Below are 60,948 nucleotides of genomic sequence, written 5' to 3'. Positions count from 1 at the left end.
CGCTGGCCCTGTGCCATATTCTTATGATAAGGATGTCCCCTATCGTTACAATGCTGTAGCATTGGAAGATGGGAAGGAGGTGCCCCTTCCCTCTACCTCTGTCGTTAATATCGCCGATGTCAGCGGCTTGACCCGTAACGGTCGTGTTTTCTCGGCTCCGCCGAAACCCCAGGCTGACGTCCGAAGGGCTGATGCTGCTGATTGTGTTGTGCGACCAGTTGGGAATGCTGTTATTGCTCCGAATCCGGAACTTGTTGCCAATAAACCTGCCTCTGTTATAATAACTCATGTCTCTGCAGGCCAGAGTGGCACCGTGAAAGAAGATTGTGATGAGATGCTGAGGCTCATCAAGAGGAGTGAATACAACGTTGTAGATCAACTTCTACAAACGCCATCAAAGATCTCTGTGCTATCTTTGTTGATGAACTCAGAACCACACCGTGAAGCTCTGTAGAAGGTGTTGGATGTGGCGTATGTAGATCATGACGTCACAATAGAATAATTTGATAGTATTGTTGCAAACATTACTGCTTGTAATAATCTGAGTTTTTGTGATGCTGATCTCCCTGAAGAGGGAAGAGACCATAATTTGGCACTTCACATATCCATGAGCTGCAAGGATGATGTCATGTCTAATGGGCTGGTAGACACTGGATCATCGCTGAATGTGTTACCAAAGGCCACTCTGGCCAGATTGTCGTACCAGGGGCCTCCCATGAGGCAGCGTGGAGTGGTGGTAAAAGCTTTTGATGGATCCCACAAAATGGTGATTGGAGAGGTTGAACTCCCAATCAAGATCGGACCAAGTGATTTCTAGATCACTTTTCAGGTCATGAATATCCACCCATCATATAGCTGTCTGTTGGGCAGACCATGGATTCACGAGGCAGGCGCCGTGACATCCACCCTACACCAGAAACTGAAATTTGTCAAGAACAAGAAGCTGGTGGTGGTAGGGGGAGAGAAGGCTCTCCTGGTTAGCCATTTGTCTTCCTTTTCTTACATAGTTGCTGAGGACGAAGTTGGAATGCCGTTCCAAGCTTTGTCTATTGGTGAGCCTACTAAGAAAGGAACTTCTTCATTTGCGTCCTACAATGATGCTAAGTTGGCCATTGAGCATGGCACGACTACTGGTTTAAGACAAATGATCAAGCTGGAAGACAACAAAATCCCGGGCTGGCATATGGTATTCTTCTGGCGCTTTCAATAAGCATGGGCTGTTTCAGAGTGGTGGGTTCATCCACGCCGTCCAAGATGAGGAAGTTGCTGCTATTGTGGAAGAGGATGCAGAGGAAGATTCTGGAAAATTTGTCATCCCTGGAGGGGTCTGCAATAACTGGGTCGCTGTTGATGTTCCAACAGTTATCCATAAGTCAACGTAATGTTCATTTTGTTAAAAAACCCTTCTCCCATGCCAAAAGGAGAAGTGATGACATTGTTGGCTCATAAATACGATGATATTTTCATTTAATAAATTCATGTTAAATGTTTGTTTTTTCCAATTATTTTCACTTTTTGCTTTTTGCATGAAATTGGTGATCACATAAAACCTTAAAAAAATAGAATAAAATCAATCTTTTCATCTGCATAATGATTTGCCTTGTTTGAATTCTAAAATCTCTTTTACATCCAAAATCATTATGCAGGTTGATCAAACCCATTGAACATAATGATCCAACACCATCTCCCAACTTTGAGTTCCCTGTATTTGAGGCCGAAGAAGATGATGTTGAAGAGATTCCTGATGAGATTACCCGTCTGCTTAAGCATGAAGAGAAGATCATTCATCCGCATCTTGAGAATCTGGAAACAGTCATCTTGGGGTCTGAGGATTGTATTCGTGAAGTGAAGATTGGGGCACTCCTAGAAGAGTCTGTTAAGAAGGGGTTGATTGAGTTGCTACGAGAATACGTCGACGTCTTTGCCTAGTCATATGAAGACATGCCTGGTCTGGATACTGATATCGTGCAACATTTCCCGCCTTTGAAGCCTGAGTGTGTGCCTGTGAAGCAGAAGCTCATAAGAACTCATCCCGATATGGCAGTGAAGATTAAAGAAAAAGTTCAGAAGCAAATTGATGCGGGGTTTCTGGTGACTTCTACATATCCTCAATGGGTGGCCAATATTGTGCTCGTGCCTAAGAAAGATGGAAAAGTCCGAATGTGTATGGACTATAGAGACTTGAATAAAGCTAGTCCGAAAGATGATTTCCCTCTACCACATATTGATATGTTGGTAGATAATACAACTAAATTCAATGTCTTCTCATTTATGGACGGATTTTCCGGATATAATCAGATCAAAATGGCACCCGAGGATATGGAGAAGACAACATTCATCACACCTTAGGGAACATTCTGTTATCGACTGATGCCCTTCGGTTTGAAGAACGCCGGAGCCACGTATCAACGCGCTATGACTACCTTGTTTCATGATATGATGCACAAGGAGATTGAGGTGTACGTTGAGGATATGATTGCAAAGTCGAGAACGGAAGTTGAACATGTAGAGCACTTGTTGAAGCTTTTTCAGCGCTTGAGGAAGTATAAGCTTCGTCTGAATCCTAACAAGTGTACATTTGAAGTCCGTTCCGGCAAGCTATTGGGCTTTATTGTCAGCGAGAGAGGTATTAAGGTTGATCCTGCAAAGGTCAAAGCAATACAAGATATGCCTGCACCCAAAACTGAGAAGCAAGTCCGAGGTTTTCTTGGCCGCTTGAATTATATTTCCAGGTTTATATCCCACATGACTGCCACGTATGCACTGATGTTCAAGCTCCTCCGGAAAGATCAGCGTCATGATTGGACCAAGGATTGCCAAAAAGCCTTTGACAGTATTAAAGAGTATCTGTCTGAGCCTCCGATTCTATCTCCACCTGTGGAAGGGAAACCCTTGATTATGTATCTGACAGTTCTTGAAGACTCAGTGGGTTGTGTCCTTGGTCAACAGGACGAATCAGGGAAGAAAGAATATGCCATCTACTACCTGAGTAAGAAGTTCACTGATTGCGAGTCTCGATACTTGATGCTTGAGAAAACATGTTGTGCTTTGGCTTGGGCTGCTAAGCGCTTACGCCAGTATATGTTGAATCATACGACTTGGTTGATATCCAAAATGGATCCAATCAAGTATATCTTTGAAAAGCCTGCTTTAACTAGGAGGATTGCCTGTTGGTAGATGTTGTTATCTGAGTATGATATTGAGTATCGAGCTCAGAAAGCTATAAAAGGTAGTATCTTGGCTGACCACTTGGCACATCAACCAATCGAGGATTATCAGTCAGTTCAGTATGACTTCCCGGATGAGGAAATTCTATATTTGAAAATGAATGATTGCGATGAGCCTACACTCGATGAAGGGCCAGAGCCTGGTTCCCGATGGAGTATGGTGTTTGATGGCGCTGTAAATCAATATGGAAATGGTATTGGGGCGGTAATTATTACTCCTCAGGGCATACATTTTCCTTTTACAGCAAGGCTAACTTTCAAATGCACGAATAATATGGCTGAATATGAGGCCTGTATTATGGGATTGGAAGAGTGCATTGATCTTAGGATCAAGCATCTTGATGTATATGGTGATTCGGCCCTTGTTGTTAATCAAATTAAGGGTGAATAGGAGACGAATCGGCCTGGCCTCATCCCATACAGAGATTATGCGAGGAGGATTTCAACGTTCTTTACTGAGGTTGACTTCCATCATATTCTTCAAGATGAGAATCGGGTGGCAGATGAACTTGCTACACTTGCTTCAATGATCGTGGTGAGACTCTGGAATGAGGTTCCCAATATCACTGTGATGCGCTTGGATAGACCAACCCATGTATTTGCAGTAGAAGAAGTAAAGGATGATAAGCCATGGTATTATGACATCAAATGTTTTCTTCAGAGTCAGATTTACCCGCATGGGGCATCTGTGAAAGATAGGAAGACTTTGAGGAGACTATCAGGCAGTTCCTACCTCAATGGCGATGTGCTTTATAAGATGAACTTTGACATGGTTCTGCTCAGATGCGTGGATAGACACGAAGCAGATCTGTTAATGACTGAAGTCCATGAGGGTTCATTTGGTACTCATTCCAATGGACATGCCATGGCTAAGAAGATGTTGAGAGCATGCTACTATTGGCTGACAATGGAGTCTGACTGCTGCAAATATGTGAAGAAATGCCATAAGTGTCAGATTTACGCGGATAAGATTCATGTTCCACCGACACTTCTAAATGTGATTTCATCACCATGGCCTTTCTCCATGTGGGGAATTGACATGATTGGCATGATAGAGCCGAAAGCGTCCAACGGTCACAGATTTATTCTCGTAGCAATTGACTACTTCACCAAGTGGGTTGAAGCGGCGTCATATGCAAATGTGACCAGGCAGGTGGTTGTGAAGTTTATCAAGAATCAACTCATATGCCGTTATGGTATGCCAGATAAGATCATTACTGATAGTGGATCTAACTTGAACAACAAGATGATGAAAAAGCTGTGTAGCGAGTTCAAGATTGCACATCAGAATTATTCCCCTTATAGACCCAAGATGAATGGGGTTGTTGAAGCTGCTAATAAGAATATCAAAAAGATTATCCAGAAGATGGTTGTTACGTACAAAGATTGGCATGAGATGCTGCCATTTGCTTTGCATGGTTATCGTACATCTGTCCGCACTTCAACAGGGGCAACCCCTTTCTCTCTTGTTTACGGCATGGAGGCTATGCTCCCAGTAGATGTGGAGATCCCATCAATGAGAGTCTTGATGGAAGCCAAGTTGACTGATGCTGAATGGGTCCAGAGTCGTTATGACCAACTGAATTTGATTGAAGAGAAGAGATTGACTGCCATATGCCATGATCAGTTATATCAACAAAGGATGAAGAAAGCCTTTGATAAGAAGGTCAAGCCTCGTGTGTTCCGAGAAGATGACCTCGTGCTCAAGAAAGTTTTATCTTTCGCGTCCGATTCCAGGGGCAAGTGGACTCCAAACTATGAAGGTCCATATGTTGTTAAGAGAGCCTTTTCAGGCGGTGCTTTGATACTTACAACTATGGATGGGGAGGATTTCACTCGTTCTGTGAATTCAGATGCAGTCAAGAAATACTTCGCCTAAAAATAAAAACAGAATAACTCGCTAAGTTGAAAACCCGAAAGGGAGACTTAGGCAAAAATGAGCATCTCAGTGGATTGGAAACCCGAAAGGGTGATCCAGGCAAAAGTTAGAGACATAAGAAATTAATATGTATCCCGCTAGATTGAGTACCTCACCCTGGGGCAATCTAGGCAAAAATTAGGGATTTGGCAAGTAACTACATCCTGACAAGACTTTGTCCTACAACTGTCATCTGTCAAAGATTTTCGCTCAGTCATTGTCAACTGAAGCTTCAAATACATTGGATTCAGAGTTGGTGGAGAAATGGTCATTATGTTCAATGTAGCCCTTTTCCAATATATATCATCAATTTCAAATTTGTAAAGATCCATGGAGTCTTGCCATTTCCAGACTACCATTCCATCAAATAAATTTGAGCTTTTATCCAATTCTTTGCACTCTTATTTGTTTCTATTCAACAAATATTTGGCATGTTTTAATTGATAAATATCATTGTTTTAAAATTTTCATAAATTGTTTTAAACAAAGTGAACATTCACAATGATAAAAGGATACCTGTGACGTCTTCGATGCTCTCCCAAGGATGGCATGATTTCCAAAAGGGTAAGACATTTGTTCATATTCCCAGCATACTTGTACCCTCTTCATTTGTCTTTCAGGTTGTCTCCTCTGCAAGCACAGAAGAAAGTTGTACATCCCACCAAATCCCCAAAGAGTTTGGAGTTTTGGATGCGGTCTCAATCTTCTAATTCCCCAGAGTTGGTTTGCCCTCACTTCGAGCAGGAAATCCCCAGCATAAGCGGAGTCATCATCAAAGTTTGGTGTAGCTTTTCCTTTGTGGACTTGCTTACTTTGATTTCCAGCAGATTTGCTCCTCGACCATCCTCAGCAGGGCTGGTCCCACTTTTATTCCCCAGTATGATCGCCAGTAGGGTATCCACAATAGATTGCCTACAGGTATTCCCCAACTCGGTCGTCAGTAGTGTTTCCACAGTGGAATTGCCTGATCAGAGCCCGTTTGTGGTTTCCTCCCAAGCAGAGTGTTTGATGAAGATGTTTATCTTTCCATCCCCAACAGAGTAGTGTTCTCTCCTCCTCGACAGATATGATTTATTCAGCTGTGCAAAGAATTTGTAGGTTTTGGAACTTTTGGCTGGTGGATATTCCCCTGCAGAGTTTCATATCTCTCTTTGATAATTTCCCCAGTAGAGTGGATTCTACGGCGGATTTTATCCATGTGTAGATTCCCCAGCCAAGACTTTGCCTGATTTCAGAGTGGCGTGGGAACTTCTGAGGAAGATGTGTTGATCCCTTCCCCAACGGGAGTGATTGGTTCTCCTTTCCCTGTAGAGATCTTTGTTTCTTGGTATCTGTTGCCCCCATCAGATTGGATGTTCTCCCGTGGGCCTGGCTTTCTCTCTTGAGATGTAGTACCGGATGTTTGTCCATTGATTCTTAGACCTGTTTGTGTTAGATATGTCTGTTCGTTAGCATTCATCATACATAAACTACGCATATATGCATATTCTTAACATTCAGTTATTCATGCTGCATCCTTTGCCATATATCTTTGTTTGTTGTCTCCTGCTAGTTGGTGATATATTTCCCCAAGCAAATGTTGGTGTTTGATCTCCCCATAATAGGGTCAGCCCCATAGACAGAAAGTGTCTACCCTTTCTCCCATATTCCCCACTGAGTTATGTCCTCGTGGATGATTGTTATTTCAGTTTTCTCCCAACACATGTATTGGGATAGAGTTCTCCCCTGAGATATATCCTCATTGGGTTCAGTCTTGTTTCAGGGTGTCTCTCTAGTTTGTTCCTAGATCGACTCCTTTTGTTATTTCCCCTGCACTTCCCCGCATTTTAGATGAATGATTGCTCAGTAACCAGTAATTGTCCATTTATTCCCCGGCGGAGTCTGTGGCCTTCTACCCAGTATCCGGTAGTTGTAAGTCTTATTTCTGTGGTTTTCTACCCTCATATCGGTAGTTGTAAACCCCATTTTATCCCCTTGCAGAGTTAACCTTATTTTGTTCATCCTAACCGATGGCGGTTACTCTTCTGTGGTTTTCTACCTAGTATCCGGTAGATATAATCCCCTCTTTGTTGGTTATCTTTATCCCATATTCGGTACTGAAATTCCTTCACTTTTTGAGTATATCTCCCAGTAACCGGTGATATATCTCCCGGATCATTGCCTTTGTCAATGTATCCCCAGCGAGTCATCTTTCATTTACCCTTTTTGTTTGGTAATGATCGTTTCTCCCCTTTGATTGGTCATCAGCTTATACCTAGTATTCAGTATCCCGATGTCCTTTCCTTTCGGTCGATTTATCCTTTATTAACCCAGTAACCGGTTGTGGATAATCTTCCATGCGAGTATATTATCTACGTTCTGACGGTAATAAATAATATATCTCATGCGCTCTTTGGTCGAAGTCTTTTGTTCTTCCCCAGTCGAGTAAGATTCATATTTTCCTCATGGAAACCGAATGTCCATCCTGTAATCGAGTTTGCTTTTTCAGCCCTTCTTTCGGATGATGAGTGTCTTGGAAATATTCCCCAATTCACGCTTGGTTGGTCACCTATTATATGCCTAGTAACCGGTATCCCTGGTGTTCCTTCCTTTTCTGCTCCCTATTATGACTTTTTGTCCCCTGTGGAGTCAGGTTTCCTGAGTCGAAATATACCTTTTTAGGTCTTCCTCAGATGTTTTTGGATGTTTGATATCTCTCACCCTCATACCGGTCTTAGATATTCATTCTCCCCGAGCGTGTTGTTCTCTCACCCTCATACCGGTGTTTTGACCACATGTCTCCTTGAGCTTATTACCTAGTAACCGGTAATACCTCATCCTGTTATTTCCTCAGATGAGTCTTGTTTGGACATTTCCCAGCGATGTCCCTTAGTGGATTTTCCCCACATGAGTCCGGATTTTCATCCGAAGTATCCTTTGTGGATAGTTTTTGTTGTATTGACATATTCCCCAATACATGCATCTTTGAGTCAGCTCGAGTCTTTCCATTGATCTATTTTCATGGAATTCCTCTCATGTCTCTCAACAAGTTTTAAGTCATGACCTGCTCACGCATTTTATTCCCTTTCTTATCCCCATTAGAGTCCCCAGAGTCTCTGTCCCATTTATGAGTGTATTACTCATGTGGATTTCAGTCTCCTCTGATTTCTTTTCTTCTTTGTGGGCACATATCTCCACAAAGTATTACCTTTTTACATACATACATTTGCATCATGAGGTCTCTTAGGGACCAAAATTCGTCTCTTTGTTATTATTTAAGCCCATTCTACCTCGTCGAGACGAAGATTTTAACCTTCACTTCTCCGGCTAGAATGACCTTAAATAGGGGCATCTGTAAGACCCTAATTTTGACCCTAAGATCCCTCATGGCATCATATCATTGCATTTGCATCTTGCCTTAAGGATCCTAGCATCTTGGCTCCTTACCTTTGGATGAGAACTTTTGAGAGTTGGTTTGAGATCACCAAGCATGCTTGAATTATATATTATTGCTTTTCTCATTTTATTCACTAACCAAAAGCACAAAAATATGTCACTAACATCTTTTGTTTGTAGCTTGAGCAGTCACAAGATCCAAAGCTTCTGGGAGATCCTGTGTGCATTGATATGGCAAAGGGAAGATGAAAGCAAGCATGGCAATGGTTCCTAAAGCTCTTATTCATCGTATATGCCTCCCAAGTACCTCAATTCATCATTTTGATCAAAGCAAACCAAAGGATTTGAGGCTTGTTTCCCAAGGAAACCCTAATTCATTTGTTCATCAACAGTGTCTTACTCATGAAGTAACCTCAACCCATGATCAAATGCAATCAAGGGAAGTTCTTTAATTCATAATTTCATGCATATTTAAACCTATTTGAGTGTCCTCAATCATCAATTCATCAATATTTGAGGTATGGACTTAAGAAGTTGATCAGTCAATTCATCTGACTTTTTTGAAGTACACTGAGACCTAACTTTTAATGTGTTTGTCAAATGGAGATGACCCCAAGAGCAAAAATGTTCTTAAGAACCATATGAAAAACTTTCATGTTCATCAAAAATTTATTTTAAGCTTGGAAAGTCATCATCCATTTCAAAACATTATAGGTCATTTTGACTAAAACCCTAATTTTAGGTCAACTTCCCAAGGACATAACTCATTCATTATTCATGATTTTGAGGTGGGATGAAATGCATTGGAAAGCTTAGGATGTCTACTTCAATTGTTATGTTGAGAAAAATTTCAAAATCCTAAAATAAATACATGTGATAATGCAAAACATTATAGGTCACTTTGGACCAAAAGCATTAAAATGTGAAAAAGTCCAACTTCAAGTGCCCACAACTTCCTCATCGAAAATCCAAATGATGCAAAAGTTTGCCCATTTTTGAAATTCTCACATGTACATGTTTTGCACCTTACACTTCATGAGCAATTTTCACCAATTTCCAAGTGTCAAATGAAGTTTTGATCAATATAACAAATGATCCTCATGCAAAAAGCTCTCCAACCATTACTCAAAAGGTTATGTTTCAATTATGGAAAATCCATTTTTGAAAGCATGAACTTATTGGTGTATTTTTGGAAATCAATTAAAATTGCATTGCATGTTTTGATTATACACCATCTGCACATCCAATTTGTATCTGATGATGATTAGCTTGCAAATCCAAGTGGAATTGGGCCCTCCATGCGCCTGTACAGGCCCATGCATGGAGGCCCTTTCCATCCATGCAATGAATTGATCATGCTTCCAGCCATGCCTTTTGCTATAAATAAGTGCCTTATGCTCCTCATTTCAATAACCTGAAGGCGCCTTACATGCTGCACGATTGATTCCTCACCCATACTCAAAGGAACTCACCATTTTCTCTCATTTTTTTCAGATCTAAACTTCAATTTCATTGATTGTTTTTTAGATCTAAAGTTCCTAAGCCTTGCTTACCTTAATCCATAGATCACACTGCAAGCTTAATCACCAAGAAATCATGCTCTCAAGCTCTGCAAATCAAAGGTTTACTTCAGATTTTATTTTCTTCGAATCCACTTATATATTGCTTGTTTCTTGTTGTTGCTGTGTGGTCTGAAGTCCTCTTCATAGAGGCAATCTTTTTGAGCTTTGAATTTTCAAAATCCAACAAGTTTCAGTTGAACTCCATAAAATTCAACCTCTGATTTCTCTCTCAATAGGAATCTAGAGTGGATTTGGTTGGCACAGGGGTGATGTACATCACCCCAGCTTGCATTTGGTACCTGAATCGTGGCTTTCCATGAACTTTTATTTCTCTGCAATTTTTGCCTTCGCCAGAAGCTGGCCGAAGAAGACGGTGGTGTACACCACCGTCCAGTCTCCAGATTCAATCATGGCCGTGCATTTCATTTTCCAGATTCAATCTGATCTGTCCCATGTTATGACTTGTTTAATGGCTATGTGTGATGCATTGACTAAAGAACATGGTAGGCGCGCGCTCAGGGGCCACATAATTTGCCAGCTCAGTTAATGAGCTCTGCATCCAACGCTCCACGCTTTTTGCTATTTTTAAATTCTGATTTTAATTTTCTTTTATTTCTTTTAATTCCATTTCATTTTAAAAATTCATATATCCTTCATTATTGGTCCAAAAAATGTGAGACCAATTGCATTATTCTTCTTTTAATTTCTATTTTCTAAAAATGATTTTTAATATTTTTTATTTTATGATTTGATATTTTTTTAGGAATTTTCTCTTTTCTGGTTATTTTTAATTCATTTAAAATAGTTTTTGATATTCAAAAAATACAAAAATATTTTTTCAACCTCTTTGAATGATGATAGATCTATGAAAAATATTCTAATCAATCTATTAATTGATTTGGGATTTATTTGAGATTTTAATTCAATTAGGTTATTTTTATGCATTTTTAATTGATAAAAAATAGTTTCTGACTTCAAAAAATGCTGAATTTTTTTGTCAAACTTTGTTTGACCTTGTTGAACTTAGGATAATTCACTTGGACTTTTCAAAGTTGATTTGAAGTGAGTTTGAAGTTTGACCTTTCTTTATTATTTTAATTCAAGTATTATTTTACCTTTGAAAAATACCAAAAATATTTTATTTGTTTCTTGACTTCTAATCTTCATCTTGCTTCTGTTTACAATTGTTTGACCTTGATCTTCCCTATCTTTGGTCAATACTTGTTGATTATTTTCATTTCATTTCCATTAATGTACTTTAATATTCATCTTCTTCTTCTTCTTCTTTTTCTTATTTTGATCAATGAGTTAAAGATTGGTGGTTAGCCTTGATACATGAGAGGTTTAACCTTCCTTGATTCAAATCTAATTCATCTTGATCATGGATCAAGTGAATGACTTTGCATTAAGGATAGGTTGCTTCCTAATCAAGCAAAGAACCTAAATCAATACAAGATCATTTCTCATCTTCTTTTTGGCATGGCAAGTTGTAGGAGCTTGATTCACTAATCAAGATCTCTAACTTGTGTTGTTGCCTACATTATTATTGACCGGCCTCAGATAGTTGTGACTTCTACATAAGTCCAATTACGATTGCTTAACATAGCGCTAAATTGCCTTATGGCACACTAACTCTAACACTAACCATTAACCATTAACATTTAATTCTTGCTCTTTACATTTGTGCAATTTACTATTCTTGTACATATTATTCATTTGTTTTTGCCCTTTGCTCACTTGAGCACATGTTTATGTTAATGCAATTTGCCTTTTGCTCACTTGAGCACATAATTGTGTATATATTATTGTGCTTGTGCTTTTGTTTTGATTATTGTGGACCAAAATGCAAAAAATGGACAAGAAAGGACTTAGGTTCTAGGATATTCCCTATGCAAAATGGAGTAAAAAGGCCTTAATGTTGAAGAGGGATTAGAAGGACCAAATCTCTAAACTCACTCTTGTCCATGCTTGATTTACATTATGGAACCTTTTGATGTGTGTTCTTTTATGCTAGGGGATCCCTATTTGAGCCAAATTGAAGAACCATTGTCATGTTCATCTAAAGTGAGAGATACAAGAGCCATTGGAAGATTCCTAAGAGCTTTGCTTGCTTGATTGATTGCTTGAGTATACACTTATTTGCTTGCTTATTCCAAAGGATGTGAGCTACTTGGATCATCAATATGATCTCAAGAGAGGAACTCCATTTGTGGTCTTGTTTCTTTTCCTTCATCTCTTGTATGATTATGACTCTAGCCATTCTTCTTCTTCCCTCCACTCTAACCCAAGTCAAAACTTTTGTGCAAACATTAACACTTGTTTTCAAACATTAGAAACCTAAGCATTATGCTTTTGATTTTCAAACTTTCTTTTCATAACACTTATTTTGAATTGAATCTTTAATCAACTTTGACCATATTTTGTAAATACTTTTCATTGGTAAATATAACTCATTCAAGTGTTTTTGTGATTTCAATGGCCACTTGTTATAAAAAACTTTTCATAACCTTTAGCTATTAGGTTTGAGTTATCCTTGAGGTAGATATAATACTCACTTACATCCTCAGTGATGGACAATGAGTCTTCCATGCTTAATATAGGGTTAACCCCTCACTAGCATGTTGAAGTTATCCTCACATGGTGGATTTGTGGTTTTTAGGTTGAGTTTTCTCCCTTGGATAACAAAAGACCTTAAGGCTCTTGGACCAATCAATTCACCAACTTGGTTTTTGAGATTTTTACCCCGAACTAAGAGGTTTTGATCCTAATCTTTTTTAAGATGGTACGTAGGCAATGAGTTTATCCATCCAAACACAAATTGTAAATAACTTGTATATTCTCTTCTCATCTCTTCAATCATGTTTGCACAAACAATTTTTTCACAAAATACCAACCTTACAACAAGTGTGAAAAGGGCTCCCTAGGAGTACCTAGGATGTTTTGGGTGCTTAAAACCTTCCCATTGCATAACCAACCCCCTTACCCCGATCTCTGACATTTTTATTAGTTTTTGATTCGATAAAACTTCTCAATTTTTGTTCGCTTTCTAACCTTTCCGTTGGATAAATAGAAGTGCGGTGGCGACTCGACTTGTATGGTTTACTTTTGATTTAGGCAATAAATCTAAAAGTAACGAATACCCCGCTACAGTAAAGATCCCCAAAACTTGAAGGGCAGGATGGTCCGCGCTTGGCACAAGATTCATAGGAAGGGAAGGAAAGAGCTCGGTCCGAAGAATTGTATTGCTTTGGAACCCTATACCTTGTGGGTTAGGAAGAGATCTTCTAAGTACCGCATGCCCTACGATTACCCAAGACCTACACCTATGGTTATGGTTGGGCCTTCAACCCTCCCTAGCCAAGGAGTAGAGGAGTTGAGAGATGAAGATCGTTCACGTACTTGGGTCTGTGAGCGAGAGGAGCTACTTCAGCAACTTAGAGATAAGGATGCTTTGATAGAGTTTCTGGAGCATCAGGTTATCGACGAGCCTGATGATGTGGTGACTTCTCTTCTTCCTTAGTCTTCCAGGTTTTGGAAGAGGAAGTATGATCGACTCGCTAAGGAGAAGGCAAATATGGAGGCAGCCTATGAGAGAGAGGTGAAGAGGCTTCGTGCAGCTTATCTTCCGGTCTCGAGAGCTTTGTACTATTGTTTCTAGGGTTCCATGGGATGTTATTTTCCTTCTCTCTTGTATTATATTTGGTTACCAAGACTGTACTTCTTTGGTGTAAATTTTTTTCCAGATATTATTGATATGAATATTCCATTATACGTCTAAAATGATTAATATTTCCAAATATTTGCAAATAGATCTCTAAAAAAGATCCTCTGATTAAAAATAAAATCATATGCACAAGCATTGCATGCATCATATGCATAAGCAGGTTTTGTTCCAGGCTTCTTGATCAGTGGTCTAATTCTGTGTTCTTCATTTATTTTGAAGACAAGCTGACACACCGGTACTATACCAGAGCCAACTCATCAAAGCTAATGGATCACCTCGAGCAAGAGAACAGAGAACTCAAGGAGGAAGTGGAAAGATTGACTGCCCTGATGGAGTCATTCTTGGCCGCCCAAAGCCAGTCTTCTCCAACGCCTTCAACTCCTCCCCAGAGGACGGTCATTTAAGAGGTTGCTTCCTCTACCGTGCCTGCTGCCAGTGCTCACTTTGCTCAGTCTGCTATGTCAGCCGGGTTTCCCAGGGGGATGCCCGCTAATTTTGTTCCAGAGGGTCTCGCCCATACGTTTGCTTCTCTACCGGCATCTAGCCCGGTCCTTGTTGTGCCACCTCTAGTCGTGCATACTTTGCCGAGAGTTGATGACACTATTTACCACTCTGAGCCATCTGAGGGCTCAGATGTCTACGAGAAAATGGATGCTATGAATGATCAATTCCTTGAGCTGCGCAAGGAACTTAAAACTCTCAGAGGGAAGGATCTCTTCGGCAAATCTGCCGCTGAGCTATGCCTCATGCCTAATGTTAAGATTCCTATCAAATTCATAGTGCCTGAATTTGAAAAGTACAAAGGAAACACTTGCCCGTTGTTAGCTGGGGATTTCGACAGATAGTTGAAGGCCTTTGGAAATATTAAGTTTTGAGAATAAGCAAGAAATGACTGTGGTGAAGCTGTTTAATTCTCTTTGTGGGTAAGCGATTATTTGCTGTCGAAGCCTGGAACTTAGAAGATTTTTGGGTTTTCATAAAGCTCTCTTCGACATAGGTGTTCACCGAGTCGAAACTTCAAGCGGAAGTATTTGAAATTTAAACAAAGCCATTTTCGTCAGAACAACACGTGGAAATATCTAAGATATGCAACGCTTGGGAACGACGAATGTGGCAGTCATATATGTAAAGGCCGTTAGGGTCGAATTACTATAAATAGGGGTCTTAGTTTTAGATTCAATAGGGGTTCAAACAGATATACAAAAATTCACAAAATACACTCGAAGTACCAGAGCGAGAGAAAAGAGTTTTTACGCTGAAAATGTATGTATGAAGAACACCATAAGTTTCGTTCATGTTATATTTTTCATACCAATTGTTTAAATTAAAGTATTTTACTGCCTTTTATATGTCGAATTTCCCTTACTTTTCAGTAGTTTATCATTACTTTTATTTCTGGATTTATATTTTGCCAGAATCTTCATTTCCAGTACTTTCTTAAAACATAAAGCATTTACTTCGAGTCATTTATCTTTACCTTTCCTAAGTCTTTTTGTTATCTTCCAGAAACCTTTTAATACCAAGTTATCATCATTTACTTTGTTCATAAAGTCATAAGTTTCACTTAGAATTGTTGTCTAAACACTTTTCATCATTCACAAATTAGAGACAAACTTAACCATGAGTCAAATCACCGTAATAATAATTCTTAAGACACATGTCCTAGGATCAATCTAGTCGATCCTGTGAGTTACCAAAAATATATAAATTTGGAAGACTAGCGGTTGTTTATCAGAAATCACTGGTAAACAAATTGGCACACCCGGTGGGATAGTGTTAAAAGAATTGTTGATTACAATAGTTGTTTTACAATTCGTAAAATTGCCGTTATTCTTTTGGTTTAAAAATTAGTGTTGTATGATCCTTAGAAGTGGCAGGATAGCCAACAATTCACAACCTATAACCAACAGAAAAAACGCAGAAAAGATGGTTAATACAACCGGTCAAGGGGAACAATTCTCCCCCCAGGGAACGGGCACAATCGGAGCGAATTCGATTAAAATACCCACTGAAATCCCTAATGTACAGGCCATACCAACGTCTGGATCCATGGCCTTGCATAATTCGACAGTAATGCCTATCATATCAGGCGCGGCAGATACTCCTGCAGTTTCAACCCCTAGGCCACTAGGATTCGAAAACTTTAGGCCTGTGAGAGATTACCCTTATGGAATGCCATCTACCGCCATGGCAGGGCTACAAAACAATTCTTCCATATATACTCAACCACATAATACGGTTATTTCGCCAATCCAAAATTCTGGATCTGGCATGAACCATGAAGGTCGAAATAGCCAATCACAAGGAATCCCCACCCTACTACCTACCCTTACAACGAATAATCAGGAAGCCTTTAGACAACAAATGGATGCCAGTAACCATGATATGATAGGAATTCTGGCCAGAGAAATGAATACCATTTTCTCTCCTTTAATACAGAATGTGAATAGGACTAATACTGACAATGCCCACACATACCAACAATTGTCAGCACAGATGGGACGCATAACAGATTTTCTAGGCGCCCCACAACCTGCTGTTTGACGCAGGCCAAACCAGGTTATAATCCAGGGCGAAGAACCAACGATAGATCAGGTTCGACCATAAAGGCAAGCCCCTGACGAAATAGTCACGGGGGCAAGATTGGAACAACAGCCAATTCGATGGGAAGTCCCTGAAGAACAACCTAGGAGAGTGATAATGGTTAATAGAGACCAGGACGCAGACGAAGTAATTCATAGGGTCAGGCGGGAAAACATGATGGAAAATGACCTAACTAGTATGATAGAGAGAATCATGGCCCAGAATGGTCTAAACACAGGACTTCGACAACCAAATTATTCTTCTCCTCTACCAGAATATATCCTGCAAACAGAATTACCAAGGGGTTGTAAAATCCCTAAGTTCACCAAATTCTCAGAAGATACTAGTGAATCCACTATAGAGCATATAGCCAGATACATGACTGAGGCAGGGGATTTGGCGAACAGTGAGAACTTGAGGATGAAATATTTCCCTAGTTCTTTAACAAAGAACACCTTCACGTGGTTTACGACTTTGCCACCAAATTCCATAGATGCTTGGCCCCAGTTAGAAAGATTGTTTTATGAACAATTATACATGGGCCAAACTAAGATAAGCCTTAAGGAATTAGCCAACATCAAGAGAAAATTCACCGAACCTATAAATGATTATCTGAATAGGTTCCGTTTGTTAAAGTCTAGATGCTTTACAATAGTGCCTGAACACGAGTTGGTCGAAATGGGCGCGGGAGGTCTGGACTATTCCATCAGGAAAAGGTTAGATACCCAGCATCTAAGAGACATGGCCCAATTAGCAGATAGGGTTCGATAGGTCGAACGCTTAAAATCTGAAAAGGCCAGAGCAAATAAGAATTATAAGAAAGAGAGGGTTGCGTATGTCGAATTTGAAGATGAAGAGTCTGAAATTGCTGAAGACCCCTGTGGTCTTGAGGAATTCGAAGTAGACTTGGCATAATTAAAATAAGCACCACCCTACGCCTGCAAATTACTTACACCGTCGAACGGCAGAAATCCTGTCGAAACTGAAAAGAACGAGAGATTTCCCAAAAAGACTTACACATTTGATGTTACCAAATGTGACGAGATCTTCGATCTATTAGTAAAAGATGGCCAAATGATAGTGCCTCCTAATACCAAGATTCCTCCGTTAGAACAACGAAAGAAACGAGGTTTTTGTAAATATCACAGTTTTTTGGGCAATAAAACTTCACAATGCTTCTTTTCAGGGATCTTATTCAGAACGCAATCAGAGATGGCCGCCTCAAGTTCGCCAACAAAGGAAAAAACCAGATGAAAGTTGACACTGATCCCCTTAACATTGCTGAGACCAACTATGTTGAACCTGTCGAAATCAACATGGTTGACGTAAGGGAAGTGGAGGCTGTAAAAGAAACAGGAACTGGAAGCTACACATTGGATGGAAAGCAGGCAACTGATGGCCTAAGTAACGACGTTTCCTTTGGAACTTCTGTCAAAGGCAAACAGGTTGCTAACGTCGAACCAAGGACCACTGAAGGTCTTAAAGGATAAACAATCGAGGCTACTGAGGGCCTAAGAAAGAAGTTCGAAGCAATTTCAATCATTGATGACGCTAGTCTGGGCGTCAACATGGTAGACCTGAAGCAAATCCCCCCAGAAATGGAGGAAGTGGAGGAATGTTTGAAGATGGAGCAAGAAGGGGTGAAACTTGGCTATCCCAAAGCCAATGAAAGCCTACGTGAGTATCTCTGGATATGTCACAAAAAGAATGCTGACATATTGTTGTGCCCAAGATGCAGCATCAGGATCTCTCGAAGGGTGGTTGAGGATTACGAGAGGTGGCAACGAACAAAGACCGAGAGAAACTGGAGGAAAGAAAGTCAATTGAAGAAGGTGTATCCCACACCAGGAGAAAGCCTTCTGGGTTTCATTGTGCACTGCTACAAATATGAAACGGGATGTTTGATGTGTCCCAGGTGTGGGGCAGTGTACAACAGAGAATTGGCCGAAGCATTCGAAAGAATCCCATATGACCAAGGTTGGGACGGACATGGAGGAAATCCAAACATGTATAGCTTCGATAAGAGGGGAACACCTAGGAGGCCAGATAGCCCTCACCCAAGGGCAAAGAGAGTCGTGTTTAAATTGCCAGCAGAAGTCCCTGAGGACAAGTGGACTCAGGCGGGACCAAAGAAAGGAAAGTGGAGGAGTTTCAAAGATGGAGGAAGAACCTCGTGGGCGTACAGAAAACAATTTCAGGCGTCCAAAAGAGAGGCTATCAGGCTAGAAAATTACAAAGGGAAGAACCCTATGTCGAGATCCCAATGGAGAAGGCATCAAAGGATGAGGAAAGCAGAAAGAGAAATGAATGTAAAAGAGAATGGAGAATCCAGCAGCGTCAAGATTCCCCCAAATATCATGGATTCGACCAAACCACCCATAGGAAGAAAGTTATTTCCAGATGAAAACATAACTCAGAAGGTTCAGAAGGAACAAGCGAGAGAAGAGGAAATGCTCACAGATGATTTTGAGTTCGACGGAGTGTCGTCTGTGAATATGAATTGCAACGTGGTCTCAGTCTTGCCGTACGAGTATAACCAGGAAACATAGGTCGAAGATAATGAGGAAGCGGACGCTGCGGAGATGGCGAAGCATCAACCAGTGTGTTATTATGTTCTGAACAATGGTGATGTCGAAGAACAGAACACTATGTTCGAAAGGCCGCACCAGGGGATGCAGAGTCACCTCAAGCCCCTATACATTAGGGCCAAAGTTGGACAGATGGGAGTGAATAAAGTCTTGGTGGACGGGGGAGCAGCAGTGAGTTTGATGCCCCAATTCATGTTGAAAAAGATAGGGATGTTCGACACTGACGTCAAACCTCACAACATGGTACTGTCAAATTATGAAGGTAAGATAGGACAGACGCTAGGCGTCATACAAGTGGACCTAACTGTTGGGTCTATCACAAGACCAATGATGTTTATGGTAATACCTGCAAAAGCAAATTACAACTTACTACTGGGGAGAAAATTGATACATGGAATAAGAGCGGTCCCTTCGACCATGCATCAAAGAATATCTATCTGGAGAGAAGATGGCGTGATAGAGAATGTTGAAGCCGACCAAAGTTACTTCAGGGCAGAAGTAAACCATGTGGACAAGAGAAACTTCAACAGGAATTTGGCGCACATAGGACCATGTTACCCAGCGGAAGAAGGCTATGCCCCAAATAAAAACGCCTTGTACTTTTTTACTCTCCACCCAAATGGCTTTCAGTGGGATAGAGAGATTATGTGAGACCCAGAAATAGGAGAATCATCTGAAATACGGCCAACAGGCTGGGATGAAGACCTGTACTATGACTGAGTCCTCCTTCTTCGATAAGATTTTGGCCTACATGGCTGAGAACAAAAGACAAGCGGCTCTCGAAGTCGAGATAACAAACATGGCTAACAAAGCCACATATAGTGAAATCTGTAATACAGGACCAAGGGAGTTCTTTAAAACAAAACCCCCTGACGAACAAGTACCTGTGGAACCAGCAGAACAGAGGTTGGACGCCATATACGACGAAGAGCCTCTGGGATTTGAAAAAGATCCAGTAACGTCAAGTGCAAAGATGTTAGCGCAAGATCCTCTCGAAGAGATTGATCTCGGAGATGGAAGTGCAAAAAGAATTACCTACATCAGCGCTAAACTGGACCCCAAGTTGAAAGTGAGAGTTATTGAATTACTAAGAAAGAACAAAGATTGCTTCACTTCGGATTACGACGAGATGCCTGGTTTGAAGAGAGACTTGGTCGAGTTAAAGTTGCCTATAAAGGATGGCAAGAAGCCCATCAAGCAGACTCCAAGAAGATTCGCACCAGAAATCCTCACAAAGATCAAAAAAGAGGTCGAAAGACTTCTTCGTTGCAATTTCATCAGGACCACAAGGTATGTCGATTGGATTGCTAATATTGTCCCTGTTATCAAGAAAAATGGCTCTTTGCGAGTATGTATAGATTTTCGTGATCTAGATGCAGCAACCCCTAAGGATGAGTATCCAATGCCTGTGGCAGAGATGTTGGTTGACTCAGCCGCAGGCTATGAGTATCTCAGCATGCTTGATGGATATTCTGGCTATAACCATATTTTCATCACAGAAGAAGATGTTTCTAAAACAACTTTTCGATGTCCAGGGGCAATAGGCACTTACGAGTGGATAATTATGCCTTTTGGCCTAAGAAACGCTGGGGCAACATACCAGCGAGCAATGAATTCTATATTCCATGATTATATAGAGACATTCATGCAAGTATACATAGATGACATTGTGATAAAATCTACGTCAGATAAAGATCATTTATCCCATCTCGGCCAATCATTCGAAAGAATGAGAAAACATGGCTTAAAAATGAACCCTCTTAAGTGTGCATTCTTTGTGCAGGCTGGAGATTTTCTGGGCTTTGTGGTCCACAAAAAGGGGATAGAAATCAATCAGAACAAGACGAAGGCTATTATGGAGACCAAAGCACCATCAACCAAAAAAGAATTGCAATCATTATTAGGAAAGATAACCTTCCTAAGAAGATTCATCTCGAATTTAAGTGGTCGATCTCAAGCCTTCTCTCCCCTTCTGCGCCTGAAACAAGGGAAGTTCGAATGGAATGACGAACACCAAATGGCATTCGACAAGATCAAACATTATCTGACGAATCCTCCTATCTTGGCACCACCATGTGGAAAGAAGCCTATGAGACTGTATATATCAGCTTCCGATACTACCATAGGTAGCATGTTGGCGCAAGAGAATGAAGATGGCGTCGAAAGAGCCATTTATTACCTTAGTAGGGTTTGAAATGATGCAGAAACTAGATACACTTAAATAGAAAAGTTGTGTCTTTGTTTGCATTTCTCTTGTACTAAACTCAAGTATTATACAAAACCTATTGATTTATACGTCTCTTCGCATTTTGATGTCATCAAGTATATGTTATCTAAGCCAATAATGCACAGTCGAATTGGCAAATGGGCGTTAGCGCTCACTGAATACTCTCTAACCTTTATGCCTTTAAAGGAAATGAAGGGACAAATAGTATCAGATTTTATTGTAGACTATGCACTAGTTGAAAATCCTCAATTTCAAGTTGAGTTGAAACCTTGGAAATTATTCTTCGACGGTTCCACTCATAAGAATGGAAGTGGGGTTGGGATAATGTTAATTTCTCCTGACAGAATTCCAACAAAACTCAAATATAGAATTGAAGGTCCCCTTTGTTCCAACAACGAAGCAGAATATAAAGCTCTTATTGCAGGACTTGAGGCTTTGTTGGAATTGGGGGCAACTAGGGTCGAAATTAAAGGAGATTCAGAATTAGTAATCAAGCAACTGACGAAGGAGTACAAATGTATAAAAGAAAATTTGATTATGTACTTCGTCATTGCAAATAGGTTACTTAAAAAATTCGAATACGTCGACATAAAACATGTCCCTAGAATAAAAAACCAAGAAGCTAATGACTTAGCACAAATAGCCTCAGGGTATAGAATTTCAAAAGAAAAGCTAGAAGAACTTGTCGAAGTAAGAGGAAAGGCAATGGCTGCCAGATTATCTCCGACAGATTTGGAAAGCACCCAGTTAGGATATGCTAACAAAGAGGAGTTCGAAGTTTTGGACATTGATACCTTGATAGATACAGATTGGAGGAATCCAATTATTAATTATCTCAAGGACCCTTTGACAGACACAGAAAGGAAAACCAAGTACAGGGCTTTATCTTATGTATTGATAGGGAATGAATTATTCAAGAAAACCCCTGAAGGGATCCTGTTGAAATGCTTAGGAGAAAGCGAAGCTTACTTGGCATTATCTAGTGTACATAGTGGAGCTTGTGGAGCATATCAGGCAGGCCATAAGATGAAATGGTTGCTTTTCTGATATGGAATGTATTGGCCCACCATGTTAAAAGATTGTATAGAGTTTGCTAAGGGTTGCCAGGAATGTCAAATACATGCAGGAATTCAACATGCTCCTGCAAGTGAACTTCATACAATTATTAAACCCTGGCCCTTCAGAGGTTGGGCATTAGATCTAATTGGGGAAATTATACCCCATTCATCCAAAGGTCAAAGATACATACTTGTAGGAATTGACTATTTTACTAAATGGGTCGAAGCAGTACCTTTAATAAATATGGATCAAGAAACTGTTATCGAATTCATTCAAAGGCAAATTTTATACAGATTTGGAATCCCAAAAAGTATAACAACAGATCAAGGATCAGTTTTTACTGGTCGAAAGATGTAAGAATTTGCAAAGGAAATGGGGTTCAAATTGTTAACATCCACACCCTATTATGCTCAAGCCAATGGGCAAGTTGAAGCAGCCAACAAAGTAATAATTGGGCTAATCAAAAAGCATGTAGGGAAAAAGCCAAAAAATTGGCACACAACTTTAGACCAAGCACTTTGGGCTTGTCGAACCTCCCCTAAAGAAGCCATTAACACTACACCTTTCTAGCTTACATTTGGACATGATGCAGTACTACCTGTCGAAGTCTACTTGCAATCAGTAAGAATCCAAAGACAAGGAGAAATTCCATCTGACTTATACTGGGAAATGATGATAAATGAGCTGGTGGATTTGGACGAAGAAAGGTTACATGCGTTAGAAGTATTAAGAAGACAGAAGGAGAGGGTAGCAAGGGCATACAATAAGAGGGTCAAAGGTAAAACCTTTACTATGAATGATTTAGTATGGAAAGTCATATTGCCTATGGATCGAAAGAATAAGGCATTAGGGAAATGGTCTCCACATTGGGAAGGACCTTTTCGAATTCTAAAAGCCTTTTCAAACATTGCATACGAAATAGAAGAACTAGCAGAAGATCGAAGAATCCTAAAAGTAAATGGAAAATACTTAAAGAAGTATAAACCATTTATGCACGAAGTTAGAATCATAACAGCATAGGGAGTAAAGAATTATCATGGCCAAAATGGTGAAGATATTTAAACTCAAAATATGTGCCAAAATAGTTTTCATCTTAATCAAGTTACAAGTAAACAAGAGTCGAATAAAGCAAATACAGGAGGAAATCAAAAAGGAATAGCGGCCCTCATCCGATCATATTTCTTCTTTGCCAAGCCAATCTTATACTGAACAACCGCTTGAACTCCTTTGAGGCGTGCAATATCTTCGTTCATAGCCGTAGCTTTTTCGACGTGGTCCACGCTTTGCTTCGCCAGATCATCAGCTTCAGTACTATCCAAGCCTCAGATAGCAGTCTGCTTCGCCTTAGCATCAGAAATCTTTTACTGCAATTCTGCAATATGAGATTCCCAGAGTCGAATCGAAGCAATGTAAGTGTCGAACTTTGCTTGGGCTGATTTTCTGGAAGCGGCTAACTCCTCAGAAGCTTGTGAAGTTCGAAGGGCATTGTCAAACTCATTGGCTTGAGCTTTTTCAGTTGATAGAAGCTTAGCTTTGACATCCACCTCCCTATGATATTCAGCACACACTTGGTCAATGAGGTTTTGAATATCAATGAGAGCTTCACCTACATCAGTGGGGCAAGCAGTGATGTTAATCTTGCTTATCAGCTTCTTTATGCTAAAGCTCGCCCCCACATTATTCCTTAGCTCATCAAAGAGATTTACGTCAAAAACTGCCTTCTTCACCTGCTGAAGGAGTTCGTCATGTGATGCTTCGTTTGCACTAGCACCAGATTGGGTCGAAGCTCCAGAAATACTTTGCTCTGAAGAAGACTCTCTTTGAGCCATCATTAACCTCACATACTTGAGGGGATCATTTTGTTTTAAAGATCTTTTCTCCTCCTCAGTGAGTGGTATGGGTGAAGTTTGGGTGATGGATGGTCGAACTTTAGTGGGATTTGAGACCGTATCGACGCTGGCATTACTAGTTCCAGTTTGATTTCCCTCAGCATCAGCTTCTCCCATATTTATGTCTTCATCTTCTCGAAAGTAATCCTGATCATCCTCATCAGCATCATTTGAAGGGAACACAACTCTGGCAGGAGAATCACTAGGAGTATTCTCAGAGTTTCCTTTCCCTGTTGAGTCCTTCTCGTCAACGTGCTTAGAATCTCTTTTACCATCTTCACCAGGAGAAAAGGTTTCTTCTTTGTTCTGAGCGCTGTCTTCTTCAATATTGTGAGCTCCAGTTGAAGATCCTTTGTTTTGGATAGCACCGCTGACTGTCGGAGGAGGAGATGGATTCATGCCGCTCGAAGGATCGCTTTGATTAGCAGTAGAAATAAGGGGAGTGGTGGCTTTGTCCTGAAAATAAAATGTTAGATTAAAAATACGAATTTGTCGAACGATAGAACACTTGAGGTCGAAGTATACCTGTTGAACCTCTGGATCGGAGGCATTGCTCCCAATATGCTCCAGCGCTGCAGCACCAGAAGGATGGGATGGAATTTTCTTTGGAAGAGGAGGGAGAGTGGTGGTTTCGACACCTTGTGGTTGATTTGATTGGAAAGGGGCAACTGTTGCCTTATTTTTCTTCTGTTTTTTCTTGAGTGGAGTAAGAGGAGTATCCTCTTCATCATCTTCGACAAGAATGATATTGGCAGGAGAGGTTTTTCTTTTCTTGGGTGTCAAGGGAGGCTTGCCACTACCCTGAAGAAAGAAAATTATAAATAATTAGAAAGAAATTCGAAAGAGACAAAACTTATTTGATGTAATACCTTTGAACTCTTCTTCGTTTTTTTTGGAGCGGCGCCAGAAGGCACTCCCTGGCTTGAAGAGGTAGTTGGCTTGGAAGTAGTAGTCGAACTAGCCTTCGCCACGGGTTTTTCTTTCTTCACCACCGTCCTTTCGACAGCTAAAGAAGGATGTGAGTTAGTCGAAACATGAAAATGTTTAAAAGACTGGCGAAAAACGAAAAGGAGTTCTAAAACCAAGAAATCCAAACAACTACTCTTTCACATGTCGGAGAGGTAATTCTCACTGCAGATAAATCGAAGTGAAGGAAGCCTTTGAAAATGTCTAAGGTATGTTTGGTAGCAACTACTCTTTTTGCAGGCTTTTGTTGGTCATTTTTTAGTATGTTAAAAATATTCCCACACGTGAACCAGTAAGGGTAAGGGGGAAAAATGACAAAGCAAAATCTGCACTGGGTAACTTTGGAAACTTGGGTGGTTCGCACTCAAAGGCCAAGTCATATTTCAATTTGGGTTTTACAGTTTTGAGAGATTTTCTTTTGGCAATCTGCTTTTCAAATTTTTCTTTTAAAATTGGGGCTGCATAACAAACAGTGTCAACGATGTTTGTTGGGTTATAGACAGTTTCAAAGTACTTTTGGAATGCTTGGATTTCTGCAGAATGAGTAAGCTTACCCTTGGGGACATTTTCCTGCAAAGATGAAAAAGCCTTCGTTAGACGTTCTTTGATTTCAGCAGTCGAAAACATATTCTTGGAATAGAAATCTGTCCACCAAGTGGCGAAACCATTGGTGGAATAAAACGACGGTTGGAAGGCTATTAATTGGAATTCGGCAAAATTGGCATGGAATTCTTTGTGGACAACAATGTCTCGAGCGCTCCATTCAGCCCCTGCACAGCAAATCTCGCGCTTTCGTTTGAATAAAGAGAAAGGGATAAGTTGACACAACCCAAATTGTCGAGAGACAAAATTAGGCTGATAAGCCAACAGACACACGTGACTCTTTACTGGCAGAATCCTAGAAACAAATAGCCTTGGAAGGAGAAAGGCACGCCATATGTCTTCGATCTCTGTGTTGGCATTTTTCACAGCGTCTTCGAGCGAGGCAGTAAACCAGGAAGGACCATGCGTTCGACTGGCAAAAGGAGCCATCGAAGGAAGGAAATGATGACGCTTCGAGAACATCAAGGTGTATTTGGTAAGGGAAGTTTGTAAGTTATCAACGTCATCAGCTAGAGTTAGTCGAAGGAGTCTGGTGCCCTCAATGCTTCGATTCATTATCCCTGGGGCATCTTCTTCGACATTTCCTCGTGTTGGCAAAAAGGATTCGAAAGTGGCATTAAGCCACAATTGAAGAAGCCAATAAGGCCCAGATAGTAATAGATTGGTGCCAACTTTGTATTCCTTTAGCTTAGCACTAGCTGATCCTAGACTTTTGTACAAACTAGCCAACAAGAGTTCACTCAAACACACTCTTCGACCAACATGCAATTGGTTAGCGAGCGTTAGAAATCTCTTAGCAACTTGTAGAGATTTGCAGCAAAAGAAGAATTTGGACAACCATAGACCTAAGAATGCTATATGTTCTATATCAGAAACTTCTTCCCCATCAGCATGACATAGGGGTCGAAGGTCTTGGTAGGGGTCGAAGGTCTCTCCTGTCGGAGGAAGTCCAGTAATGACAGCTACGTCGAAAAGTGTGGGAGTCATCATTCCACAAGGAAGATGAAAGGTGTTATAGGTACTATCCCAGAAATATAGGCTGGAAAGTAATAAAGGCTGACGGTAACTAAATCCCAACTTCGACATCTGGATTAGGTCAAAAATACCCAATTCTTTCCAAAGTGAGGCTTTCTTCTTCTCAACTTTTGTTAACCAAGCGAGATAGGATTTGTCTAGAGTTGGACAAGACCGAAAAGGTCTGAAACTATCAGTGATAAAGTCCAGTTAAAAAGCTGCTCTCTGGTTTAGATCCTCATTGTCTTTAGAAGAAAGGGTTTTGTTGGCTATGGGTTTAGTAGTATGGTGACAAGGAAAAAATTGAGCACACTTCTCTAAATGTTCGTCAGATACTAATGGGCCTAGAAACCCTAAAGCATTTCCAGAAAGAAGGGAAGGAACCATTACCTGAGAAGCAAAAATTGATTTCTGTTCTTTCAAAAGTTTTTGGAGCAGTGATGTATTCTCGGTCCCCAATAGTGATGGTTGTGCTGGTTGGAATGTTCTGGGAAGTAGAACTCTTTGAAGGTCCAGCACCTTTGATGTTCTTTGATTGCTTTTGTTGTTTATCAGAAGACATTGTAATGGACTTTGGAGATTTTGAAGGATTAGGATTTAGGGAAGAAGAAGCGTTTTTTCAGAAAGGTTGAAGAAGATGAACTTAGGGGAAAAATGGAGATTTTCGTGAAAAGAGAGAGAAAAATGACAAATGAGCTTTTATAATGCTGAACCTGTGAGGCTGACTGGGTACGCTTTACTAGGATAGTGGGCCATGTGGAAGCTTTTCTGAGAAAAGTGGATAGGGAATACTATTCATTTTCTTGGAAGTTGAAACTCATGATGGCATATAACCGCGCATACGTTCTGATGAGACATTTTGGAAAAGTTAATCATGATTAACTGACAAACATGGACTTTTAGGACTATGAAAGGTCTCTGGTCGAAATCTGGTAAATGCAAAATATGTCCATTTCTACAGTAATTCGAAATAGACATTTCTTGGGGGCAATTTGTTAGCTGGGGATTTCGACAGATAGTTGAAGGCCTTTGGAAATATTAAGTTTTGAGAATAAGCAAGAAATGACTGTGGCGAAGCTGTTTAATTCTCTTTGTGGGTAAGCGATTATTTGTTGTCGAAGCCTGGAACTTAGAAGATTTTTGGGTTTTCATAAAGCTCTCTTCGACATAGGTGTTCACAGAGTCGAAACTTCGAGCGGAAGTATTTGAAATTTAAACAAAGCCGTTTTCGTCAGAACAACACGTGGAAACATCTAAGATATGCAACGCTTGGGAACGGCGAACGTGGCAGTCATATATGTAAAGGCCATTAGGGTCGAATTACTATAAATAGGGGTCTTAGTTTTAGATTCAAGAGGGGTTCAAACAGATATACAAAAATTCACAAAATACACTCGAAGTACCGGAGCGAGAGAAAAGAGTTTTTACGCTGAAAATGTATGTATGAAGAACACCATAAGTTTCGTTCATGTTATATTTTTCATACCAATTGTTTAAATTAAAGTATTTTACTGCCTTTTTATTTGTCGAATTTACCTTACTTTTCAGTAGTTTATCATCACTTTTATTTATGCATTTATATTTCGCCAGAATCTTCATTTCCAGTACTTTCTTAAAACATAAAGCATTTACTTCGAGTCATTTATCTTTACCTTTCCTAAGTCTTTTCGTTATCTTCCAGAAACCTTTTAATACCAAGTTATCGTCATTTACTTTGTTCATAAAGTCATAAGTTTCACTTAGAATTATTGTCTAAACACTTTTCGTCATTCACAAATTAGAGACAAACTTAACCATGAGTCAAATCACCATAATAATAATTCTTAAGACACATGTCCTAGGATCAATCTAGTCGATCCTGTGAGTTACCAAAAATATATAAATTTGGAAGACTAGCGGTTGTTTATCAGAAATCACTGGTAAACACCCGCTCAGCCATCTTGTGATGTACGCACGCAAGATGTCGACTCAGACCGACAACGATCAACTCCTGATCCACTACTTCCAGGACAGCCTGTCAGGTGCCGCATTGAGATGGTACATGGGCCTGGATAGCGCGAACATCCGCTCCTTCAACGACCTTGGAGAAGCCTTCGTCAAGCAATACAAGTACAATGTTGATATGGCTCCCGATAGGGACCAACTGAGGGTTATGTCCCAGAAGGAGAAAGAAACATTTAAGGAGTACGCCCAGAGGTGGCGTGAATTGGCTGCACAGATTGTGCCTCCGCTCGAAGAGAAGGAAATGACGAAGATCTTTCTCAAGACTTTAAGCTCTTTCTACTACGAGCAGATGATTGCTTGCGCTCCTTCTGACTTCACCGAGATGGTGAACATGGGGATGCGACTAGAAGAAGGAGTCAAGGAAGGGCGCCTGACTAGAGAAGAAGGCTCTTCTGCCAAACGTTATGGGGCGTTTGCCAAGAAGAAAGATGGAGAGGCACATGCTGTGACCTCCCATGTTAAATCAAGAAGACCCTCTGGGAAGAGGAAGACTGTGCGTTCGGCCAGTAACCAGCACCAGGTGGCTCATATAGCACCTGTTTTCAGAGAAAACCAACATTATCAGCATCAGAACCAACAACAACAACATCAACAGTATCAGCAACAACAACATCGTCCGCAACAGCAGGCCTACCAGCCTCGCAACAACAATCAAACCAGCACTAGCTATGATAGAAGGAGGGTCACTTTTGATCCTATTCCAATGACTTATGCAGAGCTATATCCTTCACTGATTGAAAGGAAATTGATTACTCCATGTGACCCACCTGCTATACCGACCAACCCTCAGTGGTGGTATAAGCCCGAGCTTCATTGTGTTTATCATTCCGGTGCTCCCGAACATGATATGGAGAATTGTTATCCTCTCAAGACCAAGGTTCAAGACCTTGTTAGAAGCGGTATTTTGTTTTTCAAGGACGTAGGTCCTAATGTGAAGAAGAACCCATTGCCCGAGCATGGGAAATCTGTTGTTAATATGGTTCAGGGTTGCCCTAGCAAATACAAGGTCAAATATGTCAGCCATATCAGACAATATTTGGTCGAGATGCATAGACTGTTATATGGATACAGTCATTACAAGCATGACCATGACAGCTGCCGTGTATGCACTGTCAATGAGAGAGGATGTCGTCAAGTCAGGAAAGACATCCAAGAAATGCTGGATCAGGGTGTGATTGAGGTACTTCAGAATCGTGACGAGGATAAAGTCAATGTTATATCCCTGTATTCAGAATACCTGAGCCTGTTATTGTCAGATATGATGGCAGCAAGCAGAAGGCATCTCCTACTCTCATTATTAAGCCAGCTGGCCCTGTTCCATACTCTTCCGACAAGGTTGTTCCCTATCGATATAATGCGGTTGCATTAGAAGATGGGAAGGAGGTGCCTCTACCCTCTACTTCTGTGACCAGTATTTCTGATGTCAGTGGATTGACCCGCAGTGGTCGTGTTTTTTTGGCGCCACCGAAACCCCCGGTTGACACCAGAAGAGCTGATGCTGCTGTTGATAGTGCTTCCCGTCCTGTAGGGAATTCTTCTTCTTCTTCGAATCTGGCACTTGTTATTGATAGACCTGCTGTTGTTGCTAGAGCTTCTGTTCCTACTGGCCAGAATGGCATGATAAGAGAGGATTGTGATGAGATGCTGAGGCTCATCAAGAGGAGTGAGTATAATGTTGTAGATCAGCTGCTACAAACGCCTTCAAAGATATTTGTGCTGTCTTTGTTGATGAACTCCGAGCCACACCGCGAAGCTTTACAGAGGGTGTTGGACGTGGCATACGTGGATCACAATGTCACAATAGAACAGTTTGATAGTATTGTTGCAAATATAACTGCTTGTAACAACCTGAGCTTCTGCGATGTTGATCTTCTCGAGAAGGGAAAAGACCATAATTTGGCACTACACATCTCTGTGAATTGCAAGGATGATGTGTTGTCTAACGTGTTAATAGACACAGGATCATCGCTGAATGTGTTGCCAAAATCCACTCTGGAAAAACTTTCATATCAGGGGCCTCCCATGAGGCAGAGTGGAGTGGTTGTGAAAGCTTTTGATGGATCCAAAAAGACTGTGATTGGAGAGGTTGAGCTCCCAATCAAGATAGGACCCAGTGATTTCCAGATCACTTTTCAGGTCATGGATATCCACCCATCATATAGTTGTTTGTTAGGAAGACCATGGTTCACGAGGCAGGCGCCATGACATCCACCCTACACCAAAAGTTGAAGTTCGTGAAGAACAAGAAGTTGGTGGTAGTAGGGGGAGAGAAGGATCTCTTGGTAAGCCACTTGTCTTCCTTTTCTTATATTGATGTTGAGGATGAGGTTAGGACGTCGTTCCAAGCCTTATCTATTGCTGAGCCTTCTAAGAAAGGAACTTCTTCATTTGCGTCCTACAATGATGCGAAGTTGGCCATTGAGCATGGCGCAACTACTGGTTTAGGACAAATGATCAAGCTGGAAGACAATAAATCCCGGGCTGGCATAGGGTACTCTTTAGGCACTTTCAACAAGCACGGTCTGTTTCAGAGTGGTGGTTTCATCCACACGGTCAAGGACTAAGAAGCTGCTGCTATAGTGGAAGATGATGCAGAGGAAGATTCTGGCAACTTTGTCATCCCTGGAGGAGTCTGCAATAATTGGGTCGCTATTGATGTTCCAACAGTTGTCCATAAGTCCACGTAATGTTCATTTTTGTTTAAAAACCCTTCTCCCATGCCAAAAGGAGAAGTAATGACATTGTTGGCCCATAAATACAATGATATTCATTCAATAATTACATGTCAAATGTTTGTTTTTTCCAAATTATTTTCACTTTTTTCTTTTTTGCATGAAATTGGTGATTACTAAAAAACCCTAAAAAGAAAATAAAATCAATCTTTTCATCTGCATAATGATTTGCCTTTGTTTGAATTCTAAAATCTCTTTTATATCCAAAATCATTATGCAGGTTGATCAAACCCATTGAACATAATGATCCAACACCATCTCCCAACTTTGAGTTCCCTGTATTTGAGGCCGAAGAAGATGATGTTGAAGAGATTCTTGACGAGATTACCCGTCTACTTGAGCACGAAGAGAAGATCATTCAGCCACATCTTGAGAATCTGGAAACAGTCAACTTGGGGTCTGAAGTTTGTGTTCGTGAACTGAAGATTGGGGCACTCCTGGAAGAGTCTGTGAAGAAGGGGTTGATTGAGTTGCTATGAGAATATGTCGACGTCTTTGCCTGGTCTTATGAAGACATGCCTGGACTAGATACTGATATCGTGCAACATTTCCTGCCTTTGAAGCCTAAGTGTGTGCCTGTGAAGCAGAAGCTCAGAAGAACTCATCCCGATATGGCAGTGAAGATTAAAGAGGAAGTTCATAAGCAAATTGATGTTGGGTTTCTGGTGACTTCTACATATCCTCAATGGGTGGCCAATATTGTGCTGGTACCCAAGAAAGATGGAAAAGTCCGAATGTGTGTGGACTATAGAGACTTGAATAAAGCTAGTCCGAAAGATGATTTTCCGCTACCACATATTGACATGTTGGTAGATAATACAACTAAATTCAATGTCTTCTCATTCATGGATGGATTTTCCGGTTATAATCAGATCAAGATGGAACCCGAGGATATGGAGAAGACAACATTCATCACACCTTGGGGAACATTCTGTTATCGAGTGATGCCCTTCGGTTTGAAGAACGCCGGAGCCACGTATCAACGAGCTATGAATACCTTGTTTCACGATATGATGCACAAGGAAATCGAGGTATATGTTGACGATATGATTGCGAAGTCGAGAACGGAAGTTGAACATGTAGAGCACTTGTTGAAGCTTTTTCAATGTCTGAGGAAGTAGAAACTCCGTCTGAATCCTACCAAGTGTACATTTGGAGTCCGTTCCGGCAAGTTATTGGGCTTTATTGTCAGTGAAAGAGGTATTGAAGTTGATCCTGCCAAGGTCAAAGCAATACAAGAGATGCTTGCGCCCAAAACTGAGAAGCAAGTCCGAAGTTTTCTTGGCCGCTTGAATTATATTTCCAGATTTATATCCCACATGACTGCCACATGTGCGCCAATATTAAAGCTCCTCCAAAAAGATCAGCGTCATGATTGGACCGAGGATTGCTAGAAGGCCTTTGACAGTATTAAAGAGTATCTGTCCGAGCCTCCGATTCAGTCTCCGCCTGTGGAAGGGAGACCCTTGATTATGTACTTGACAGTTCTTGAGGACTCTATGGGTTGTGTATTGGGTCAGCAAGATGAATCAAGGAAGAAAGAATATGCCATATACTATCTGAGTAAGAAGTTCACTGATTGTGAGTCTCGATACTCAATGCTTGAGAAGACATGTTGTGCTTTGGCTTGGGCTGCTAAGCGCTTACGTCTGTATATGTTGAATCATACGACTTGGTTGATATCCAAAATGGATCCAATCAAGTATATCTTTGAGAAGCCTGCTTTAACTGGGAGGATTGCCCGTTGGCAGATGATGTTGTCTGAGTATGATATTGAGTATCGAGCTCAGAAGGCTATTAAAGGTAGTATCTTGGCTGACCACTTGGCACATCAACCAATTAAGGATTATCAGCCTGTTCAGTACGACTTCCCAGATGAGGAGATTTTGTATTTAAAAATAAAATATTGCGATGAGCCTACGCTCGATGAAGGGCCAGAGCTTGGTTCCCGATGGAGTATGGTGTTTGATGGCGCTGTAAATCAATATGGAAATGGTATTGGGGCAGTGATTATTACTCCTCAGGGCACACATTTTCCTTTTATAGCAAGGCTAAATTTCAAATGCACGAATAATATAGCAGAATATGAGGCCTGTATTATGGGTTTGGAAGAGTGTATTGATCTTAGGATCAAGCATCTTGATGTTTATGGTGATTCGGCCCTTGTTGTTAATCAGATTAAGGGTGAATGGGAGACGAATCAGCCTGGCCTCATCCCATATAGAGATTATGTGAGGAGGATTTCAACGTTCTTTACTGAGGTTGACTTCCATCATATTCCTCGAGATGAGAATCGAATGGCAGATGCTCTTGCTACGCTTGCTTCAATGATTATGGTGAAATTCTGGAATGAAGTCCCCAATATTACTGTGATGCGCTTGGATAGACCAGCTCATGTATTTGCAGTAGAAGAAGTAAAAGATGATAAGCCATGGTATTTTGACATCAAATGTTTTCTTCAGAGTCAGACTTACCCACTCGGGGCATCTGTTAAAGACAAGAAGACTTTGAGGAGATTATCTGGAAATTTCTACCTCAATGGTGATGTGCTTTATAAGAGAAAATTTGACATGGTTCTGCTTAGATGCGTGGATAGACAGGAAGCAGACCTGTTGATGACTGAAGTCCATGAGGGTTCATTTGGTACTCATTCCAATGGACATGCCATGGCTAAGAAGATGTTGAGAGCATGCTACTATTGGCTGACAATGGAGTCTGACTGCTGCAAATATGTGAAGAAATGCTATAAGTGTCAGATTTACGCGGATAAGATTCATGTTCCACCGACACTTCTAAATGTGATTTCATCACCATGGCCTTTCTCCATGTGGGGAATTGACATGATTGGCATGATAGAGCCGAAAGCGTCCAACGGTCACAGATTTATTCTCGTAGCAATTGACTACTTCACCAAGTGGGTTGAAGCGGCGTCATATGCAAATGTGACCAGGCAGGTGGTTGTGAAGTTTATCAAGAATCAACTCATATGCCGTTATGGTATGCCAGATAAGATCATTACTGATAGTGGATCTAACTTGAACAACAAAATGATGAAAAAGCTGTGTAGCGAGTTCAAGATTGCACATCATAATTCTTCTCCTTATAGACGTAAGATGAATGGGGTTGTTGAAGCTGCTAACAAGAACATCAAGAAGATTATCCAGAAGATGGTTGTTACGTACAAAGATTGGCATGAGATGCTGCCATTTGCCTTGCATGGCTATCGTACATCTGTCCGCACTTCAACAGGGGCAACCCCTTTCTCTCTTGTTTATGGCATGGAGGATGTGCTCCCCGTGGAGGTTGAGATCCCATCAATGAGAGTCTTGATGGAAGCCAAGTTGACTGAGGCTGAATGGGTTCAGAGTCGTTATGACCAGTTGAACTTAATAGAAGAGAAGAGATGAACTGCCATGTGCCATGGTCAGTTATATCAGCAAAGGATGAAGAAAGCCTTTGATAAGAAGGTCAAGCCTCGAGTGTTCCGAGAAGGTGACCTCGTGCTCAAGAAAGTCTTGTCTTTCACGCCCGATTCCAGGGGCAAGTGCACTCCAAACTATGAAGGTCCATATGTTGTTAAGAGAGCCTTTTCAGGCGGTGCTTTGATACTTACAACTATGGATGGGGAGGATTTCACTCGTCCTGTGAATTCAGATGCAGTCAAGAAATACTTCGCCTAAAATAAAAACAGAATAGCTCGCTAAGTTGAAAATCCGAAAAGGCGACTTAGGCAAAAATGAGCGTCTCGGTGGATCAAAAACCCGAAAGGGCTTCGATCCAGGCAAAAGTTAGAGACATGAAAATATATATATATATATATATATATATATATATATATATATATATATATATATATATATATATATATATATATATATATTTCCCGCTAGATTGAGTACCTCACCCTGGGGCAATCTAGGAAAAAATAAGGGATTTGGCAAGTAACTGCATCCTGACAAGACTTTGTTCTACAAACCGTCTCCTGTAAAAGATTCTCGCTCAGTCATCGTCAACTGAAGCTTCAAATACATTGGATTCAGAGTTGGTGGAGAAATGGTCATTATGTTCAATGTAGCCATTTTCTAATATATATCACCAATTTCAAATTTGTAAAGATCCATGGAGTCTTGCCATTTGCAGACTACCATTCCATCAAATAAATTTGAGCCTTTATCCAATTCTTTGCACTCTTATTTGTTTCTGTTCAACAAATATTTGCATGTTTTAATTGATGAATATCATTGTTTTAAATAAACAAAGTTTTTATAAACTGTTTTTAAACAAAGTGAACATTCACAATGACTGAAAGGATAAATGGAATGTCCTTAGTGCTCTCCCAAGGATAGTATGATCTCCAAAAGGGTAAGGCATTTGTTCATATTCCTAGCATATCTGTTATCTTCTTCATCGTCTTTCAGGTTTGTCTCCTCAGTAAGCGCAGAAGAGGTGATACACCACCAAAATCCCCAGAGAGCCTGGAGTTTGGTCTCAGTTTTCTAGCTCCCCAGTCAGTCTGGATCTAGCATCTGTGTTTTTATCAATTATATGGTTGTCATCCTTTGTGTGGATTGACCTAAAATCCCTTACAGATTGATAAATTGACATGCTATCTTCTTTGAGGAAGTTGGTCTTCCCTCATTCAGATTGGAAATCCCGCAGAGTGAGCAGGAAATCCCAGCATGAATGGAATTTTCAACAGGTTGGTTTGTAGCTTATTCCCCAGCGGATTCGCATACATTGATCTCCAGCAGGTTTGCTTATCGTTCATCCTCAGCAGGGTTGCTCACATTAGACTTCCCTAGTTTGGTCACTAGCAGGTTATCTCCAGCTGATCGCCTATAGGTTATTCTCGGTTCAGTCATCAGCAGTTATTTCCCTAGTGGAGTTTCCTGATCGGAGCCTGATTGTTGTTACTTCCTCCTTCTCTGATGGTTTCCTCCTAGCAGAGCGGGTGATGAAAATGTTTATTTTCTATCCCCAGCGGAGCGGTGTTTCTCTTCTCCTCGGCAGAGATTGTTTCTCCAGCAGTATGAGGAATTGTGATGGTTATTAGAACTTTTGTTTGGTGGATTTTCCTTGCAGAGTTTCTTATCTTTCCTTGGTTTTTCCCTAGTAGAGTTACTTCTACGGTGGATCTTACCCGTGTTTGGTTCCCCCAGCTAAGGCTCTACCTAACCCTAGTTTGGCTTTGGAACTCTAAGAAGGACGTGTTATCTTCTTCCCCAGCGGAGTATTTGGTGTTGTCTCCGCAACAGAGATATTCCTCCCATGTTTAGAAGAGAATACTTGTTTGATGTGCTTCTGCTTAGTGGTTGTTCCCCCCACAGAATTACACATCACCCCCTGATAAGATCCCCAGTAGATTTCTTCTCTGACCGATCTTATCCTTGTCTCTGCGTACTGTTGGAAGATCCCCAACTTTGGTGGTTGTGTTTCCTTTGCTTATTCCTAATAGCGGTCTCTGATCCCCGACAATCCTGCTTGTTCCCCTAGCAGTGGTCTTTGTCCCTGGCAGCGACTTTGCTCGATCCTCAGCAGCGATTGGTTTCCTGGCATTTGTTGCCCCCCACCAGATTGGATTTCTCCTGTAGGCCTGGCTTTCTCTTTTGAGATGTTGTACCGGATGTCTGTCCATTGATTCTTGGACCTGTTTGTGTTAGATATGTCTGTTTGTCAGCATTAATCATACATAGACCACGCATATACATGCATAATCATAGCATCCAGATATTCATGTTGCATCTTTTTCCATATATCTTTGCTTGTTATCTCCTGCTATTTGGTGAAATATTTCCCCAAGCAGATGTTCGTGTCTGATCTCTCAATATAGAGTCAGCCTTGTAGGCAGAAAGTGTCTATCCTTTCTTCCATATTCCCCACTGAGTTATGTCCTCGTGGATGATTTTTGTTTCAGTTTCCTCCCTAAATATGTATTGGGATGGAATTACTCCCCTGAGTTATATCCTCATTGGGTTGAGTCTTGTTTCAGTGTGTCTCTCTAGTTTGTTCCTAGATTGACTCCTCTTGTTATTTTTCCCCTGCAGTTCCCTGTGGTTCAGGTGATTAATTACTCAGTAAACAGTAGTTGTTCATTCTCTCCCCAGTGGATGTTGCGGCCTTCTACCCAGTAACCGGTAGTTGTAAGTCCTACTTCTGTGGTTTTCTACCCAGTAATCGGTAGTTATAAACCCCATTTTGTTCCCCTTGCAGAGTTAATCCCTGATTTTGCTCGTCCTAGCCGACGACGGGTATTCTCTTCTGTGGTTTTCTACCCAGTAACCGGTAGATGTAATCCCCTCCTTATTGGTTATCTTTACCCAATATTCGGTATTGATATTCCTTCATTTTGAGTATATCTCCCAGTAGCCGGAGATATATCTCCCGGATAATTGTGCTGATTAAGCAATTTATCCCCAGCGAGTCATCTTTCATTTACCCTTGTTTGGTAATGATTGCTTCTCCCTTTGATTGGTCATCCTTTTATACCCAGTATCCAGTATCCCGATATCCTTTCTTTTCGGTCGATTTATCCTTTATTAACCCAGTAACCGGTTGAGGATAATCTTCCATGCGAGTATGTTATCTATGTTCGGACGGTAATAGATAATATATCTCATGCACTCTTCTGTCGAAGGCTTTGTTCTTCCCTAGTCGAGTAGGATTCGTATTTCCTTATGGAATCGAATGCCCATCCTGTAATCGAGTCTGCTTTTTCAGCCCTCTTTTCGGATGATGAGTGTCTTGGAAATATTCCCCAATTCACGCCTGGTTGGTCACCTATTATATGCCCAGTAACCGGTATCCCTGGTGTTCCTTCCTTCTGCTCCCTATTATGACGTTTTGTCCCTTGTGGAGTCAGATTTTCCTGAGTTAAAATATACCTCTTTAGGTCTTCCTAAGATGTTTTAGAGGATTGATATCTCTCACCCTTATACCGGTCTTAGATATTCTCTCTCCTCGAGCGTGTTGTTCTCTCACCCTTATACCGGTGTTTGGATCACATGTCTCTTTTTGAGTTTTATTACCCAGTAACCGGTAATACCTCATTTGTTGTTTCCTCAACTGAGTCCTTTATGGACATTCAAAGCCTGAGTCCGGATTTTTTTTATCCGAAGTATCCTTTGTGGATAGTTTTGCTGTATTCGCATATTCCCCAATACATGCATCTTTGCGTCAGCTCGAGTCTTTCCATTGATTTATTTTCATGGAATCCCTTCGTGTCTCTCAACAAGTTTTAATTCGTGACCTGCTCACGCATTTTATCCCCTTTTATGCCCCAGTAAAGTCCCCAGAGTCTCTGTCCTATTTATGAGTATATTACTCATATGGATTTTCAGTTTCTCCTTATTTATTTTTCTTTGTGGACATATATCCCACAGAGCATTAACCTTTGCATACATACATTTGCATCATGAGGTCTCTTAGGGACCAAAATTCGTCTCTTTGTTATTATTTAAGCCCATTCTACCTCGTCGAGACGAAGATTTTAACCTTCATATCTCCGGCTAGAATGACCTTAAATAGAGGCATCTGTAAGACCCTAATTTTGACCCTAAGATCCCTCATGGCATCATATCATTTGCACATTGCATTTGCCTCAAGGATCATAGCATCTTGGCTCCTTTACCCTAGGGTTGGGACTTGTGTGAGTTGGTTTGAGACCACCAAGATGCTTGAATTGTATATTATTGCTTTTCTTATTTTGTTTACTAACCAAAAGCACAAAAATATGTCACTAACTTGTTTCGTTTTGAAGCTCAAGCAGTCATGTGATCCAAGGCTCCTAGGAGGCTCCTATGCTCAAAGAAGTGGTCAGATAAAGTTGAAAGCAAGCATGACAATGGTTCACAAAGCTCTCAATCATCATATATGCCTCCCAATTATCTCAATTTGTCAATTTGATCCAGATAAACCAAAGGGCTTGAGGATTGTTTCCCAAGGAAACCCTAATTCAATTGTGCATTGACTGTGCCTTGCTCATGAAACAACCTCAACCTTTGATCAAATATAATCAAGGGAAGTTATTTCATTCATCATTTTATGCATACATGATCTCATTTGAGTGTCCTCAATCATTAATTCATCAAAATTAGAAGTTTGTCTTTGAGAAGTTGATCAGTCAATTCATCTGACTATTTTGAAATCTACTGAGACCTAACTTTTAATGTATTTGTCAAATGAAGATTACCCCAAGATATAAAATGTTCTTAATAACCATATGAACAACTTTCATGTTCATCAAAATTTAATTTGAAACTTGGAAGGTCATCATTCATGTCAAAACATTATAGGTCATTTTGATTGAAACCCTAATTTTGGGTCAACTTCCCAAGGACCTAACTCCCTCATTTTTCATGATTTTGAGTTGGTACCAAGTGCATTGGAAAGTTTAATATGTCTATTTCAATTGTTATGTTGGACAAATTTCATAATCCTAAAATAAACATATGTGATAATACAAAACATTATAGGTCACTTTGGACCAAAGTCATTGAAATGTTAAAAAGTCCAACTTCAAGTGCCCATAAATTTCTCATCAAAAATCCAAATGATGCAAAATTTAAGTCCAGATTTATTGTCTTGAAAATATATATAACTTTGGTGTTTAAGGTTTTGTCATTTGAGGCTTGCATCATTAAAGCAGAAGGGCTTGAAGTTGGTCCATTTTTAGCAAATTCTCATATAGATGTTTTGTACCTTGAACTTCATGGCCAGTTTTTAATATTTTCCCAACTCCAAATGGATTTTTTGTTCAATATAACATTTGTTCCTCATGTCAAGACCTTTCTAACCATTACCCACATGCCTATGTTTCAATTTTGCAAATGGCATTTTCGAAGAGGGGAAGTTTTAGGTTCAATTATGCATAACATATCAAAATTCTATGCACAAGCTGATATCATGCAATCTGCACGTCCATTTCCATTTGATTGATGATTAGCAGTCAATTGAAATTGCTTTTGGGCCTCACATGCGCCTGTACATGCCCATGCATGGAGGACCCAAGCTCATGCACACACGGATATTTCATGCATTGCATCATCCTTGGCTATAAATAGAATGCCTTTCACACTTCAAACTTCAACCTAAAGGCGCCTAAAATTCTGCACAACTGAAATCCTAACCCTCCATTAAAGGAATTTTGATTTTTCTCTCAATTTTTCAAGTTCAGATTTCAACTTCATTGGTTGATCTTTGAACTTCGATTCCTTAGCCTTGCTTCCTTGCTACCTCAAGAACAAACTGCAGTGAAGAATTGGATCAGATCGTGTCATTGAAAGCTGCACTTCAAAGGTTTATATTCAAACTATTTTGATTCGAATCTCTTTGGATATTGAGCCTTTCTTGTATTGGTTGGTACCTCTGAAGTCCTCATGTGAGAGGCAATTGGTTTGTGCTTTTAATTTTGTGAATTGAGCAAACTCAGATTGAACACCACATTTTTCCATCTCAGATTTCTCTCTATATTAGAGATCTTGAGTGGAAACTAAGGGAACATGGGTGATGTACATTACCCCGGCTTTCTAATGATGTATAAATCGTGCATTTTGGTGGAGGTTTTGAAACCTGCAATTTTGGCCGGAACAGTGAGGTTCACCGGAGAAGACGGTGGTTTCCACCACCGTCCCCACGTGGATGAGTTCCTGGCCCTTGGATCCTTTGCTTCTGATCTAATCTGGTCCTTTGATATGTTTGACTTTATTAAATGCTTTGTGTTTTGCTGCTGACTCAAGTGTTCCATACGCGCGTGTCTCCTAACCTTTTGATGCGCCACGTCAATTAATGAGTATTGATCCAAGCGCTGTGGTTTTTTCCAATTTTTAATTTCTGTTTTAATTTTCTTTTATTCCAATTATTTTTAAAAATTCATAACTTCTTCATTTGGAATCACAAAAATATGGGACCAATTGCAAAAAAATTCTCTTAAACTCTAGTTTCTAAAAATGATTTTTAATTATTTTTGTGATTCCATTTAATATTTCTTGTGAATTATTTCTTTTCTAGTTATTTTTAATTCATTTAAAATACTTTTCAATATTCAAAAATGCCAAAAATATTTTCTTAACATCTTTGGATGATGATGAATCTATGAAAAATATTCTCATCAATTTCTTAATTGATTTGAGATTTATTTGAGATTTTAGTTCAATTATGTTATTTTTCTTCATTTTTTAATTGTTTAAAATTAGTTTCTGTTTTCAAAAAATGATGAATTTTTTTGTCAAACCTTGTTTGACCATGTTAGACTTATGATGATCCAATTGGACTTTTCCAAGTTGATTTGAATTGGATTTGAAGTTTGACCTTTATTTGTTTATTTTAATTCAAGTATTATTTTAATTCCAAAAATTACCAAAAATATTTTTATTGTTTCTTGACTTCTAAGTTTCATCTCACTTCTGTTTACCATTGATTGATGTTCATTCCATTCATGATTGATCAATGTGTTTTGCTTATGTCATTTGAATTTCAATTATGTACATTTCCATCTTCTTCTTCTTCTTTTTTCTTTTTGACCAATGAGTTAATGATTGGTGGTTAACCTTGACATATGGGAGGCTTAACCTTCTTTGATTCAAATCAAATTCATCTTGATCAAATATCAAGTGAATTGCTTTGCATTAGAGATAGGTTGCTTCTTGGTCAAGCAAAAAACCTAAATTCATACAAGGTCATTCCTCTTTTTTCTTTTGGCATGGCAAGTTGTAGGAGCTTGGCTTACTAGTCATGATCTCTAACTTGTGTTTAATTGCCTATAATTTTATTGACCGGTCTCAGATAGATGTGAATACTACATTAGTCCACTTACGATTGCTTAACATAACGCTAAATTGCCTTATGACACACTAACACTAACTACTAATTACTAACTTTTAATTCAAGCATTTAATTCTTGCAATTTACTTTAACGCAATTTAATTTCTTGCTCATTAATTCATTTGTCTTTGCCCTTTGCTCACTTGAGCTCATGTTTATGTTAATGCAATTTGCCTTTTGCTCACTTGAGCACATTATTGTGTATATACTATTGTCTTGTGCTTTGTTTTGTTTTGTATGTGTGAACCCAATGCAAATGGAGAAATGACTTAGATTTAGGACCTTACCTATGCTAAATGGAGTTTGAAGAGAAACTATGCTTCATGCCTTTAGAATGCTAAAATTGTCAAAGAGCAACTAGGCCTCATGCCTTTAGAATGCTTAATCTTGAAGATGACATTGAAAGGACCCCTAATTCTAAACTCACTCTTGTCCATTCTTTCTATTGCATTGTGGAACTTTTTGATTTGTGTGTTCTTGTGATAGGGATCCCAAACTTGAGCTACTTAGAAGGACCATCGTCATGAGCATCTAAAATGAGAGAGACAAGTCCAATTGGAAGATTCCTAGGAGCTTGATTGAATATTTGCTTGATTGCTTGAGTTAATTGCTTATTGCTTGCTAAGTCCAAAGGAAAGGAGCAACTTGGATCATCTTTATGATCTCAAGAAGGGAACTCCAATTGGTTTTATTTCTCTTCCATCATCTTTGCATGTTTAGGACCTAGCCCTTCTCTTCTTCTCTCCACTCTAACCCAAGCCAAACTTTTTGTGCAAACATTAACATTGCTTTCAAAAATTAGAAACATGGGCACTATGCCTTTGATTTTTTAAAACTCTTTTAATAACACTGATGGGAAAATAGCAAGTGTACTATTTTTCTCATTGTAGTAATAAAAGGGAAATTCCCCGTTTGTCGATCTCAAGGACTGCTTGACGATACAGAGTTTATAGATTGTTTCAATTAGACAAAAGCCTTTGGTTTTTGTGTTGTGAGTAATTATCCTACCAATTACAAATAAGTAAAGCAAGTAAAAAGGTTGAACGAGATACAAATGAGAGACGATTGCTAGGGTCGGTGAATGAAACTTCCTGTAACAGATATAATTTATGAAGGCTTAGACAATATTCCTGTAAAATTAATTCCGGTCCTCAAGGGTATCTATTCCTAAGTCCTTAGTAAACAGACCTTTGATTATGTAACCTAATTACTATGTCCATAAATAATTAAGTTCATACTCAAGCATTCAAATATCAAGAATTACCGGTCAGATAGAAAATCCCTAATCCTAGGTTATTTTTACTATCCAAAGTTCTTATCCAGGTCAATGAATAATCGCTGTCCAGCTTAAACTATTCATATTAATCATCACTCGTTGGTCCGACGAATAAAGCATAAAGAACGGTAATAAGAACAAATCAATGGAAAAGAATAACTAATCAATGCATTCATAAACATCAAATCTGTCACATTCAGAATCAGGGTCACCCCCTAGCAATGGGGGGTTTAGCTACTCATAATAGAAATAAAAACAAAGATTAATATTGTTGTCATTACAGAATTTCGTGAGGAATCAATCTTCAATAGTCGGAAAACTCTTGAACATATGAATCCTTTGATATTCGTCGAGTCTCCAGCTCTCAAAACGCGTCTTTTTTCTCTCCAAAACGTCCAACCCTTGAAAAATCGTTTTCTCTCCTCTAAATAGCTATTCAGTTGGGATTTTCCTGATTCTGGGCTTGATACGCGTATTGCCCAGTCTGGTACGCGTATTGCACGTAAGAGAGCCTCTGATACGCGTATTGCCCAGTCTGGTACGCGTATTGCCCAGTCTGGTACGCGTATCACCAGTTTGGTACGCGTATCACCAGAAGCTTGTCTTTTTGCTTGATTTTCAACCCCTCTGGTCATTTGCGTATGCTACGCGTACTGGGAAGGTCCATACGCGTATCATGTAAGGCCATACGCGTATGGACAGCAGGTTCTCCAAAAATTGATTTTTTCTTCCGTTTTCTTGCTCGGGCTCAATTTCGCCTCTGACGTTTGATTCCCTGAGCTTCCAAACTAGTTTTTTACCTGCTAACATACCCAAAAGTGTAAAATATCCTCAAGAAACTCATAAGTAACAACACACTTTATATTATAGAATTGAGCTTATATCTAACTAAAAATGCTTCAGTTTACACAGTTTACCTGACTTATTTACGGTTAAATAGTGGAATGTCTAGCATAAATGGTGACTGATCACAACCCCAAACTTAGCTTGTTGCTTGTCCTCAAGTAACCTTTTATTACCCTCAAAGATCATGTCACCCCAAACTTACTGTAAAACAGTTCTTACCACAATACTGCTGAAATCTTTCGCACTGGACCTCTTGATGTTTTTTCAGGTTTTCTGATTCTTCCACATAGCCAACGAGCTAGAAACTCTTTCCCTCAGAGATATGACTTTACCTGTCAGCTTATATCACACTCTCACCAAGTCTCTCTGGGTTAAAGTGTTATCACTCTCAAATCACAATATGCAATATCAAATCAGAAGTTTGAATAAATTCTCTCATCCTATCAACATGTACAATCACACACACTTTTTGAGGTCTTTTTGGGTTGTAACGGAGCTTTGGTTTAGGTAGGGTATGAAATTGGAACAACGGTTTTTTTTTTTTTTTGGTTCAGAGTACATGAAATCATTCTCTCACTACGTTTCTTTCCTATTATTCCTGTAGGGTTTTGCAATCCTCTTTTCCTTTTATCTATAGTGAATGTAGCATTTTTCAAAAGCTGCTCTTTTATTGTTTTTCGCTTTTCTCTTTCTTTCTTTTTTTTTCTTTTTTTTTCTTCTTTTGTTTTTCTTTTATACGACATTCACTTACTATTCACGTACTGCAAAGCTACCCCAAACTTAAAGGTTGCTATTCCAACAGCAACCCCAAACTTAGATAGAAACGTAGAGATGAAATCAATCCTCACATACTCTGAACAGGGTAGGATAGGTACAAGGTCATGGCTTTAGAAAAAAACGGGTATATCAAAAATAAATGATTAACAGGCTCAACAAGGTAAAACAATGGATAATAATAATAATGGGATGGCTAGAAAGGATCTAGGTGATAAACAAAAAACATGCCTCAGTGTGTGTAGTCGTACAGCTAATAATAACAAAAGAACATACGCAAACTAAGATTGATAAAGACATACCTGATATCTCTCATATGATGATAAGTGTTTGGCTTTTTATGATCTCACCAGGACGGTTAAGCTGACTTGTTCTATCATACCTCTGAGTTCAAAGCTCATGCTCGTGGTTTTGATGTTAATCTTAACCAGTGCGTCCAATCATAAACAACAGTATCTACAGTCAGGGGACTGAAAGAGAGGACGCCCCAAGTATTTGGTGTAAGTGATCAAGATAACCACTAGCCAGACATAGTCATATATCTAACGAAATAAACAGGAAACTGGAGGTAAACAAAATCAAATTCATTAGATTAAGACAACCCATAATAGGTGATTACATCAAAGCAAAAGAAAATAACAACTGAATCAACCTAAAAAAAACAAAAATACACAAAGAAATTTCAAACCTCCCTTTGGTTGCCTCCCAAGCAGCGCTTCGTTTAACGTCGCATGGCTCGACGGGACACCTCATACTCAGATGAGTTTAACAGTTTCAATTGGTCCCCCTTCACCGGGATCATATGGTTTCAACCTCTGACCATTAACCTTGAAGGTGTCGCCATTCTTCTCATTTAAAACACCAATACCACTTTTATGTTTCTTCAGTACCTTTTCATCTTCTAATTCTGGTGAAGCTCTCAGATCCTCCCACCTGCGTGGGTTGTATTTCCTCCAAGGGGTTTGTGTATCCAGCATAGCAAGCACTTCTTTTTCTTTTTCCTCATCCTTCTCTTCCATCTCTCTGACCGACAGACTAAGAACTCTTTCTAACGGTAATTCAGGAAACTTTCTTTGAATTGTGCTAGTTACAATTTGATCAATCACTTCCACGGAGTGGTTTGTACACATATTCTCTTTATGTTTCATAGTATCTCGGACATCAATTCTGAGCTCTTTATCATACACCTTTAGGGTCATGGTACCTTCCTCCATATCTATATTGCATCTCCCTGTTTCTAAGAAAGGTCTGCCCAGAATCAGAGGTATCTCTTCATCTTCTGGCATTTCCAAGATTACAAAATCAACAGGAAAAACAAATTTATCAACTTTGACCAGGACATCCTCAACTACCCCAAAAGGTCTCTTCATTGAGTGGTCAGCAAATTGAAGTGTCATTCTGGTATCTTGAACATTTCCAATTCCTAGCTTCCTGTAAATAGACAAAGGCATAAGGCTAACACTAGCCCCCAAATCAATCAGCGCCCTTTTAAAGGACCTATCTCCAATGGTACACGGGATAGTCACAGAACCTCTATCTGGCTTCTTCACTGGAATCTTCATACCCTGCAAAATAGCACTACAAGTTTCAGTTAGTATAACAGGGTCAGCGTCAGTGGTGCGCTTCTTGGAGATGATGTCTTTCATGAATTTCGCATAGATAGGCATCTGCTCGAGTGCCTCAGAGAATGGAATATTGATTTCTAATTTCCTGAACAACTCCATGAATTTCTGAAAAATTTTCTCATCTTGCTTCTTCTTTTTGTTTCTTTGTGGGAATGGAAGCTTAATGATGGGTTTTGGTTCAGGGAGCTTTTCTTGTACCACCGACGGTATTACAATTTCTTCCTCAGGTGGTGTCTTGTTTTCTAAGATTTCCAGGTCCACTTCAAGCAACTGATCTTCTTCTTCATCCTTCTTCTTACGCTCTTCAACATATCTTCCGCTTCTTGTTATTACCGCACTCACATTATGGTGCTCCCTCGGATTTGTCACTGTTGCACTAGGTAATGCGCCCGGTGTTTGAAAATTTGTTATCTGTTGTGCTATCTGACCCAATTGAATCTCCAGATTTTTAATGGATGCATTGGTGCTCTTCTGATTATTCCTGGTCTCCTCCTGAAATTGCATATTCTGAGTTGCCATCTTCTCTATAGCAATCTCCCAATCCGCTTTCTTCGGTATTTGTTGCTGATAAGGTTGTTGCTGCGGCTGATATTGTGGTTGGTAAGGTGGTTGTTGTTGTGGAGGTCCTTGATTCTGAATATTACCTTGCTGATCTTTCCAAGAGAAATTAGGATGATTTTTCCACCCCGGATTATATGTATTTGAGTAGGGATTATTTTGCCTCAGGTAATTTATAGCTTGCACTTGTTCTGCGGTTGCAACACAATGCATGGTAAAGTGTGGTCCACTACAAATCTCACAAATCATGGTCGGAACCGGTTGCACTTGAGCAACAGTCTGGGTACCTAAATTCATAGCTTTCAATCTTCTTTCAACCTCAGCAGCAACCTGGTCTTCCATTTTCACTACCTGATTTGCTAATTTCAAGTCAATTTTTCCCTCCGGCTGATTCACAGTACGGTCATATAATTCCAAATGCTCATTCGCTGCAATAGCTTCGATGATCTTTTTGATACCGGTTGCTGTTGAAAAATTAGATGAGCCACCAGCAGCAGTATCAATGAGCTGCTTAGTTCTCATCTTCAGCCCGTTTACAAAATTCTGCATTTGTTCAGTTTCATCCAGATTATGTGTAGGACATGCAACTAAACATCTCTTGAATCTTTTGTATGCATCTCCGAGTGTCTCTCCTTCTTTCTGTTTAAAATTCACAATGTCATACCTCTTACGGATATACACAGAAGCAGGAAAATACTCATTCAAGAATGCTGTTTCCATTTGTTGCCATGTAGTAATGCTTCCTGCAGGTAGGGAATAGAACCATTCCTCAGCGTCCTCAGATAACGTGAATGGAAACATGACCAATCTCTTTGCCTCTTCAGAATGCCCATCAATTTTTAATGATGTAGTCATAGTCAGAAACCTCTGCAGATGCTTGTTTGCATCCTCATTGATCTTTCCTGCAAAAGGTTTGCTTTCTAACTGGCGGATAGTTGAGGGGTGTAACTGGAAGTGGGCAACATTAACCGGTTGGTTCACAATGGTCAACCGCACTGCTGGGTTATTCTGTTTGCCATAGTCACCTAAAAGTCTTTCCGCTGGAGGTGGGTCTGCAGCCATGTTAACATTGTCTGGATGTGAATCTGTGTCTGACTCAGATTTTTCGGAGTGACAAGAGACTGGTGTGCTAGGTGTGGCCTGTTCTTCGGTGTCAGAATGTGCCAGTTTCTTTCTTCTAGCTTCTCTAAGCTTTGCGCGCAATGTTCTCTCTGGTTCTGCGTCAAAATGAAAATCAGCTGAGGCCTTACCTCGCATACACAGATTAGAAAGAAATTAGTTATAATAACAATAAAAATAAAAATAAAATTAGCAGTAAATAAAATTTTGGATGCAGAGCAACAAAATTCTAATTGAAAATAAATTAATAAACTCTATTATCTTTGGCAGTCCCCGGCAACGGCGCCAAAAACTTGATGGGAAAATAGCAAGTGTACTATTTTTCTCACTGTAGTAATAAAAGGGAAATTCCCCGTTTGTCGATCTCAAGGACTGCTTGACGATACAGAGTTTATAGATTGTTTCAATTAGACAAAAGCCTTTGGTTTTTGTGTTGTGAGTAATTATCCTACCAATTGCAAATAAGTAAAGCAAGTAAAAAGGTTGAACGAGATACAAATGAGAGACGATTGCTAGGGTCGGTGAATGAAACTTCCTGTAACAGATATAATTTATGAAGGCTTAGACAATATTCCTGTAAAATTAATTCCGGTCCTCAAGGGTATCTATTCCTAAGTCCTTAGTAAACAGACCTTTGATTATGTAACCTAATTACTATGTCCATAAATAATTAAGTTCATACTCAAGCATTCAAATATCAAGAATTACCGGTCAGATAGAAAATCCCTAATCCTAGGTTATTTTTACTATCCAAAGTTCTTATCCAGGTCAATGAATAATCGCTGTCCAGCTTAAACTATTCATATTAATCATCACTCGTTGGTCCGACGAATAAAGCATAAAGAATGGTAATAAGAACAAATCAATGGAAAAGAATAACTAATCAATGCATTCATAAACATCAAATCTGTCACATTCAGAATCAGGGTCACCCCCCTAGTAATGGGGGGTTTAGCTACTCATAATAGAAATAAAAACAAAGATTAATATTGTTGTCATTACAGAATTTCGTGAGGAATCAATCTTCAATAGTCGGAAAACTCTTGAACATATGAATCCTTTGATATTCGTCGAGTCTCCAGCTCTCAAAACGCGTCTTTTTTCTCTCCAAAACGTCCAACCCTTGAAAAATCGTTTTCTCTCCTCTAAATAGCTATTCAGTTGGGATTTTCCTGATTCTGGGCTTGATACGCGTATTGCCCAGTCTGGTACGCGTATTGCACGTAAGAGAGCCTCTGATACGCGTATTGCCCAGTCTGGTACGCGTATCACCAGTTTGGTACGCGTATCACCAGAAGCTTGTCTTTTTGCTTGATTTTCAACCCCTCTGGTCATTTGCGTATGCTACGCGTACTGGGAAGGTCCATACGCGTATCATGTAAGGCCATACGCGTATGGACAGCAGGTTCTCCAAAAATTGATTTTTTCTTCCGTTTTCTTGCTCGGGCTCAATTTCGCCTCTGACGTTTGATTCCCTGAGCTTCCAAACTAGTTTTTTACCTGCTAACATACCCAAAAGTGTAAAATATCCTCAAGAAACTCATAAGTAACAACACACTTTATATTATAGAATTGAGCTTATATCTAACTAAAAATGCTTCAGTTTACACAGTTTACCTGACTTATTTACGGTTAAATAGTGGAATGTCTAGCATAAATGGTGACTGATCAAACACTTATTTTGAATTGAACCTCAAGTCAACTTTGACCTTATTTTGTGAATACTTTTCATTTGTAAGTATAACTCACTCAATTTGTTTTATGGTTCCAATGACCATTTGTGTTAAAGCTTTTCTTAAACATTAGCTATTAGGTTTGAGTTATCCTAGAGGTTGATATAATACTCACCTGTGTCCTTAGTGATGGACTATAAGTCTTCCATGCTTATTATATCGTTAACCCCTCACTAACATGTTAAAGCTTTCCTCACATGGTGGATTTGTGGTTTTAGGTTGAGTTTTCTCCCTTTGATAACAAAAGACCTTTAAGGCTTTTGACCAATCAATTCACCAACTTGTTTTGAGATTTTTACCCCGAACTACGAGGTTTTGATCCTACCTTTTTAAGATGGTATGTAGGCAATGGGTTTATCCATTCAAACACAAAATTGTAAATAACTTGTATATTCTTCTCTCATCCCCCCAATCATGTTTGCACAAATACTTTTTCACAAATACCAACCTACCATGCAACATTTGTAAAAAGGGCTCCCTTAGAGTACTGAGGATGTTTTGGGTGCTTAAAACCTTACCATTGCATAACCAACCCCCTTACCCAGATCTCTGACATTTTTATTAGTTTTTGATTTGATAAAACTTCTCAGTTTTTATTCGCTTTCTAACCTTTCCTTTGGATAAATAGAAGTGTGGTGGCGACTCGAATTGTATGATTTACTTTTGATTTAGTCAATAAATCTAAAGGTAACGAATACCCCGCTACAATAATCACATATTTGTTTGTTAGTTTCAACATAATTAACTCTTAATAACTCTTTAGCAATACGTATCAAAGCAGCTCGAGACACTGAACCATGCAAATTACCATAAAATGGACTTATGTGTGTGTGCTCAACTTCGTAAGAACATTTTTGAAAGAGAAGTTATAATGTTGCCCAATTGTAACCTAAAACTGTTATTCATAGCTTCCCAACATTTAACCATGTTACATATACTGTTTCCCAACATCTGCTTTAACTTCCAATGAGCATATTCAACCCTAAAAATAATACATATTGAAAATCTTAAAAATATTACATATAAAAAAACTACATAGTAAAAAATATAACACTGTAGCGGGGTATTCGTTACCTTTAGATTTATTGACTAAATCAAAAGTAAATCATACAAATCGAGCCGCCACCGCACTTCTATTTATCCAAAGGAAAGGTTAGAAAGCGAACAAAAACCGAGAAGTTTTATCAAATCAAAAACTAATAAAAATGTCAGAGATCAGGGTAAGGGGGTTGATTATGCAATGGGAAGGTTTTAAGCACCCAAAACATCCTAGGTACTCCTAGGGAGCCCTTTTCGCAATTGTTGTAAGGTAGGTTGGTATTTGGAAAATTGTTTGTGCAAACATGATTGGGGAGATGAGAGAAGAATGTACAAATTATTTACAATTTTTGTGTTTGAATGGATAAACCCATTGCCTACGTACCATCTTAAAAAGGTAGGATCAAAACCTCGTAGTTCAGGGTAAAAATCTCAAAACAAGTTGGTGAATTGATTGGTCCAAAAGCCTTAAGGTCTTTTGTTATCAAAGGGAGAAAACTCAACCTAAAACCACAAATCCACCATGTGAGGATAGCTTCAACATGCTAGTGAGGGGTTAACCCTATAATAAGCATGGAAGACTCATTGTCCATCACTAAGGATATAGGTGAGTATTATATCAACCTCAAGGATAACTCAAACCTAATAGCTAATGTTTATGAAAAGCTTTGGCAAAAGTGGCCATTAAAACCATAAAAAAACAATTGAGTGAGTTATATTTACCAATGAAAAGTATTTAAAGAATATGGTCAAAGTCGACTTAGGATTCAATTCAAAATAAGTGTTATAAAAAGAAAGTTTGAAAATCAAAAGCATAGTGCTTAGGTTTCTAATTTTGAAAACAAATGTTAATGTTTGCACAAAAGTTTTGGCTTGGGTTAGAGTGGAGGGAAGAAGAAGAATGGCTAAGTCCTAAACATGCAAAGGTGAAGGAGGAGAAACAAAACCACAATGGAGTTCCCTTCTTGAGATCATAGTGATGATCCAAGTAGCTCCCATCCTTTGGAATAAGCAAGCAAATAAGCAAATACTCAAGCAATCAAGCACACAATCAAACAAGCTTCTAGGAATCTTCCAATGGCTTTTGTATCTCTCACTTTGGATGCTCATGACAATGGTTCTTCTATCTGGCTCAAGTTGGAATCCCTAGCTCAAGAACACACACATCAAAAAGTTCCACAATGCAAACACAGAATGGACAAGAGTGAGTTTAGAGATTAGGTCCTTTCAATTCATCTTCAATATTAAGCATTCTAAAGGCATGAGGCCTAGTTTCTCTTTGACTCCATTAGCATAGGGAATGTCCTAAAGTCTAAGTCCTTTTGTCCATTTGCATTTGGTTCACAACAAACAAAACAAAACACAAGCACAATAGTATATACACAATAATGTGCTCAAGTGAGCAAAAGGTAAATTGCATTAACATAAACATGAGCTCAAGTGAGCAAAGGGAAAAAGCAAATGAATTAATGAACAAGATATTAAATTGCATAAAAGTAAATTGCAAGAATTAAATGACTTGAATTAAAAGTTAATAGTCAATACTTAGTGTTAGTGTGCCATAAGGCAATTTAGCGTTATGTTAAGCAATCGTAAGTGGACTAATGTAGTAGTCACACCTATCTGAGGCCGATCAATAAAAATATAGGCAACAAACATAAGTTAGAGATCTTGACTAGTAAGCCAAGCTCCTACAACTTGCCATGCCAAAAGAAAAGAAGAATGATCTTGTATTGATTTAGGTTTTTTGCTTGATCAAGAAGCAACCTATCCTTAATGCAAAGCCATTCGCTTGATCTTTGATCAAGATGAATTAGATTTGAACCAAGGAAGGTTAAACCTCTCATATATCAAGGCTAACCACCAATCTTTAACTCATTGATCAAAAAGAAAAAGATGAAGAAGAAGATGAATAAGAATGTACATGAATTGAAATAAGCAAAGTACATTGACCAAAGATAAATGGAATCAAGGTCAAACAATAGTAAACAGAAGCAAAATGAAACTTAGAAGTCAAGAAACAAATAAAATATTTTTGGTATTTTTTCAAAATTAAAATGATACTTGAATTAAAATAAACAATTAAAGGTCAAACTTCAAATCCATTTCAAATCAACTTTGAAAAGTCCAAATGGATCATCCTAAGTTCAACAAGGTCAAACAAAGTTTGACAAAAAATTTCAGCATTTTTAGAAACCAGAAACTATTTTTAAACAATTAAAAATGAATAAAAATAACCTAATTAAACTAAAATCTCAAATAAATCTCAAATCAATTAATAAATTGATGAGAATATTTTTCATAGATTCATCATCATTCAAAGAGTTTAAGAAAATATTTTTATATTTTTTTTTAATATTGGAAACTATTTAAAATGAATTAAAAATAACCAGAAAAGAGAAAATTCATAAAAAATATCAAATGACAAAATAAAAAAAAAATCATTTTCAGAAACTAGAATTAAAAAGAGAAATAATGCAATTGGTCCCATATTTTTTGGAATTAAAATGAGAGAGATATGATTTTTTAAAATAAAATGGAATTAAGAAAAAAAATGAATTAATTCAGAAATAACAAAAAATCACGCGCGTTGGATTGAATCTCATTAAATGACCTGGCATATCAAGTGGCTTACAGGGGCGCGCTCACCAAAGGCATGAGTCAACTGAGCAACACCATGATTTATTAAAAGTCATAACAAGGAAAGGTGGAGATTAGATCTGGAGACACAATCCAATGGCTCACATTTAATCTGGCAAAGAAACGGTGGTGTACACCACCGTCTTCTTCGGCGAGTTCACCAGCGTCGGTGGAAGTTGCAGGTATGGAAACTTAATCAAACGAAGCGATCCTCATATCATTGGAAAGCTGGGGTGATGTACATCACCCCTGTACCATTGGTTTCTCCTCTAGATCCTCATAGAGAGAGAAAATCATGGTGTTCAATCTGAACTTCATGGATTTGCAAAATTAAGAACACAATTCAAATGCCTCTTATGAGAGGACTTCAACCAAGCCAATAAACACAAGAAATAAGCAAGAATCAGTGCGTTTCGATTGAAAAAAGTTTGAACATCCACCTCTGAAATGTAGATCTATGGAGCACGATCCTTCACAATTCTTGATTGCAGTTTGCTCTTGAGATGAAGATGAAGCAAGGACAAGGAATTTTAAGTCCAATAATCAACCAATGAAGTTGAAAATTGGATTTGAAAAATGAAAGTAAAATTGCATAATTCCTTTAGAGTGAGGTTTGGATTGATTTCTGCAGCATATGAGGCTCCTTAAGGTTGATTTCTGATGAAGGTATGCAGCTCTATTTATAGCAAAAGGCAAGGCAAGTCATGAGAATTTCATGTGCATGAATGATGAGGGCCTCCATGCATGGGCCTGTACAGGCGCATGGAGGGCCCAAATCCAATTGGAAATGAAAGCTTAAGTCATATTAATCTGAAATGGACATACAAATATGATTGCAAATGAGTGTGCATGGAGTTTTCAAATGGTTTCAAAAAAATGCACATGAATCTTCATCTCTTTGAAACTACCTCTTACCAAAATGAAACATGGCTTTGTAGGTAATGGTTGGAAAGGTCTTGACATGAGAATCAATTGTTATGTTGAACAAAACTCCATTTGGAATTGGGAAATTAGTGAAAATTGGTCATAAAGTTCAAGGTGCAAAACATGTGCATGTGAAATTTTCCAAAATGGACCAACTTCAAGCCCTTTTGTTTCAATGATACAAGCTCTAAATGACAAAACCTTCAAAATAAAAGTTGTATATATTTTCAAGAAAATCAATTTAGACTCAAATTTTGCATCATTTGGGTTTTTTATGAGAAATTTATGGGTACTTGAAGTTGGACTTTTTCACATTTCAATGCCTTTGGTCCAAAGTGACCTATAATGTTTTGTATTATCACATGTACTTCTTTTAGGATTATGAAAATTTGTTCAACATAACAATCTAAGTAGACATATTTAACTTTCCAATGCATTTGATCCCACCTCAATTTCATGAAAAATGAATGAGTTATATCCTTGGGAAGTTGACCTAAAATTAGGGTTTCAGTCAAAATGACCTATAATGTTTTGAAATGGATGACGACCTTACAAGCTTCAAATCAATTTTTGATGAACATGAAAGTTGTTCATATGGTTCTTAAGAACATGTTTTCTCTTGGGGTAATCTTCATTTGACAAACACATCAAAAGTTAGGTCTCAGTGGATTTCAAAATAGTCAGATGAATTGACTGATCAACTTCTCAAGTCCATACCTCAAATATTGATGAATTGATGATTGAGGACACTCAAATAAGCTCAAATATGCATGAAATTATTAATTAAATAACTTACCTTGATTGTATTTGATCATGGGTTGAGGTTGCTTCATGAGCAAGGCACAGTCAATGCATAGATGAATTAGGGTTTCCTTGGGAAACAATCCTCAAGCCCTTTGGTTTGCTTTGATCAAATTGACAAATTGAGATACTTTGGAGGCATATATGATTATTGAGAGATTTGGGAACCATTTTCATGCTTGCTTTCACCTTCATCTGACCAATCTTTGAGTATTGGGGCCTCCTAGGAGTCTTGGATCTTATGATTGCTCAGGCTACAAAACAAAAGATGTTAGTGACATATTTTTGTGCTTTTGGTTAGTGAACAAAATAATAAAAGCAATAATATACAATTCAAGCATGCTTGGTGGTCTCAAACCAACTCTCACAAGTCCCACCCTAGGGTTAGAAGCCAAGATGCTATGATCCTTGAGGCAAATGCAATATGCAATGATATGATGTCATGAGGGATCTTAGGGTCAAAATTAGGGTCTTATAAACACATATTGATTAGTCGTCGTGTTACCGAAATGTAACACTCGATTAACCCATGCTCTAACAAATATCTGTCTATGTGGAGTCAACCATGTGTCTTTCACATAATTAATAAATCCACTAAAATCAACACATGAGTGCTCAAGTTGATGCAACCGTTGATCATACTCAACCTCATCACTATCCTAACAACTTCCATCCATAATGTGTCTATCGTCTTTTGCATGTCATTCACCTCATATTGCTTGCGTGTTGCACCAACGTTTTTATTAATGTGAAATCTACATAGCAAATTAATCGACCTAGGAAACACAATTTCAATTGCTTTCATCAAAGAAAGATCTCTATCTATCAAAATCACTTCTGGACATAAATCTTTCTTCACAAGCAATTCTTTAAGTTTCTCCAATACCCAACAAAAATTCTTTGTCTGTTCAAACTCCATATATGTAAATGCGATAGCAAAAGTCAACTTGGTTGATGTCATGTCAAGAATTTCAAACAAAGGTTGTCTACATTTGTTTGTCTTGTAGGTGATGTACATAACTAAAACAATAGGAAAAATATTCAACAACTTAACTGAATCAGGATGGGCCTAAAACATCTCTCTCACAACTTCCGAGTCATCCCTTTTTCTACTCCAATACACATAGCCCGCATCCTCAATAAGCTTAAACAAATGTTGTATCTAACTTCTATGACCTATTATCTCTTTTTCTATCATACTCTTATGCTTGTATATTTGCGTGATCTGAGTGACAGACTCTGGATCTCGGTCTTGCAAGGAAAGCAATATGTGCTTAGGCGGTACATGTCTCTTTGTCAAATCAATGATATGCTGCTTCTCATCTGTGGCCAACCTACCAACAAAGGAATGCCCTTCTAATCTATCAGGTAAACCATGTTTATGGACCCCACATTTTACATCAATCTTCCAACCAAACCCATCTTTCACCGGAGTCGACCTGATTTTAAATGGGCATCCACATTTTTTGGATGCATTTTGGGTTCCACTATCAATATCCTTGTATTTCCCACCTTTATCACAACCAAATATTAATTTGTTACTTCTCCCTCTCATGCATGTCTCAGTATCTGAACGAGTGATATTAACAATTACTTTATTATGGATTCTAACCTCTTTAATTCACCTGATCACCTCTTCTCGCTTACCAAATCTTTGAGTAGTTAAAGAAGCACCAGAAGTATCTACACATATTTGGGGAATAATTTCCATACCTGCACAATAAAAAAATATCAAAAAAATAAATTAAAAATGCAAACTGGAAGACTATAAAGAAGAGTTCTGGATCATAGAAATAACACACCGAAAGTCTTTCGAAAAGACTTCTTATATTTGTTAGTCTGTTAACCGGAACACATATGATAAGTGTTTTGGAACGTTTTTTTTTAAACTGAATTGAAACTCTTCAACTAAGTCTTCTGGAACACATTATGCATTAAACTAGATGTCTTCCACAAAGTGTTCTGGTTTGAAAAAAAACATACCGGAAGTCTTTTCTAATGTGTTTCGGTATGAGGGTGAATAGTGCAATTTTCTGAAGTCTCAATTGAATGGTTAAAAGTGAAATGGTAAATTGGTTAAAAACAAACAAGGGTAAAATTGGTATTTTTGAAAAAATGTAGGGGTATTGGTATAATTGTAGGGGTATGGAGTAAAATTTTCACGATGATGAGGTTGTCCAATAATGTGAGAATAGACCGTCCAATTAGGCTTGGCCCATCTAAGGTGATCCATTCACTTAAAAAGATAGAAAAACCACCATTTTTGTCATCCAGCCCAAACTCAAGGAGACTTCTATATACTATATTCTTAGAATGGGAAAGGGATCTCCAACCTTCCTAAAAAATTATACACAGAGCTTCTTACTACTTTGTGTGAGCTTGTTATGCATATTGTCTAAATACCCTAAAATCACATACAACCCTACACAACTAGGAATTATATTATTGTATTTTTTAAACGTGTACATTGGTGTCCACCGTAAGGCATGATAAAAATGGTGCGGGCTTCAAATTCAATCCAAGTGAAATAGTCACATGTGACAACGACAATAATGTTTAAGTAAGCAAAATTTTCTTTTATATTGAGTTGGAATGTCTACTTTCTTTAATGAGTGGGACTACAATATTAAAGTTATGACTTAAATACTCTTTTGGTCCCTGTAAGTTGGCGAGTTTTTGATTTTGGTCCCTAAATCTTTTTTTTTGAAGTCCCTACATGTTACTTTCTTGTTGGTGTTAGTCCTTAACATCAATGTTTTGTTAGAAAAATGGCGAGGCGTTAGTCCTTACACCTCATTATTTTGTGAGGCAGACCAATGTTTTAAGGCGGGTCTAAACATGGCGGTCATGCCCGTTTACCCCCCCTTAATTGGAGCTTTGTTAAAATCCATAGATCTCAAAGGAGACATACCATTCCATTTATGTAGTATGAACCATGAATTTCTGAAAATCCAATGACTGCCTTTTAATACTTTGTTATGATCTTTTGGTTTATCCATGGTAATCTTGAACATAGTAGGTTTTAACTTTTCACCAAAAGATCATGAGGGTTGCACCATATGTTGGATATATAACACTTTAGATAGATCCTCTGTGTATAGGTTTTTCTGTGATTATTTCCCCCAAAATACTTACTAGTTGAGAGAATCCCTCCTGTTTCTTAAATTTCCTTTTCTTCATATACAAAGAATTCTGGCTCTTTCAATGTTTTCTGTATGTTTAGATTTGGAGAGGTTTATATTTGGTGATGGTTTGGGTTATTGGTATCATGATCTCTATGAGGAATAAGGATATTATCTATTTAGTGATGGTTTGGGTTATTGGTATCATGATCTCTATGAGGAATAAGGATATTATCTATGTTTGAGTGTCTATTGATGGAATATGTGGTTTGTGATGAGGTGAGGTTGATATCTTGATTTTTCTCTTAAATGTTTTTATTGTTATAGACAATCATATGATATGTACTGGTTCTAATGTGTTACATGGAATCAGTCAAAACTTTTTTCATTTAATGCAGATTTAGGTTAGGGTAGTTTGGTTGTTTGTCCATGAGGCTAAGGGAAGATACAAATTCACGGGGGTGGTATAAGGGTAAACATAATGGGAATATGACACCTAGAGAAAACAAGGAAGAAACTAGAAGAAGATAGGGCACAAACACGAGCAAGACAGGAAGAAAAACAATCACCTGTAAAAGGGACCAAACATCAGGTGGAGAAGGAGAGTGCAACTAAAGGAACATGAAGGAAAAAATGAGCTTCTACAAGGAAAAGCTTTAAGGAAGGGAGAGAATAGTGTGTGGTTTGTACTTAGGTGATGCTGGTATCTTGATTTTTCTTTTGCAAATTTTGATTGTTATAAAGAATCATGAGATTTGTATTGGTTGTAATGTGTTCCATGGAATCAGTCAGAAATTTGTTTATTTGGCATTGATTTAGGTAAAGGTAGTTTGGTTATTTATCCATGAGGCTAAAGGAAGACACATATGAAAATGGGAAAAACATAGTCGAAAAAGGACATCAGGAGAAAATAAGGAAGAAACCGTGATAAGAAATGGGACAAACACTAACAAGACAAGATAAACAATCACCTACAGAAGAGATCACACACCAATTGAAGAAGAAAAATGCAATTTAAAGATCAATAGGGAGGGTACAAAAGTGCTTAAATAAAAATGTACAAAAGTATATCTATTTATCACTCATATTTAAACTCAACTCAAAATCTCTCTCTCTCTCTCTCTCTCTCTCTCTCTCTCTCTCTCTATATATATATATATATATATATATATATATATATATATATATATATATATATATATATATATATATATATATATATATATATATATATATATGTATATATATGTACATATATATGTATATATATATATATATATATATATATATATATATATATATATATATATATATAATGATTTGTTGAATAGTACTCCTTCGTCCAACATATTCGTCAACCTTTGTACACTCCGTAAATTCTTAGGACCGAGTTATAAGTCATTATGACCGAGAAGGAGAAGTCAGGTGTGTCGGGTACTTGTAAAAGATATCGATTACAAAGTTGCTACTTATAAGACAAATAGGAGCCCGAATCATATGGTTCTCAGAGACACGTTCTTGAAAATTGTGTATAAGAGGGCTCCTCCTTTAGGGAGAAATGGGAGAGCATGCAACAATAGAAATAATCAAGTAACACCTAATTCCCACCATATTTATGGTCTCTCCTGATTCGCTTTAGGGAGATTAAATAAAAGTGTTTATCAGGAACATTTTGCACCCACTGTAGGGAATCCGTAAAACTTTTTCAGGCCATACAAAACATCATCTACACCGTAATAACACAATGTCTAGATCATCTCCCAGCAGGAGTGAATCTAGCACTCCACCAGACATGACACAACTTTTGACAATTATGGAGAATCTGCGCCAACAGAATGAGTCTTTGCAAGAAAGTGTTCACACACTTTAGAAAACACAAATAATTAGAGAGGAGGAATCAGAAGAGGAACTTCTAGATCCTCAATCTCTTACAGAAGAAATCTGGGGCGATCAAGTCCCAGAGAATTTCAACCCACCACCTTTTTCATCCTTTGATGGAAAAAGTGATCCACGAGAGCATATAATTTCAACTAACAATCAAATGGAGATAGTCGGGGCTTCCGACTCTTTAAAGTGCAAGCTCATGGCAGTGACGTTCAAATATGTGGCCTTATGTTGGTACATGAGTCTGCCTAGATTCTCAATCACCGGTTAGCAGGATCTAACTGGGAAGATGGTGCAACACATTTCCGCCAGCAAGCAT

The 60,948-nt window shown here is 38.9% G+C and overlaps 1 protein-coding gene across 1 annotated transcript; it reads left to right on the top strand.

Moving 5' to 3' along the window:
• The first annotated feature begins 16,506 nt into the window (after positions 1-16,506).
• LOC127079622 (uncharacterized) lies at positions 16,507-17,879 on the top strand. The gene is made up of 2 exons (XM_051020003.1): positions 16,507-17,105; positions 17,576-17,879. Exons 1-2 carry the CDS (start codon positions 16,507-16,509, stop codon positions 17,877-17,879), a joined length of 903 nt encoding a protein of 300 aa, XP_050875960.1.
• Positions 17,880-60,948: the final 43,069 nt, after the last annotated feature.

This window comes from Lathyrus oleraceus, chromosome 5 (genome assembly GCF_024323335.1).
Source record: "Lathyrus oleraceus cultivar Zhongwan6 chromosome 5, CAAS_Psat_ZW6_1.0, whole genome shotgun sequence".
Classification (NCBI taxonomy): domain Eukaryota; kingdom Viridiplantae; phylum Streptophyta; class Magnoliopsida; order Fabales; family Fabaceae; genus Lathyrus; species Lathyrus oleraceus.
Note: the sequence above shows the minus strand (reverse complement) of the source record. Positions and strands in the feature narration are given on the sequence as shown.

Bases quoted from the DNA above. Each gene is read 5' to 3' on its own strand.
- LOC127079622 (XM_051020003.1), top strand. From the start codon at position 16,507: ATGGTTAATAGAGACCAGGACGCAGACGAAGTAATTCATAGGGTCAGG. The intron at 17,106-17,575 runs GTTAGATACCCA...GCTTCTTTTCAG, and splicing joins GACTATTCCATCAGGAAAAG to GGATCTTATTCAGAACGCAA.